This window comes from Salvia hispanica, chromosome 3 (genome assembly GCF_029641045.1).
Source record: "Salvia hispanica isolate PSC_SH4W2 chromosome 3, Shi_PSC_v1, whole genome shotgun sequence".
Taxonomy (NCBI): Eukaryota; Viridiplantae; Streptophyta; class Magnoliopsida; order Lamiales; family Lamiaceae; genus Salvia; species Salvia hispanica.
Genome location: NC_142694.1, coordinates 22,015,729 through 22,087,817, shown reverse-complemented (window position 1 = coordinate 22,087,817; position 72,089 = coordinate 22,015,729). Strand labels below are relative to the sequence as shown.

Below are 72,089 nucleotides of genomic sequence, written 5' to 3'. Positions count from 1 at the left end.
ATATGATTTTTTAAAATTTGTTATATTTATTTTACTTTTTATTTTGATTTAAAAAATATTATATACTCCCTCCGTCCAACAATAGGAGTCCCATTTCTTATCGGTGCGGGTTTTAAGAAATGTTAAGAAAAGTGAGTGGAAGAAAGTTAGTAAAATAGGGGTCCCACTTGTATATATTAGTTTTAAATGATATGTGAGTGGAATTGGTTGGTGGAATGTGGGACCTCTTTACCATTTATGGTAATTATGAACCGGGACTCCTATTCGTGGACGGACCAAAATGGAAAAACGAGACTCCTATTCGCGGACGGAGGGAGTATCTGTCTAAAAAGAAATAGACAAATTTTAAATGAAACTGATTTTGATACACAATTGGTAAAATTGAAAGGGGAAGGGGAAGGTGATAAAATCGGTTTCATTTAAATTTATTTAAAATTTTCCATATTTTGAATTTGTCTAGTTTTGATGGATTGTTTAAAATGGTAAGATTAGTCTATTTTTTTTTTTTACGGACGTAATATTAAATAAATTATGAAATGTTTTAATTAGTCCCTAACATAAAATGTCTAGTTGTAGCAGTACTCTAGGCATTATTTTGCAACCTCATATTTGATTGACAATTAATTTTCATAATAATATCAAATTAAATGTAATTATCACAGAATGAAATAGAATTATAAAAGTACCGAAAGAATAAGTTGATTTATTTAAATACGGTTATGTTGATCCAGGAACAAGAAATATATTGGGGATATGACTTTATTTTCGGTTTATTGGTAGGACCAATTGAGCATTACTACATTTGCTTTATAGAAAAGTACTCTCCACTATATCTATGGTGGCACATTTCTAACTCTAAATTAGGCTTTTTTCAAAAATATACTATATAATATGTGAAAGATAAAGATTAATTCTTAGACTAATTATATTTAGAGGCCCTCCACTAATCCATTTCACTGTGAATGGATAGCAATAAATATGTTTTTCTCAGTAAGGTGAACTGTTGATTGAAAATTATCACATACAATTGGTCTTCTTCATTAAAACGTGATGAATTGCAATGCCAGTAATTATGAGAAAGAGCATACTTTCGAGATGTCCAATCATAACTTAATACTACTTCCTTTTCCTTTATTAGAGAGAAATATAGATAATTAATATGACATGAGAATTAAAATAAAATTGATAAAATAAAAAGATAGAGATAATGGTAATTAAAATAGTGTTAGTAGACAGTGATGTCCGCATTATTAGTAGTGCTTAATACTGATATAGGTTGTAAATAAGTTGATGTATAGGCATAATAAATTGGAATCTTATTCCAAAAATGAAATGTACAAATTTTTATGGGACGGATGAAAATGAAAAATGCATATATTTTTATGGGACAACAGGAGTACTAGTATAAAGTATATGTTTATAAGGTGTGTTTTCTATTTCTGCATTTTTAAATCCTATATACCCCGTGTCCCATAATTGTAAGGGCACTTTTTTTTCGTTCGTCCCAAAAAATATCTTATTTTTATTTATGAAAAATTCTCTCAAATTCATTATTCATATATATATCAATTTATTTACAAATTACTATAATACTAGTGTCAATTATTGAACACTAATAATAATGTGAGTCCAATTATCCCTCTTAATTTATTTCCTTAGTTTATTTTAACACACTAAACATTTTTTAATCTTCATTCCAAAATAAGTGACTTAACTAACTAGCAACACGGGGAGAGAGTAAGGTTGTTGGTGGCAGGTTTTTTATTTAGATATTAAAATCTCCCAAAAATGTTACTACTTCATCCGTCCCATCAACATACCCAAATTCTAAGGTGGCACAAAATTTGAAGTTATTAAATGAAGTAAGTTGAGGGAAAAAAAGTACTCCCTCCGTCCCGGAGTATTAGACTCACTTCTTTTGGGCACATGATTTAAGGAATTGATATTTAAATAGTTAAAGTGGAGAGAGTAAAGTATGAGAGAGGGAAAAAGTAGGGGAGAGAAGAGAGAAAAAAGTAGGTGGGGAATAAAATAAGATAGATGCTTTTTGCTAAAAAAGGAAATGAGTCTAATATGTTGGGACATCCCAAAAAGGAAAGTTGGTCTAATACCTTGGGACGGAGGGAGTACTATTTGAATATTTTAATGAGAGAGGAGAGGAAGATTTATTTCCAAATATAGAAAGTGAACATCCTAATTATTAATATGACAACCTTCTTTATTGTAACACCATACTACAATTTTAGGCCGTTAGATTAGAAGATCCTGTGATTCTCATGCTGCCATGTGGCAGCCCATTTTAATTAAATTGGAACATAAAAAAATGCTGAAGGGAAAAATTGGTATTCTCTATTTTCAGTCAGTTACTAAATTGCAGTGTTACTCTATGAATATTGCAGTGTTACGCGCTTGCATCATTTATAATAGTTTTTTACCTTACCAAATTGCAGGTTTACTCTATGCATATTGCAGTGTTATTCCATGCATATTATAGTGTTACCAAGTAGTATTTGCAGTTTACATGTTACAAGCGTGGGAATTAACTAAAATACCCACGCATGCAATATACAACACATAAGACTGCAATCCAAACTCTATTTCATCAATTCAAATTTCAATCCTAGACGTCCAACTTATAAATCTAAGGGCTAGGATTAGTGATATGGTGTCACTCTAAGTACGGTAATATTCCCTTATATATATCTTCTCTATCTTTTCCTTCCATACTATTATTATTAATTATTATTAATATTTTTATTATGATGTTATAAAATATAAATAAATATTTCATTTTTTTTAATGAAATTCAAATTATGACTCATACTTAATATTATAGTTATAGTTTTAATTATATTTAATTATTATTATAGTATTTTAATACTAATACTCCCTCCGTCCCCGAAAAAGAGTTACTAATTTCCATTTTGATCCGTCCTCAATTAAGAGTAACACTTCATTTTTACCATAAATGACAAGTAGGTCTCACATTCCACTAACTCATTTCACTCACATTTTATTATAAAACCAATATAAAAAAGTGGGTCTCACATTCCACTAACTTTTTCAACCAACTTTTATTTACATTTCTTAAAACTCGTGTCCGGTCAAAGTGTTACTCCTAATGGGGGACAGAGGGAGTAATTCTTAATTAATAAATAATTATAATATGTTTATTTAAAATATTAATCATATAATATTAAATAATAAAATAATAATAATAATAATAATAACAATAATAATAATAATAATAATAATAATAATGGGGGACGAGCTGCTCCTGCTGCAATGGATCGGTGTAGGTCTGGTACGTCGGCTGCCTGTAGGGGTCAGTGTTGTGGAAGTAGGGTTGTTGCTGACTTCCAAGAGGCGACGGCTGAACAACCTACGACGGTAGGTTGAACCCCAACAACGGTCCTGAGGTGGGCTACTGCCAATCCGGGTGAGCATTCGGTGGTTTCTGCTCAGGTAAATCAAGCGAACGAAGGCTGTCCACGTGACGATCGGTGACAGAGAGATGAGACTCCATATCGGCAAACACCCCCATCCTTCAGTCAGGCTCTTGCAGCGGCGGCGCTGCTGCATCAAAGGTTATGTAGAACGGATTATCAACGGCGTGGTTGGCATATGCCGGAAGGGCATAAGGCGGGTCTTGATCCGGTGGAGGATGGTACCAGTCTGGCTAGTAAATGGAAACGCGGTCCTGCTGCCATGGGTGAGCCGCATCCAACCTCTTGTTTAATCTGATGCAGAAAGCCGTTATCCGGTCACATACGGAAATTATATCCTCGTTGTTGTAACGATCCATGAGTATAGACCTGCCCAAGGTTTACCGAACCGGCAGTTAAAACCGAAACTGTACCCAATGGTTACGGTTCCAAACCGAAATCGTGAGAATTTATTCGAACTGAAACCATCGATTTTTGAACTGTGGTTCGGTTCGGGTTCAAAAAATTTCGAACCAAAACCGTGTCGGAACCGCGATAAACCGCCAAAAAACCGTGAAATCAAGCCGGAACCATGAAAAAACCGCCGATTCGGAACCGAAACCGAAATCGACAATTTTGGAACCGAAACCGTAACCGCGAAGCACCCTCACGGTTCGGTTCCGGTTCAACAATTTCCAAAACCGGAACCGTCGGTTCCTGAACCGTGGGCACCTCTACATGAGTACGAAGATGAAAGCACCAATTGTTAAGGATGAAGTTCCGTTAACACGGTAAAAGAGAGTTGCCGGAGCTTTGCCGGTCGATCAAACCAAGATTTAGGATTGCAGAAGAAAGTAAAATACGATAAAAGAAGAAAAGATAATTTGATATTTATAATGCTAAATACCCTAACTTAAGGAACAAGAAAATAATCCTAATAAATATGAAAAGATATGAGAAATCAATAACTAACTAAATCGTAAAGATATGAGAATAATCTTAGGGAATATGCCGTATCAACGACCCTGTACAACTCCTACGTTTTCACATTTCAACCGGGACTCCTAAAGCGGGACGGACAGAAATGAATAACCGAGACTGCTAAAGGGACAGACTCATTCAATACAATTTCTTAATCTCGTGTCCAAAAGAAGTAACTCAACTTAATTGATAGATGGAGTACTAATTTTAGTCAATTGTTAATCTATAGTGTTTGAAAATAGAATATTAAGTTAATGAGTTATATTTTTTTTAGTCAATGGTTAATCTAGAATATTAAGTTACAGAGTTATATTTTTGCAATTCTTGGATGAAATCATAATTGGAAGTGAAATGACAAATTTTTAGAAACATAAAATGTAACACCCCAAAAATAGAGTGAAACAGAATTTACTATTCCGATAAAAGAAATTGCCGAAATAAGATTAATCAGTTAAAGTGACGAAATCGATAATAAACATAAATAATTAAGTATGAGCTACATACTTATGTATGGCATAACTTAATAGAGAATTTGATACAGTGGTAAGTAAATTAAGTTAGATTGAAAAGAAGATAAATAATTATATAAGAAGAGAATGGTTAGTCTTTATTAAGAATAAAGTGTCGTTTATTTTTGTACATTGGCAAAATAAAATATTCAAAAAAAAAAAAACAGGGATGGGGAGTTAATTTGAATTACCTAGAAACTGGTAGAGCAATCTAGAAAGGAATAAAATATTAGATATAAATTAAATAATGACATTTGTCAAGGGAGTAGTATATATAATAAAGAGGGAAAGGGGAATCGACAGCCACCCTCCCCCGACAAAACAAACAAAATCACCATAGCCATTATTCATGATCTTCAAGTTTTGTTCTTGGTTGAATTAATCAGGTAAGTTTTGTTTGTGGTTGAATTAATCAGGTAATCTAGTGCCAAGGACTAAATTAAGGTAATCCCGTTTGTCTTTTCCATTGTCTCGTCCTTCAATTAGATTTATAGTTTGGACAATGTATATCAGATTTTCTGTTAGAACATTTTAAGTATGGAAACGAATTAGTGAGGATGATTAAGGAGGTCAAATAATACAGGTATATGGGTGTGTTATATTGCTAACTATTTAAATTGCTAACTCTGCTAATTCATCAATACAGTGTATTAAAAATGTCAACACAGTGACATTAAAATGTCAACACATAATATCAACATATTAAATTGAAGTTCAACAAAATTATGTGTTGACATTTTTAATACACTGCGTTGATGAGTTAGCAAGTTAGCAACTTAAGAAAGTTAGCAATTGATCACTCCCCTATATATATATAGTTGTGATAAATGTCGAACCAATTTTAAAGACCGAACTAGAGACCAAATCTGGGCCATTAGATCTAGTTTTTTTGATGAGATGTGCTGCTGTGAAATTTTTTTCGACTTCATTACAAGCCTTCTGTACTTCAAATGCTTCTACACATCCTTCATTCCAATAATTTATTACATTATTCCATGTGTTTATTAAACCATATTAGCGCCATGATGTTGGTGATAGATATTGTAGAGAGAAAGAACGACACGCGACGGCGAAACCACATTTACGTACTGGAATGAAGTAAAAACCTACTAGAATGAAGTAATAACCTACTAGAATGAAGTAATATATTCTGGAACGAAGTTAAATCTTCGTAACATGTTAGTATGACTTATTTACCTTTAGATGAATTAAAATAGGCTCGTGATGAAGGCGAAAATAATTTATAAATTTCTGTATCTTATCCATAAAAAACTAGATCTAAAAGCCCTAATTTGGTAGGGTTCGGTGGTTCGGTCTTTAAGAGTGGATTTGTGGATAATGGGACTCTCTCTCTATATATATATATACAGGGGTGCGTTAAAATAACAACACTTTTAAAATGACACTGTGACACCACGCTAGACTGCAATATTATATATGCTAGAACGCAATAGTATAAACGCTAGACTGCAATCTATAGATTGCAGTCTCGCGTATTGGATATTGCAGTCGGAAAAAATTGCAGTCTAGTGTATTGGATATTGCAGTCCGTGAAAATTTACCCTTGAGCAATTTTTATGATTGCCACATGGCAGCTTATTATTCGTCCACATATACAAATGATTGGCTAGGAATGGTGGTATGGTGTTACTTTAAAAGGTGTTGTCATTTTAACACAATCCTATATATATATATATACACGCACTGTTGATAAGAGGTGAGTTCATAAGAATGTGGTCATCAAGTAGAATTATAAGAGCTATGTGTCTTGTTTCACCATCACAACTCACACACACGTTTTATACATATATGTATATAGCAAGATAATTTGTAAATTATGGTAAATTGGAATAGATATGTAGAAGACAACTAGCATAGTATATTTATCTACATACTCAGAGACACATCCATACACATATAAAATGATAAAATACATTTCATGGTGTAACTAGAATGCATATATGTGAATACTATATTTATCAAGATGCATGTGTAATGCACGCACATATACATATCCATCATATCTTTATTTTTAGCAAAAGAGTATTCAATTGGGATTCAGTTAGCTTACTTCTATAACATCCATACTCAAGATAACTACACATATATAATATACCCAGAATGGGTTCTCATAAAGTAAAACTAGAGAATTGGTATTTTGGATCTAGATAGAAGTTCAAGAAAAATTTAGTCTTCAATTTAAATTTTGAAAAAATAATTAATATATGTGTGGTTGGGATTGATTATTATAATATTTGTGATAAAAAGGTGAAGGAGCAGTCGGCCCAAGTAAGTTGGATAACAACAAAGAACGGAGCCGGTGATCATCGAGTTTCTTTTAAGCTCATTCGAGGTAACATGTTCAACATTAGGGGGGAAATAATCCTCTTAAGCTCTTTATTTGACTATGTGATTATGTGATTTGATATGTGGTAGAATTGTGATTTAATATGAGATATGAAATGTATATATTGAAATAAGGAAATTTAAGGAATTAGAGGTACTTGGTTATAAGTGTCTACGTCATACACTTGGTTATTGCTTCTGCCTATAATGATTTCGGTTTTGCAACGTTGCCTAGGTAGAGTTATCTACTCTATCAGGGCTATTGGCCATGATGCTTTGAATTTTGCCACGTTGCCTAGGTGGAGTATTATACTCCATCAGGGGCTATTGGCTGTTATGATATGTGGTGCGCCACATTGCCTAGGTAGAGTTAGATTCTATCAGGGGCTATTGGCTATGATAATATGTGTCACACCGCCTAGATACATCGATATGCTTTATCAGGGGCTACTGGCTTGAATGTTGGGATGTGCCACATTGCCTAGATAGACTGTTATACTCTATCAGGGGCTATTGGCCATGATACGATAGACGGAGGTTGGTGTATTGTGTATGTGCCCATGTAGCCATACTACACACATTAACTGAGCTATGATTGCAAAATCGTGATATTGTTGTTGTGATGCCTTAGAAATCAATATACTTTGTATAATAGATCTTTTGTGATCGAGTCGGTTTGATACGAGGGCATGGATAATATTAGTAAAAAGAATTCATTTGAGCTATTTATTTTATTTTATTGTGATAGAGTTTTGGCTAAAATATTAGATGTACTACCAGGTGAGATGATTGAAGATCGTTGTGGATATTTCTTTTGCTTCTTCGTCAGCTCCAAATTCTTATTTGGTCATCGATAACCACCTTTTGTTATGGATTATATCTTTTGTAGTTATGGCATGTTGGGAGTAAAACTTATGGAGTATAACTTTTGCTATGTTTGTAAAGAAAAAGTATGTGAATATGCTTTTATATTTTGGTGTGCAATGATATTATATTATGTTGACTATTAAATTTTTAATGACTGAATTAAGGCATAAAAACTATTATGTTATATAGTTTTTTTTTAATAGTGACATTTTCTATTCGGCCGGTCGCTGGTTGGGTATGGGGTATTACATAAAAATATAACTTTTGAGTTTTAATGTGTCATAATGTGAAAAAAAACACCGAGTAAAATAACTGAGTAAAATACATGTTGAGATACTAACATTAGATTCACCACAATCAATTCATTATAATTTAAAAAATTAGGGACTGATTAAATTAATTTAACAAATAGATATAAATTTAAATAACTCTCATTTTCTATATCCACTTATGGAAATATTTATTTTCTGTTTTATTTTACTACTATTTATGGGTTCACTATTTTTTAATTAATTTTTTTCTATCTTACTATATCAATTATGCACAGAAATTATTTTATATAGTTGATATGACCTAATTTTACTCTTCATGAAAATTATTTCATATTTCTGATATAACCTAATTTTATTGAGAGAGTTAAAAAACACTTATATCCACTTCATCTTGAAAATTACCAATTATGCATGAAAATTATTTCATATAACCTAATTCTATAGAAAGAGTAAAAAGTACTTCATATGTTTTTTTAATAGTGGAGTCACTTTGCCATTTTAATATATTCCATAGTAGTAGAATCATTTCATTTTTTTTTTAAAAAGTAGTAACACATTTCTTATCACTTATTTTACTATCTCTTACTCCCTCCGTCCCAAGGAAGATAACCCCTTTCTTGGGCGGCACGAGATTTTATGCAACTTTATTTTGTGTGTTAAATGGAGAGAGTAAAGTAAGAGAGAGAGATAAAGTAGAGATAAAAGGGTTTCCATTTTAAGTAATGTGTCATCTTGGTTGGGACAAACCAAAAAGGAAAGTGAGTCATATTTAATGGGACGGAGGGAGTACTTTATTTTCTCTCCGTCTCTTTAACCTTTTCATTTCCTAATATATTCTTCTTTTACTTAACACATTTAACACAATTTTTTTTAAATCACGTGTCCAAAAAAAATACCTTCATTATTATAGAACGGGGGAGTAGTACTCCCTCCGTCCGCCATTAGGAGTTCCGGTCACTTTTGCGCACTCGTTTTATAAAATTGATAATAAATAGTTAAAGAGGGGAAATGGTAAAGTAAGAGTGCAAATAATGTTGATAAGAGTCTCCTCAACATTATTCTCTCTCTTACTAGACCATTTTTCCACTTTAACTAATTATTATCATTTTTACAAAACGAGTGTGCAAAAGTGACCGAGACTCCTAATAGCGAACGGAGGAAGGAGTACTTATATCTATTTCACCTAGAAAATTAATTGACCTTCACAGCTGTATGTCAAGTAGCTTTATGAACATGTGCAGCATTCACTTCACCGTGAGCATTTATTTTGATGTAATACCCACTAATTAAACATAGTAATATTTAGAGGTCAATTACATATTTAGGTTCTATACTTATCACGACGCACGTTTACGGTCCTTATACTTGTAAAATATCATATGCGGTCCTTATACTTGTACTTATGCACGTTTTAAGGTTCTTTTCACTTTTTAGCAATTTTTTCGGACAAAAGCACCCCCAAAAGAATAGAGGGCAAATTTGTACACTATTTTATCTTCTTCACCCCCAAAAGGATAGAGAGCAACTTCTTCTTCTTCTTCTTCTTCTTCTTCTTCTTCTTCTTCTTCTTCTTCTTCTTCTTCTTCTTCTTCTTCTTCTTCTTCTTCTTCTTCTTCTTCTTAATTAAACATATTAATATTTAGAGTGAATTACATATTTAGGTTCTATACTTATCACGACGCACGTTTGTGGTCCCTTTACTTGTAAAATATCATATGCGGTCCTTATACTTGTACTTATGCACGTTTTAAGGTTCTTTTCACTTTTTAGCAATTTTTTCGGACAAAAGCACCCCCAAAAGGATAGAGGGCAAATTTGTACACTATTTTATCTTCTTCACCCCCGAAAGGATAGAGAGCAACTTCTTCTTCTTCTCCTCCTCCTCCTCTTTCTTCTTCTTCTTCTTCTTCTTCTTCTTCTTCTTCTTCTTCTTCTTCTTCTTCCTACCTCTTGAAGGGCGTTGAATAAGAATGGTATTTTTGTTGGGATGTGATATCTAATGCTGATTTGTAGTGGAGTATAGTTTTGCGACCACAAACTGCACAATGGCAACCAAATTTCTATGGATTATAGAACATGTCCACAACTTAAATGTTCTACAATGTTTTCCAGGAAGAGGAAAAAGGAAGAAGGGGGGAAGAGAAAAAACAGTGTACAAATTTGCCCTCTATCCTTTGGGGGTATTTTTATCCGAAAAAAATGCTGAAAAGTGAAAAGAACCTTAAAATGTGCATAAGTACAAATATAGGGACCGCGAATGATATTTTGCAAGTATATGGACCGCAAACGTGCATCGTGATAAGTATAAGGCCCAAATATGTAATTCACTCTAATATTTAACTTTTTTTTTTCTTTCCATTTAAAACTCACACCTATCTCGTCTCTCTATAATTAAACATATTACTAAAAAAAACTACTAAAATCTTGTACAGACTAAAAATATGTAATTTTAGACTCATGGAGTTTTATTAAATTAGCAAAAATTTGTAAATTTGTTCTCTACTCCCATCATTCCAAGAAAGATGACTCATTCCTTGGATGGTACAAAATTTTATGCAATTTTATTTTGTGTGTAGCTGGAGAGAATAATGTACTCCTTCCGTTTCATGTTAATTGAGTTATTTTACTAATAGTTTCTAGTTAATTGAGTCATTTCTATTTTTATGCAAAAAATAATCATCTCTCTTACTTTATTATCTTTTCATCTCTTTTACTTTATGCACCATTCAATTAACATACTATTTTTAAAATCAGTGTCGAAAAAAAACGTCTTAATTAACAAGGAATGAAGGAGAGTAAGAGAAATGCAATAAAATAAAGATGAACGAACTATAAAGAAAAATCAATCATTTTCAATATGAAAAAGGAAATACTATAGCTTCAAATTTCAATACCAGATCTAATAGCTTCCTCTTTTTTGGCATTATTTAAAAATTCCATTACAATCACAATCGGAATAAGAATCAATTTTACTCCATCAATTTTATTCCCTCCCTCACATAATAAGAATCACATTTGCCATTTCGATCTGTCCCACGATAAAAGTCACATTTCACTATTATTATAAATAGTAAATAGGTTCTCACATTTTATTATAAAATCAATATAAAAAAGTGAATTTCATATTCCATTAACTTTTTCAATAGAATATTTTTTACATTTTATAAAACATGTGCTGCTACAGAGATAATAATACTACTCCTACTTTGTTCTATGCTTTTAGTATTATGGGGTACTTTAAGTTGGAGTATGATAGGTTGGAAGATTCAAAGGGAAAGTGACCGAAATCCTCAATAGAGAGAGGGAGAGAAATTGAGTCTGAAAAAATGGCAGAAGCGGCAGTGGAATTCCTGCTGGAAAACCTGAAGCAGCTGCTGATCCACCACGCCGACCTAATAAAAAACGCGAGGAGCCAGGTGGAGAAGCTGGAGCAGGACGTCGGCTTCTTCAAATCCTTTTTGAAGAAGGTGTCGAGCAAGAAGCTGCGGCAGGACCACACGCTCAAGGCGCTGGTGCGTGAGATCCGCGGCGTCATCTACGACGCCGACGACGCAATCGACACTATGGTCACGCAGGCCGCCGAGAAAAAGACACGGAAATACATCCCCAAATTTGTAACCCTCCCCAGCAACCATGACATCAGCAACGCAGAGAGGATCAATGAGATCTGCAGCAGGATCACTCACATCCTCAACGGCAATGACAAGTTTAACCTCCTCAATTTCTCCACCGCCGATGATGGCCCTGATGAAGACGCTCTGCAGGTCCACTTTTATTACTTACTACTACTTATTATCTTGATAAAATATGGTAAAATAAAATACTTAAAAAAATATTTTAGTTCCTAAAATCATTAACTTTCGGTTATTTACAAGACATTTTTTAGAAATAAAATACTCAAATATGTAGTAGAACATTTTTCCAAATACGCACACCATTTCCATTTTCCCGATTCAAAATATTCCAATCTATGATTTGTCGAACAAATTCTTAGATTAATTGAAAAAGCTAGGAAAGGAAACAATATCAAAGGTTTTAAATTTCCGGTGTGCAAATGCGGACATAACAATTGTCCACCTAGATGGTATTTTGCCGGAAAAATTTTAAAAGCTGGAAAAACCACGCTCTGCTGAAGTTTGTGGTTTTCGTACCACTTTTATAGTTTATGGGAAATAGCATATTTTTGACAAAGTTAATAATTTTAGGGACCATGATCCCCCGTTAAAATAAACTGTATAAATTCAATCTCTCTTGATATATATGGATGTGTGTGTATACTATTTGTAAAATTAGTGTAATAATGATGATACTCATTTTAATACTACTACCAAAGTTTGTTCATTTATGCATATAATTAATTTGCTATCAGCAATAATAACTCATGTGGATAGTTTAGAAAATCATAAATATATTATTAATAAGAAAAACAAAAGATGAAGAAACTAGCAAGTCTTGTAAAAGTGCATGTATAGACGAAAAAAGCCTAGAATAAAACTGATTATGTGTTAATAAACATAGGATAATTAAGTGACAAATTTCAATGATGACGTAGAGTATAAAACTGAAAATATAGTAGTAGTTGCTAATTGACATGAATTGTGAATTTCATGACCTATGATTATATTGTCCTTGAAGCAGCCAACACCATCAAAAAAAGATAATGTGGTGGGTTTGGAAGATGAGGCTAACAAAATAGTTGGCTATCTCAAAGAAAACACTTCACATTTGGATGTGATCTCCATCATTGGCATGCCTGGCCTCGGCAAGACAACACTAGCCGGAAAGATATTTCACGATCCCGACATCAAGTATGAATTCACCACCCGTGTATGGGTTTATGTATCCCAAGAGTTCACAGAGAAGGAGGTGTTTCTTTCCATTTTGAGACAGATGAAGACTCAGTTCAACGAGGAAGAGTACACGAAAAAGAGATGCTCAGACCTCGCGAAAGAAACATCAGCTCTTTTGGGCGAGGTTGGAAAATTCTTGTTAGTCATGGATGATGTGTGGGAGACTAAAGACTGGGATAAGATCAAAGAATGTCTGCCTGAGGATAACACGAGAGGTAAAGTCATGATCACCAGTCGCCAGATGGATGTGGGGAAGCATGTCAACCGCTTCAGAGAGCCTCACCCTTTGCGTAAGTTGGATTTGGATGAGAGTTGCGAGCTACTCCAATGGGAGGTTTTCAAAAAGCCAGAGTTCCCGCGTGGTTTGAAACGTGTCGGGAGAGAGATTGCTGCAAAGTGCGACGGCCTGCCCCTGGCTATCGTGGTGTTAGGAGGCGTTCTTGCCACCAAGTTCTCAAAAACTGAGACTCAATGGGAGATAGTTTCTACAAGTGTGAGTACGTTCCTTGGTTATGATTCAGAGAAACGCATGGAGAAGATCATAGCATTGAGTTATGAGAGGTTGCCTTACCACTTGAAAGAATGTTTCCTATATATGGGTATGTTTCCGGAAGATTGTGAGATCCCCGCTTGGAAATTGATCCGAATGTGGATTGCAGAAGGACTAATACAGCCCAAGGACGGCATCACCATGGAGGAGGTTGCTGGCTACAATCTTGATGATTTGATCAATCGAAATCTGGTTATGGCTGCAAAATTGAAGGCTGATGGGAGAGTCAAGTCCTGCAGGATTCATGACATGTTACGTGACTTTTGCAAAGTTGAAGGCGGGAAAGACAGTGATAATTTCTACCAAGAAATTAAGTGGTCCAGTGATGAAGGGCTTCAGCCCTCCGTCACTGAAGCACAGAAGCATCGACGCCTCTGTATCCACTCGCATGTCATGGACTTCTTCGGTAAAGGTCCAGAAGGCCCTTACGTCCGCTCGTTCGTCACATTCTCCGAAGATATAGAGGTGCCTTTAGACAAAATCGCGGCCATTTGTTCGGCTTTCAAGCTGTTGAGGGTTTTAGAAGCAAAGCCCCTCAAATTCTCGCGATTACCCAAGGATTTCCACGAGCTGTTTCATCTGAGGTACCTCGCACTATCCATGAAGCCAGAGTCGAACTCAACGCCTTCCGTTCTCCCCTCCACCTTCAAAAAGCTTTGGAACATACAGACTCTTATAGTCGACACAACATCACGTTCCCTCGACATCAGAGCAGATGTCATGAGCATGACTCAGCTAAGACATCTGAAGACGAACGCGTGCACCACTATTGTAAAGCCAGGTAAAGAAAGCAAAGAAGGTGAGAAGCTTCAGAGCCTCAGCACAGTGTCACCAGAGAGCTGCACGGAGGCACTCTTTGACAGGGCACGCAATCTAAAAAAGCTCGGGATCCGTGGAAAACTATCCTCATTCCTCAATAGCAAGACCGGAACATTTGATTGTTTAACGAAACTGAGCTATCTCGAGAAGCTGAAGCTGCTCAACGATGTATATCCGAAGCCACCTTCGCTTGGGAAGCTCGACAGCCTCCCTCCGGCCTATAAATTCCCCGTAAATCTAAGAAGCCTGACTCTACAAAACACGTATCTGGAGTGGACACACATGTCTACTTTAGGGTCACTGCAGAAACTGAAGGTGCTGAAGCTCAAGGACAAGGCGTTTGTAGGGACGACATGGGAGGTGATGGAGAGAGGCTTCAACGCGCTTGAGGTTCTGCATATTAGGAGGACTGATCTGTTGACCTGGACTGCATCGGCGCAGCATTTCCCGAGCCTTAAACAGCTTCAACTGCACAACTGTGAGAAGCTTAAGGAAGTTCCCATAGGGCTGGCTGATAATCCGAATCTGGAGTGTTTGGATGTGCACTTCTGTGTGGAAGCAGCTGCCTCTGCCATGAAGCTTGCTGCCGCCAAGAAGGCCAAAACCACCACCTTCACGCTCTCCATTTTTCCACCATGTGCATGAATCTATTATGTATGTGGTAAGTAATAGTACTTCATCTGTCTGCTATTTATAATCTCAATTTGACTCGGCATGAGTTTTAAGAAATTGTTTGAATTTGTGAAAAAAAATGAGAAAATGGAGTATGGAGGCCACTTTATAGCACGTGAATTAATGCATAATTAGTAAAGTAATAAAGAAGAGGAGATGATTAATTAAATAGTGTTAATAGATATTGTGACTGACATTATTAATAGTGTTTAATGAGTTGTAATGGTGGACCATAGTGGCATAGGTTGTAAATAAATTGATATATTCATAAATGGAAATGTCATATTTTAATGGGACAGACGGAAAAAAGAAAGTGCACATATTTTTATGGGATGAGTATTGGTTTCATAAGAGCATCTCCAATGACGGCTAGCCAACCGGCTAGCCGATTCGCGTGGCTAGCCGGTCGGCTAGCCGAACCATTGGAGTAGGCCACGGCAAAATCGGCGAATAAAGTGGCCAGGGCTAGCCGATCGCGTGGCGCTGGCCGATGCGCTGGTCGCCATTGTGGCGTGCCGATCGGCCAGCGCCCAATTTCGATTTTTTTTAAAACCTATATAAACGCGATTTTAGTTTCATTTTCATTTGCACCACTTGTTTTAACGAGTTTTCTCTCTCTCTAACTTTCTGTACAAGAGCATCATCGAGCGATGAGTAAGGTGGGTGGTAGCAGTGGTGGTAGTGGTGGGGATGCTGAGGAGTACGAACGGAGGATGAACGAGGCTATGGAGGCCTACATGAACCGCGAGATGGAGCGGTACATGCTTAGGGTGGAACAGCAGGCGATACCTCGCCCTCCACGGGTTGTCCACCGCCGAGCAGTGATTGATCGGATCACGTAGCTGCACATCAACGGCTATATGACGACTACTTTTCAGAGAACCCGCGGTTTCCCGCAAACATGTTCAGACGGCGTATTAGAATGCGCAGGGAGTTGTTTATGCGTATCGTTGACGCTTTGGAGCGTCGATATCTGTGTTTCCGATTCAGGCACGATGCGGTTGGCAGACCCGGCCACACCCCTATTCAAAAGTGCACGGCGGCAATCAGGTAGTTGGCCTACGGAGGCGCGGCAGACATGTGGGATGAGTACCTCCACATCGGTGAGTCGACAGCCCTGCAATGTCTGAAGTATTTCTGTGAGGGCGTGATAAACATTTTCGGTGAGCAGTACCTTCGAAGCCCTACTCCCCCAGATTGGGTCAGCATTTGATGCAGATGCACGGGAAGCAGCATGGGTTCCCCGGGATGTTAGGCAGCATAGATTGTATGCATTAGGAGTGGAAGAACTGTTCGACTGCCTGGAAGGGGGCCTACACGACTGGCTACAAGTCAAAGAATCCCACGATGATCCTCGAGGCCGTAGCTGATTACCGGCTGTGGATCTGGCATGCATATTTTGGGGTAGTCGGGTTGAACAACGACCTCAACGTCCTCAACTCGTCGCCCCTATTCAATGAGAAGTGTCAGTGCATCGGTCCATCCGTCTCATTTATGGCCAACGGAAACCGGCATGATATGGGCTACTACTTGGCGGATGGGATATATGGAAAAATTCATTAATTGCATTAAAAAAAAAGGTACATAGATTAAAAAAAAAATTACATAATAAAGAAAAAAAAACTAACGGCGTGCAGTCCTCCGTGCCCACAACTCTTCAATTATATCCTTTTGGAGTTGAATATGAGCTTCCACTTGGCGCATGTCGGCATATTCCTTGAGGCGGCCGGCTTCATTGAGAGGTACCCCACGTCGTACGCTAGGGGTGGCCGTTCCGTGGCTTGGACCGGCTTCATCGTCGTTGGCCCAACTAGTCAGTTGTACGCCTTCGTCATCGACGATCATGTTGTGCAGGATAATGCCGGCGTACATTATTTGGAAAACGCATCTGACATCCCACAAACGCATTGGACCCTTAATTGCCGCCCATCGAGACTGGAGCACACCAAATGCGCGCTCCACGTCCTTGCACGCCGACTCCTGTCGTTCCACAAAGTAGGCCTTCCTTTCATCACTTGCGTGCCTGATCGTCTTCACAAAGACAGGCCACCTAGGGTATATCCCATCCGCCAAGTAGTAGCCCATATCATGCCGGTTGCCGTTGGCCACAAATGAGACGGCTGGACCGACGCCCTGGCACTTCTCGTTGAAGAGGGGAGACGAGTTCAGGACGTTGAGGTCGTTTTTTCGGCCCAACTACCCCAAAATACGCATGCCAGATCCACAGCCAGTAATCAGCTACGGCCTCGAGGATCATCGTGGGATTCTTTGACTTGTAGCCGGTCGTGTAGGCCCCCTTCCAGGCAGTCGGACAGTTCTTCCACTCCCAATGCATACAATCTATGCTGCCTAACATCCCGGGGAACCCATGCTTCTCCCCGTGCATCTGCATCAAATTCTGACAATCTTCGGGAGTAGGGCTTCGAAGGTACTGCTCACCGAAAATGTTCATCACGCCCTCACAGAAATACTTCAGACATTCCAGGGCTGTCGACTCACCGAAGTGGAGGTACTCATCCCACATGTCTACCGCGCCTCCGTAGGCCAACTACCTGATTGCCGCCGTGCACTTTTGAATAGGGGTGTGGCCGGGTCTGCCAACCGCATCGTGCCTGAAGCGGAAACACATATATCGACGCTCCAAAGCGTCAACGATACGCATAAACAACTCCCTGCGCATTCTAAAACGCCGCCGGAACATGTTTGCGGGAAACCGCGGGTTCCCTGAAAAGTAGTCGTCATACAGCCGCTGATGTGCAGCTACGTGATCCCGATCAATCACTGCTCGGCGGTGGACAACCCGTGGAGGGAGAGGTATGTCCTGCTGTTCCACCCTACGCATGTACCGCTCCATCTCGCGGTTCATGTAGGCCTCCATAGCCTCGTTCATCCTCTGTTCGTACTCCTCAGCATCCCCACCACTACCACCACTGCTACCACCCGCGTTACTCATCGCTCGATGATGCTCTTTTACAGAAAGTTAGAGAGAGAGAAAACTCGTTAAAACAATCGGTGCAAATGAAAATGAAACTAAAATCGCGTTTATATAGGTTTAAAAAAAAAAAAAATTTAAAAATCGTCGCTGGCCGATCGGGCCGCCACAATGGCGGCCAGCGCATCGGCCAGCCACACGCGATCGGCTAGCCCTGGCCGGTTTTTTCGCCGAAATGGCGCTAGCCTGCTCCAATGGTTCGGCTAGCCACGTGAATCGGCTAGCCGGTTGGCTAGCCGGCATTGGAGATGCTCTAGTAGAATGTGAGTTATACGTACTGATTTAATTGAATGGTGGGTCCACTCCATTTACCTAAAATGGAATAGAGAAAATGACTTTAAATTATGGGCAGCTAAAAATAGCAAAATGGGACTATAAGGCACGGACAGAGGGAGTACTATGCGGTTTCAACTCCAACAGAACAAGAAATGTAAGTATAATCTATAACACCAAGATAGAATAATTGTTGCTGCATTTAATTGCTAAAATGTTTAATTTTTGTTGCGGGGCTGATCACGACTATTCGCAGGTACTGCATGCAAAAAAGTGAATGGAGAGAAATTATGCCCAATGAATAAATGTGCATCGCATCGTTGATTCTTTGAGTGAACAATATTATGTTGTAATAGAACTATCATATAGTTTTGTTTCGATTATATCTTTGTAGTTGTGCAATCATGTCTCTGACTATTCAAAGAAACCAGATACCGCTTACCAGTCCAGGTATGGTATTGAGTGTGTAGTATTTCCCATTCAAAGAAGCCAGATTGCCCTTAATTAATTAAGCCTTAATAATTTCTTTTCCAGGAAGCCTATTGAGTGTGGGATTCATAATTTATATAATTATACTATAATTATTTATTAATTACTATCAGTTTTTAGTATAATAATAATAATAATAATAATCTATATTGATTAGTTACTAATTTAATGTAAAATAATATAATTATTACATAATATTATGTGATTCATAATTTATATAATTATACTATAATTATTTATTAATTACTATCAATTTTTAGTATTATAACAATAATAATCAAATATAATTATAACTATAATTATATTTAAGTATATTTGAATAATATTAAAAATGAATTAATTATTAATTAATAACATCAAAATAATAATATTAATATTGATTAATAATAATAGTATAAAGAATTAGGAGAATGAGAGAAGATATTATAATATCACTTTTGGTACAAATTTTATGTATGCCCAAAATACCCTTTATGATATAAATGGGAAAATATATTTGTTTAAAGGGCATTTTGGGAAGAAAATTGCATTAGGTACCAAAAATGTGATTTATAGGTACCAAAAACAATATAAAATAAAGATTAGGTACCATTTACGTGCGAAAGTGAAAGACCAGGTACCATTTATGTAGTTCACTCTAAATAAAAATACTTCAATTACTTTTTATTTCTATCTATTACTTTATCAATTATATTTAAAATTTGTGTTGTTCCAAAAAATCCATACTCCCTTCATTAGAGTCTAACTTGAATTCGTCACGAGTTTTAAGAAATGTACATAAAAGTGGATGAGAAAAGATAGTGGAATGTGGGACCATTTTTATATACTCCATCCGTCCCATAAAAATATTTGCACTTTCCTTTTTGTCCGTCTCACAAAAATATGTGCATTCCATTTTTGGAAAGTTATATCAATTTAATAATGTAGGTCTCACAATACACTAACACTACTTGAACTACCATTCCCCTCCTCTCTCTTACTTTACCATACCATTTTTTTTTTCTTTCTCTCTCTCTTACTTTACCAATTTTGTTTTAATTCCCGTGTCATACTTCTTGCCCATATTTTTATGGGAGGGAGGGTGTATTAGTTTTATAATAGAATATGGGTAAAATGAATTAGTGGAATATGTGATCTTACCTACCATTTAATATAAAAATGAACCTAGATTCCTAATGGCGGGCAGACTAAAATGGTAAATCGGAACTTCTAATGGTGAACGGAGGGAGTATTTTTTTAAAAACAGAGCGAGGGAGTTACATTTTCAAAAAAAAGTTGGTGTTTTTTAAATACATTAGATGAGAATTAAGTTTTATGAAAAAAATAAAATACACCTTTATTTTGCAATTTACTAAATCTCAAAATATTAGTCCATTTTATATTTATCAAGTATTGCTCTCTCATAGACGTCCCCACATCATAATTGACAATTGGTTGAAACCGTTGTTGCGAAATACTCCCTCCGTCACATAATTTGAGTCACTCCATTGTGGACACGGGTTTTAAGAAAGGTAAAGAACAGTGGATTGGAAAAGTTAGTAGAATATGAGACTCATTTTTTATATTGGTTTCATAATAAAATGTGATTGAAGTGAGTTAGTTTGGAATATGAGAATTACTTACCATTTATTGTAAAAATGAAGTGTGACTCTTATTGTGGGACGGACCAAAATGGAAGGACGGACCAAAATGGAAAAATATGACATTTATTGTGTGACGTCGGGAGTAGGTGGTATTTCAACATATAACTGAAACGAGAGGTGGAAACCCATCAAACAACTACATTACTGTCTGAAACCATATCCCAATTTCACACAGCGTTTCCATGTGATTGTTACATTGAGCACATCCTTATTTACCAACCGATCACAAACCAAATCTAGAAACTCTCCATAAGAAACATTATCACTTAAAATATTGGACTATTTTACAATACGATTGGATCATATGCAACGCTCAAGCCATAAGATTGGACTAGTTTACAGCCCCAATACACATTTACACACTAAGACAATTCATACAATAAATATATATCAAATTTTCAATATTAGAACAATTCTAATCTAAGTCCTAAATTTCACCAAAACCCCTAAATTTTTAAAGCAATGACTACTTGGGAAAACTATATGAAATACAATACTTATCAACGCTTATGGAAGAAGAAATTGATTTCAAAAGTGATAAAAACTTACAACAATTTGCAAAAATTCGCCCAAAGCTCGCGTAAATCGCCTCCATTTTTGCATTTGACTGAATGAGGAGAACAACCTCTACCATGTTTTCTATATTCAACGATAGCCGCGTTTTAGAAACTCAACTTAGCAGTCGAGTTTAGGTTGGGTTTTCTATATTGGCCTCTAATATCATAGAATTTTTAAAAAGTTGGGTTTTTCTAACAAACATAACTTGACAAATAATATTACGAACTTTACCCGAGTTTGTTATTTTCCAATGGCGTAAATATTCAGACAAATAATATCATGATACAGATTTTTTTTCATAATCTCTCGACAACAACTTCAAGAGCAAGTTCTTTAATCTTTGAGGTAGTTTTTCTTGAAGCACACCCTCCGAAATTGTTCTTCAATCCATTAATATGCTATAACTTTAATTTCACTAGAGGAAAATGAGAAATTCGGGTAAAGTTCGTAATATTATTTGTCAAACAACATTATTTGTGATTTTCTTTTTAAATTTCTATTATAAAACTACAATTTAACTCCTTTAAATTAAAAAAAAAAAGTGTACGTACTCTCCGTTGGTTCATTTCAAACTGAAATTAGTTCTACCAATGCATCTGCTTTCTCTCTTCCAAACTATTTTTTCTTAATGAATGATTTTATTTCAAATAAATAAAAACGTTCACATTGAGCCTTGAAGCCAACAGAAATTGCATGGTGGTTTTGGACTAAAACTACTCGTCTTACTAAAGTACCAGAATTCAATGAAGCTGGCTAATATCTCCCATTTAATTTCTTTTAGCTATTTGATTTTGTTATGTACACCTAATTTGAATTCAACCACATTTCATGATTCAACTTTTCTTTTCTCAATGTTATACCTTCATACTACAAAATTACAAAAAGATAAAATAAAATAAAACAACAAAATCTAGTACCCTGTGCTTCTCGAAGCTTTAAGTTTTTCAAAATGCGTAGGCCGCTTCCTGTACTAGTCAATAGTCATTATCACTCATTGGCTACATGAATTTCCACAGAATAGTTAATAAAGATGCACCACGTTTAACATTGACATAAAAAAAGTTTGATAGAAAATATTCGGCCTATTCTGATTTGGACCGTTTTCTTCTATAATTACTTCAATCACGCAAGCCTACATCTACATGTATTTTATGGTAATGTGCATAAAATAACTTTGTACATGTTTAATAATCTAAATTTTGTAGATTTTACAACAGTAAGTTAATATCTAAAGCACATAGAAGTAAAATGGTGTTGGTACAACAGGAACCCACCAAAGTACTACTATTATCTATAGGTCACCTAATTATAGTAGTAAATTAATTAGGAAAAATTGTTTAACTAAGTGTACAATGCAAAATAAAGTGAATATAGAATGGCGCTGCAAAAGTAGGAACATATACAACAATTATGTGTCCTTTGTTTCGGTGAATTAGGCCACCATAATTTGACATATTATCCGATCTCCCATGTCAAAAAACATATATTAAATATTATAGTACTACATTCTCCATCTTCCAATTAATATTTTAGACTAATGTCATCCGTTTTTTTTTATTAATTTATTTCATAAAAAAATCTAAATAAGTTTGGTCTCAGAATAAGAATATAAAATTGGCAAGTATAATGCAGTGTCATTCTTTTTTTTTTTATATAAATATATAGAATAAGACACTAAGGAACTAGTGTTTTTAATAAGATGATCACAATTCTCTGGACACATATTCAAAACTAAAAATTACTATTTCTCTACGGCACTGAGGGTATAGTTGGGAATTAAAAATCGTAATTAAGCCGCCGACATTAATGACACTAGTTTACACTATAAAAACCAGCATGCATAAGCAAATTCCATCAACAATTCAAAGAAATCACAACACAAAACTTGTCAAAAAAAAAAAAGAATGGGTAAGGATTCAGCTCCAGTAATCGACATGAAAGATTCGTCAAATCTAGCAGAGAAGATAGTGAAAGCATGCGAAGAGTGGGGTTGCTTCAGACTCGTTAACCATGGCGTGGACACGGAGCTGATGGCCGAGATGAAGGCCGTCACACGGTCGCTGATGGATCTTCCCATGGAGGTTAAACATAAAAACTCTCATCCTGAGCCTGGCAAAGGCTATACCCCACCAAACATGGCTAGCCCCTACTTTGAGGGCCTCAGTCTCTATGACATGGCTTCACCCGGTGCAATTGACCACTTCTGCTCTCAAATTCACGTTTCGCCACGTCAGAGGTCGACACAAATCCCTATCTAATATTCTCTTTTCCCATTATAATTCAGTCGTATTCTTTTTTTTTTTTTTGGGGACTGTCTCGGTTCTATTAATTTATTCTCTCTTAACTTTATTATGTTTCTTACATTATTTCCTTTCCACTTAATACAAATTCCTTAATCTAGTGTTTAAAAGAAATGTCTCTATATCTATAATAGAGACATTCCTTATAATAAGAACTATCATACTTATAATAATTCCAATCAAAATTCTAAATAACTTTGACATGATCTTATCAGGGAGGTGCTCAACAAATATGCGTTCGCACTGTACGATCTGGCACATTTTTTGGGGATGAAGGTGATGGAGGGGCTCGGGATGGACGGAGACCTCTTTAAGGACTGGCCATGTCAGTTGAAGATGAACAAATACAACTACGGCCCTCAAACGGTCGGATTAACTGGCGCCGTTTTGCATACAGACCCCGGATTTCTCACTATATTGCAAGATGATGAGGTTGTTAATGGCCTTGAGGCCGTGCACAAGATCACCGGTGAACTCGTGTCGCTCGATCCAATAGCAGGAACTCTAGTTGTGAATGTCGGAGATGTTGCTAAGGTATTGCTTTGGTTTATCACTATCAAATTTTTGCATGTTAGAACATCTCAAACGGAAAAGGTAAATGGAAGTTAAAGAAAAGAACTACCATCTTTACCTTTTATTTATATAATAATAACTTATTTTTCATTGGGAAGGGTAATTAGAATGAACCGATATTGTACCTTCTTCAGTTTTGAAAATGCACTTTGGATTCGATACGGATTTTAATATAAGATTGGTAAAGTAAGAGAAAGTTAGAGAGAAAAAATAATTAAAGTATTGTTAGTAGAGAATGAGTCCCACCTCATTAGAGAGAAAAGACTTTCTAAATTTAGAAAGTGCATATTTTTGTGGGACGGACTAAAATGGAAAGAGTACATATTTCTTGTGGGACGAAGGGAGTACTTCATTAGTTCCTTGTTAATAGAGACGCTTCTTTTTGGCACGGAAATTAAAAATAATGTGTCAAGTGAATAATGAATAAAGTAAGATAGACGAATAAAGACCGAAGTAAGAGAGATGATTACTTTTTGTCAAAAATAGAAATGTCTCAATTATCTTGGAACTTTTCAAAATTGAAAAATGACTCAGTTAACATAGAACAGAGGGAGCAGTTGATTTTTTTTTTTTTCATGAAACTCACTATTTTTAAGAATTTATATTTATGGCGTTTTACCTTTAGAGATGTTCTTAGCTGTGTTTTTGGTACTTGTATATGCTAATTAATTAGGCTTGGAGCAATGGGAGGTTTTGCAATGTGAAGCATAGAGTGCAATGCAATGAGGCGACTGTACGTACTTCAATTGCTCTATTCGTGTTGGGGCCGAGAAATGAGAAAGTAGAGGCGCCGCCGCAACTTCTGGATTCCGGCAACCCTCGCCGCTACGTGCCGTTCGACTTTGAAGAGTATAGAAAGCTCAGAGCATCAACCAAATCACCTACCGGTGAAGCTCTTGAGCTTTTTCTGACCAAAAGTTCCTGATATTTAAATGAAAATATTATTTGAAGAAAAATGAGAAGCATATATATTTATATTAAAACATAATCGTTCGACTGATTTTTTATTATACTAGTACTATTGTAATTATGCAGTTGAAGCACTGATGTTGGGCGCTTCATGCATTTGGCCAAGTTTGTGTAACTGTGTTATCAGTTTAAGTACTTCAGAATATACATTAATTTTTATGAGTTCAAATTAAATTCAATTTTCAAGAACTCGATTACCTTTCAGTTGACGAGGCTTGCAGCGGAAAAACAAATAAACTAGAGTTTATATATAGCCAGATTATTTAGATAAATTCTATTTGCACAATTATCACATGTATCATGCTTACAATTTGAATTAAAATATTCTTTAGATTAATTATAATTCAAAGTATGCTTTTACGGAGAGAATTAATTACCTTCTTGATTTTCCAAAGAATCGCAGATGGCTTGCGACTTCTCCAAGGGAGGATCTTCAATATTAGACCATAGATCTTTTGACTGGTTCCCGAACAATATTTCAATATAAGAATGGGCTGATCTTATCAAAATATACAGGACAAGAATAAAAAAGAGCCAAAAATCCCATACATAGTGGGGGAGGAAAAGCGACGACTTCTCAGAGAGAGAGGGGACGGAAATTTGCAGTGTATTCACATGGTCTCTCCTTTATCTCCTATTTATTAAGTTACATATTGAGCTCAGTCAGGGATCTATGGAGGTTCGGGTGCAGGCTACACCTATTTGGCTTTTAAAATAATACACCATAGATCTATGTCCCAAAACCGTTGGCTAATAAGAATAATGCATCTACTTCCTCTTATTTGACTGAGTGTTCAAATTTGTGGCATTGTAGATTGAGACATGTAAATCAAAACGTCATTAAAAGATTAGTAAATTTAGATCTACTAAAGGAAAATGAAGTGAATACCCAAGATAAATGTGAAATTTTTCTTGAAGCAAAAATGGCTAAGTTATCGTTTCACTCCGTTGAACGGAAAACAAAACCCCCTTGAATTAATTCACACGGATGTATGCGATTTAAAGTTTGTGCAAGCTAGAGGCGGTTAAAAGTATTTTATCACTTTTATAGATGATTGCACAAGATATTGTTATGTTTATCTTTAAAGAAGTAAAAATGAAGCAATTGAAGCGTTCAAAAATTATAAGACTGAAGTTGAGAATCAACTTGGTTGTAAAATCATAGTGATTCGAAGTGATAGAGAAGGAGAATGTGTAGCCCCGTTTGAGGAGTTATGCAACGCAAGTGGTATAATTCATCAAACAACCACTCCATATTCACCACAATCTAATGGTGTTGCAGAACGCAAGAATCGAACTCTAAAAGAGATGATAAATGCACTGCCACTGAGTTCAAGATTGCCCCATAACATGTAGGGAGAGACTATCTTGACAGCCAACTATATCCTAAACAAAATCTTACTCAAAGGAAAGGACATCACTCCTTATGAGTGATGGAAAGGAAGGAAACCATCCTACAAATACCTCAAAGTGTGGGGGAGTTTGGCGAAGGTAATGGTCTCCCATCCAAAGAAGTTACAATTGGCCCTAAAGCGGTTGATTGTATCTTCATTGGATATACACTTAATAGTAGTGCACATAGATTTGTTGTTCACAAGTCTGAAATATCGACTATAACAGTAGGAACAACAATCGAGTCAAGGAATGCCGTGTTTCTAGAAAAATACATTTCCTTGCAAAGACAAAGAAGAGGTCACAACCAATTATGAGACAATAATTGAAGATGAAGCCACTAGTTCTAAATCAGTGGATGAAGAACCTCAATCGCGAAAGCGAGCAAGGCCTAATCCAAGTGATGCAGTACTAAAACGTGGTAGTAGGGCCAGAACTCCAAAAACATTTAGGTGATTATGCATTCGATTCCAATTTCATGCAATAAACTAGATCTATAGATAAACACATCAAATAAACACATATACATGCTAACTTGATGTAGACTCGATTGTTACCTTTTGATCCATCAAAGGATCGACGTTGCTAGCTGCACCACCCGGAGATCCTTGGTTTATCGACCAAGAATCTTCCATTCTATTCCCTTGTCCTTGATAATTCATCCATGTGGGCGGCTCTTGAATGATCAACGATAGCATTGGTGAGATCTAGGAAGAACACCACACAAACACAAGATTGTCTTAATCTAATCCTATGAATTAGGATAGAAAAGGAACAAAACCAAGAACCTAGGAAAGAAGAGGGAGAGAGAACGCCTATAAAGGCGGCTAGGGTTTTGAGGAAGAGTTGTGAATTGTGCAATTGTGTGTTAGGGTTTCCCATCTCTTCACTATTTATAGACTTGGGACTTAATGGGCTAGAATGGGGATCCATGGAATGACTTAGATGTTGGGCTCACCCATTAGATAAATATCTAATTAAATCAAATGACCCATGATTTAATATATTATCAATGGAATATTATTTTGTTCCACTAAAGAATAATATTGCACTCACATCTAAATTACCAGATTACAAATAACTTGGGTCCATTTTATTTTACAATATTTTCCGCATTTAAGATTATCTTAATCCGTCAATTTAATTCTTTTGTCTGCTATGTGACTTGAATTAAATTAATTCTCCAAAGAGTTGTCTAGTTTGAAACTTTATTTATTATTCGTGGAATAAATTCCAACTGCGCAGATTTCTAAACAATAAATTTCCTTTTCAAACACCTCTTGGGGATCACCCGTTAGGAATTTAATCATACCACACTGGGCACGCGAATTCTATGAAATAATATTCCAATACCTTCATGTTATTCAACACTACCACCCAAGATACCATGTTTGAGTTACGTACAAACTCTCCCATATTGATAAGTCAAAGTGGCGTTTGATTAAATAAAAAATATTGATATTAATTTCATAGACTAGAAAATACTAAACTTTCTGAAATATATTCTTACAGTAGATATCAATAAAGAATACATTTCGTATTAGATCCTTTCAGTGCTTTACCACACCGGTGTTACTTATCTATTCTTAGGTAAGAGAGAATTATTACAAACACCGCAACCATACCAATAGGTAGCCAAAGCCTATCTAGGTTGTGAATACGTTTTTCTTCTTACTAGAGTAACTGGTCAAGTCCCCTACTGGTGAACACATGGAAGCTATCGTATTCCCCTACTTTAACCTTCTTAGTAAGAAGCCTTAGACTTGTTTATTATATTTCAATAATAAACCATTATATTATATTATTTATTCTTATAATTAGGTAAACAAGTGGAGGTGACGTTTCTTGTAAACGTGCATGAGCTGACTGTACAAAGGCATGTACGCTCGAAGCATCTTTTAGTATACAAACCCCAACACCAACATCAATAAAAGTAGCCTTTGCTGGCCCAGGCGGGTTACATTAGAGAGAAGTTGTTTAAAGCGAAATTGACTCAATTTTGCTAAACCACACTTGGGTGTTGGTTGATCTACCTGAAGGTGCTAAACCTTTAAGATGCAAATGGGTCTTTAAAAGAAAATTTAAGGCCGATGGAACAGTGGATAAATATAAAATCTGACTGGCGGTAAAGAGTTTTAAGCAAAAGGAAGGACATGACTTCTTTGATATCTATTCACCTGTAACGAGGATTACATCTATCAGAGTGTTTCTCATGATTGATGCACTGCACAATCTTGAGATTCATCAAATGGATGTAAAGACTGCGTTTCTAAATGGTGAATTAGAAGATGAAATCTATATGGAACAACCCGAAGGGTTTGTAGTACCTGGACAAGAGAAAAAGGTATGCAAACTAGTAAAGTCCCTATATGGATTGAAACAAGCGCCATTGGAATAACACTTGAAATTTGATAATGTGATGTTATCAAATTGGTTTAAGATTAACGAATGCGACAAATGCGTGTATATCAAGAACATATATGTTATAGTGTGTCTGTACGTTGATGACATGTTAATAATTGGTAGTAGCACTCAACTGATTAACGAGACAAAAGCCATGTTAAAAAGAAATTTTGACATGAAAGACATGGGTCTAGTCGATGTAATTCTTGGAATGAAAATTCTAAGAACATCTGATGGAATCATATTAACACAATCTCATTATGTTGAGAAAATATTGAAGAAATTCAATGCCTATGATGGCGTGCTGGTTAAGACTCCAATTGAACTCGACGTTCACTTGAGCAAAAACAAAGGCGAACCCGTTGCACAAGAAGAATATGCACGGGTTATTAGGTGCATTATGTACTTGACTAATTGCACTCGACCTGACATTGCTTGTGCCATGAACAAGCTGAGTCGTTACACGAGTTATCCAAGCAAAGAGCATTGGAGAGCTCTTGTAAGGGTTTTGAGATATCTAAAACATACTCAAAATCATGGGCTACACTTTTCGAGATATCCCCCAGTACTTGAAGGGTACTGTGATGCGAATTGGATATCCGACAATAAAGACTCACTTTCAATAAGTGGATACGTCTTTACTATTGGGGGTGGTGTTGTCTCGTGGAAATCCACGAAACTGACATGTATAGCCCGATCAACCATGGAATCAGAATTCATAGCTTTAGATAAAGGTGGGGAATAAGCCGAATGGCTTAAGAACTTCCTTGAAGATATTCCAGGTTGGTTTAAGCCAGTGCCAAGCCGCTATTGGAAGGGCAAATAATGGCTTCTATAACGGTAAGTTCGACATATTCGTCAACGACATAATACCGTGAGACATTTGATCCCAACATGGGTGATTACAATTGACTATGTGAAGTCAATAGATAATCTAGCGGATCCGCTAACCAAAGAGTTAAATCGTGATCAAATGAACAAGTTGCTAGAGAGAATTGGTTTGAAATCCACCAACTAAAGATTGTCGTAGTGGTAACCCAACCATGGTGACTGGAGATCCCAAGAGCTTGGTTCAATGAGAAAACTAAGCTATGAGAGTTCGGGTGAAACACTCATCTATATTTATTCCCTAGAGAGCAATAGAGTGTTGAAAAACTTGCCTAGTGGTGAGGATAAGTCTATGACTTTTAATGATTCCTAAGGATCTCTAAGAGATTGAGTTCTCAAGGAGACCGAGTACGGCAAGATAGTCGACTAGGAATCACCTATGTAAGTATGAAGTGTGGTCGCTTCAAATTACACACTTATGAATCTAAAGTGGTTTCCAAGGCCGAAAAGGACATAAAACGTGAGAACGGATGAGGTTGAGCTGTTTAAAAGTTAAAACCATTGTCTCGGTGCACGCCGTGGAGGGATAGTTAAAAGCATCACGCTACTAGGCCGCATGTGTATCTGATAATGTTGACTATGGATGGTTCAAAGCCAACAACAACCTATCTTTATGCTTATATACCTCAGAGGGTTGAGCTTGTGTCTGCATGCATATGCATTTGGCTATTTCCACTCATGTGGGAGATTGTTGGAATTGTATGCCCGGTCAAAGGACTTTGACCAATAATATTTCCAATGAGACATTTAATTTTGTGAAATTAAATGATATAGCGTCGATCTAAGTTTGCAGTAGATGACCTTGGTATATTCATTTTCTCAAATTCGATTCTCGGTGATTGAGAAATAATGGATTAAAGTTGTGCAAAATTGCAAACTATTTAAATGAGCTAAGAGAGAAGTCATGTGATTAATTAAGTGGGTTAATGAAGAGCTGTGAGTTTAATGGTCAGCGACATAGTGTTCAAAATTAAAAACCCTCGATCTAGAAGATCCTCTAGACACTGGGTCTAGAAACTCAAAGAATCTTGAGCTACCTGTCGTTGGGCACACAATCACTACCTTAATCCCCCTTCAAAACCCTCAACCCGCTATAGCTAAAAGATTAATACAGGGAAGCAGGGATCGAATCCACAGAGATGAATGTGTAAGTAAACATGTTCACAGACCTGGAAACTATTTTTGGCTGCTGCCACGCAATTTTTGGGGTTGAGGCTTACTTCCTAAACTTAGGAATTTAAAGAACTTATCCTAACAGCTAGATCTAGATGGGATCTTTAAAGCATGCATAAACCAGAATAAAGCAAGACAATTACTGGACCGAGTAAAAAGCTTTCTAAACTAACCCAAACTTGGGAAAAATTAGACGTGGGAACCTAAGGACTAACTAACAGCGACATCATCTTCTCCAACTTTTATCATGAAACTACCAGTGAAAAAATAGAGCAAAGCGAAGATCGAAACAAGGTGAACGAAATTAAACCGATAGAAATGAAGAACATGTAAAATTAATGCGGATCTATGACTACTAGACGAGGCAAACAAGAATGCAGAATTTAAACAACAAAATCAAGAGAAAATAAGCAGATCCATCCACGGGACGCTTAATCTACTCCGGATCCAAGCCATCCACAACAATCAAACATCATTTCCATCTCCGATCCTCACAAGTTTACGTAGATTCAACCGATCAACAACAAATTTCTCACAATCCAACTCCAAACTCAAATCAACCAACAATAATCAGCAAATCAAAACCACAACACAGCGATAAGGTAAACGAAACAAAAGTAGCGACATCCATTGCAAAATACGAAGTATTCAACGACAATAACGAAACAAGGACGAGCCTCGAACAACGAGGACTCGGAAAGTACGAAAAGTAAACATGAAAGCAAAAGATAATTGTTTCTTCGCCTCCATAGAGACGGTGTTGCTCCACAATCAAGCTAAAACGTGAACTCTCGTACCAATTCCCCGTGAAAGTGTGTGTAGAGAAGTGGAAAACTAAGCTAAAAGCCGAAAAGTGATGGAACGTCTTATTCATGTTGATCGCATGCTCTTATTTATAGTGGATAGAGCTTCTAGACTGTTCCTGTGTTCCCTATTTTGCCCTCCAATTTGATGCTCCTCAGTCTAGTAACTATTCCTTCTTCCGCTCATGTTCCCTGTCAGCTTCTCCATCCAGGCAATCTTCGTCTTCTTCCTGGGCGATTTCTTTACACACCTAGCTTATAAAACCTTGTTAGACCCATAAAATCATAGAATTTTACCCCATAACCAATGCATGAAATTAGCCTTATCAGTTAATTATCTCACATTGAAAGTAACAACCTTATTAAATAAGTATTTAATAAGAAGGAATTATAGTGGACTAAGATGGGCTATAGAACCCTCACGCGCGCATACGCGCGCGCCGCCACCGTCGCCCGCCGCACCGCGAGCACGATCTTGTGCCCGTGTCCGTGTCCTTGGACTTGGACTTGGGTGGTTGATAAGACTCGTTTTATACATGGTTTTATAGGTGTTTATACACTAATCGGGTTGATAATATGCAAAAAAGCGGTGAATTTAAGTGTGCAGGGGCTATAAAATGAAAAGGTGGCAAGTGCATGATTAACTTGATCAACTCGGAAAAGGAGCAAAAAATGGCCAAGTATGAGGACAAATTGATCAGTTGGAGACAAGCTGATCAAGAGAGCCTAGATGGGATTACAATGCCAGTCAGCCATGCTAAGTTGATCAAGCTGGATCAAGCAGATGGTGCAAGCTGATCAAGTGGACGAAGGTGAATTGACAATACCAGGCGGCCAACAAGTTGATCAAGTGAAGACACAAGCTAGTCAAGCCACCACATGAGGGCATGAGCTGAATCAAGCCAACACATGAAGACATGAGCTTATCAGGCCACCACATGAGGACACATCTACTGGGTCAGCCTGAATTACTGCAAAGATAAAATGCTCAAATTAAATGAGAAGTTACCTTAGGGTTGAAGATTGAAGCCGCTCTATAAATAGAAGTTTTCTACAATAAAGAAGAAGCGCTTAACGCTACAGTAGCTTAGATAAAAAGCTCTCTTAGATTAGTTTAGTTTACTTAGCTTTGTAGTCCCGACGGGGGAATTGACGACTCCGACGTCAGGATTACATTTCATTTCATGTTTTCAAGACTTCAGTGTAGATTTACATGGTGTTGGTCGTTTCGGCGGTGGAATCGACACCTTCATCTAAGAAGCTCCTTCACCACCTCGCTTTGTAGTTAGACTAAATGGGTTCGGCAAGGGAATTGACGACTCCGGCGCTAGATCTTACTTATTTCCAATTTTATGAAGCTTTTGTTTATTTTCATGTTGATGATGCTATTTACTTATAATTCTTGGATGCTTTTCGCAATTGGTAGTTTAGATGTTTAGATTCATGTTCGCTCTGTAGTTTCGATGGAGGAATTGACGACTATGACATCAGGATTACATTTAATTTCATGTTTTCCATACTTTAGTGCAGATTTACAGAGTGTTGGTTGATTCGACGGTGGAATTGATGCCTCCATTTTAGAAGCTCCTTCACCACCTTGCTTTAGTTAGATTTAATGGGTTCGGCAAAGGAATTGACGACTCCGATGTTGGATCCTTGCTATCTTTACCGCTTTGATTTACTTTCATGTTTCCATGTAGCTTAGATCTGTAGTCTCGGTGGAGGAATTGACAACTTCGACGCCTGAATTACACTTCATTCCATGCCCCCTTAGTTAGATTTAGTTTAAGCTCTCAACTCGGTTTCCATGTTTAAAGTTCAAGTTTCCCACACTAGTAATTAGGTCCATCTCCAATGCTCAAGGCGTGGTGTCTAACACCATCCCCATGTCGTAGAAACAATCTCGAGTACGTCCATGGTCTCTGTGGTTCGACCCCTCTCTTGCCACTTATATTTAGTAATATTTGTTACAAAAGTGGGAAACTATAAATCTTGTTGAAAGGAGGGACACGTGCACACGACACACGTGCAAAACCTCTGCCCTTCAGTGGTCTTTGAACTGTTCTTTGGGTCTGGTCGTGGGGCGCGGTGCTTGAGTTCGACCCGAGGCTGGCCTAGTTCTTTTTAGTTCACCACCGTTTCCACGTCAGCGAGCCAAGCGGGATGACACCTCGTAAGTATGACGCGATAAAGCCAAACTCTCCAGCTCCGTAACAGCTTGTAACGCCTTGTAACGCTCGGCGGTTACTGACTGACAATGATGACAGTCATCATGGTTGTTGACCCTAGTAGTGGACTTAGCCTATGAATAGGCTAGTCATCCCATGCATTTCATACACCAAACACTCAAGCATTCTGCATTCAAAAGCTCCCTCTCTTCTTTCTGTCGAAGCTCTGTCCCCTCCTCCATCCAGTTCGCCGGAGTTTTGCTGATAGCGGAGAGACGTAGCTGTTTTATCTTTGGGGACGAAACGCCAATCCGAGAGCACTACCGGGGTGTATCTCGTCTTGCAGAAAGAAGACTCCTCGACTCGGCTTGCTTCTGTTTACGGCTTATTTGTTTCGAATTTCAGTTGTAATTTAATTTCAATTTTCCATTTGTATTCCTTCTTTTGGGTTGTATTACGCCCGGTTCATCTCTTGTAATCCAGAAACTAATACTCCCAACAGTAAAAGTAAAGAAGTTCTAGAAAAGGAACAATTGTGTTACATAAAAATCATAATTGTTCATCAGTATCAAGTTTCAAGAAAGTTATATTGCAAAAAAATGCATAGCATTAAAATTGATTTAATCAAAATTCTCAACCATAGCAGATCACTTACTCCAACAATGATGCACCATTCCTACTCCACACTCACAACAAAATAAAATGGACCCACCATCACTTATTAAAATTGCTCATGTTTATAAGATTATTTTATTTTGTTGTGAGTGTGGAGTAGGAATGGTGCATCATTGTTGGACCTGAATCAAACATCAATAAAATCAAATCGTACATATATCAAGGGGTATGGGTGCAATCAACAATCACGAGATAAGAGAGGAAATAGGACAACTACAACCTGCTCAGATTTTTTTTATTTTTTTAAAAAAAGGATCAACAATGGTTTCCCATCTACTCCACGATGACTTGAACCTGCGACTTATTGGTTGGAGGGGAAGCATCTTACCAATTGGTTTGCGCTCAAAAAAGATGGGTAACCGAATGGCGTATTTAGGGAGAAGGGAGAGAGGTCTTGGCTTGTTAAGGTAAGTTTTTATATCTAACTAGTATTAACACTCGTGCTATGCATGAGACATATGATTTTCACTTAATGAAATACGAATTGTAAATAATTCAACCGAAATAAAAACTAATATCCTTATGCACACTTAAAAAAAATGTACATCTCTCATCTCACTCTAAGTGAATATTTTCTATTCGGTGCAGGATTTTTATACGTTTTTTGGCCGCCACAGTCTCTCTCTGGTGATTTTCCTGACTTCTTCCCTCTCTTCCTCCTCCGTGGACCTCTACCATTGCTCTTGGTGAGGCGCCACCTCCGTGCTTCCTCTCGTCATGTAGGGCTACCGGCAGCTCTCGGCACCATACGATCTAAATTAAATTGTGAGATTCAATCATATAAACTAAACATTATATATATTTAATCATTAGGTATAAATTTGCAAACCAAACTAACCCCATCGACCATAAGATATCAAATTACATAACCATTTACCTAATCAAAGATAGCATATTCTTTAAATTAAAATTCATCTTATTAAATTATATAACAATTTAATTCGTTAAAGATGACACTATGCATACAGATACCTATTCATACATATATTATAGAAATTTTAATAGGTATTCATATCCATGTAAATAAACAAACACGTACACAAATATTTTTAACAAAGAAAAAAATAAGAAAAATATTTCATTAAATTAGTAAAAGTGTACTCCCTCCGTCCCGGATAATTCGGGTCACTTTGACCGGGCACGGGTTTTAAGAATTGTAATGAAAAGTGGGTTGAAAAAGTTAGTAGAAAGTGGGTCCTACCTTTATATAATAGTTTTATAATAAAATGTGAGTAGAAATGAGTTAGTGGAATATGGGGTCCACTACCAAAAATGGTAAAAGTGAAATGGGACAAATTATGTGGGACGGACCGAAATGGAAAACTGGGACGAATTATCCGGGACGGAGGGAGTACAAGATATGAGAGACTCTATCTTTTCCAATTATTACTATTTTATTTTTAAATATAGTATGATTACTCAATTCATGAAAAAATGAATAATAAATGGATTAATTAGGGGAAAATATTCAATTGTACATCCGTCCACAAAAAATAGAGCACATTTGTCATTTTTGGTTGTCCATGAAAAATAAAGCACATTTAAAAAAGGGAAGTTTTCAATAACTTTTCTCTTACTTTTTCCTCTTCTCTCTTACTAATAATATAGACCCTACATTCCACTAACAATACTTCTCTCTTACATTTCCAATTCCACATTAAAAGTTGTGTCATTCATAATGTATCCTATTTTTCGTGGACAGAGGAAGTAACTATCTGTAATAATAGTGAAATGGGGAATTCTGAATTTGTAGAGATTTAATTTTTATTTGTTAGAATAACTTATACTCCAAATTTGATTATTTGTTAGAGAGATGGGAGTATTATATTCATGTTATTTAAAATTTCACTATCTTTTCCTTGATCTATTAATTTTTTTGTAGATTTAATTTCATGGTACCTACCTTCTTCTTTTCTCCTCTTTTGCCTATACTTTCTGCCTTGATAGTAAAGCTTCGGAAATGTTACAAAAGATTTTTCTCACACATTCAGGAATGAGTTCTTGATCAGCTTTCTCTTGCTTACATTATTTTTCTCATCACTGTTCGCATGTACTTCCAACTTGTACTGTAATTTTTCAAGCGGTTGAGCAACTGCTAAACCGAGCCATGCTTATCCTGCAAGCATTTCTTGGTCATAACTGGGCATCTTTGTTAATATATAGAAATCTCACTGCTTTCGCTTTATTTACCAATCATTAATCAAGTTCTGATCAGCTCCTGCATATTGCTTGACAATTCTGACTTCTTGATGTGTTATTTTTGTCTTATTGCATGCTGCCCACGAAGAATGACTCTATTGAGTGAAGAACGCATATACCTACATGTAGATACTAGATTGTATATTGGGGTGATAACTCATCTAGGGATGGAAATCCATGAACAAAATTAATGAGAGATGGAAAATGAGTAATGATAAAACACAAACTTGTCAAACAAATTAATGAGAGATGGAATATGAGTAATGATAAACAACCAAATTTTGTACAACAAAAAAAGTTTATACTATTAATAATTTGATGTATTAATCATATATTAAATTAATAAATATAGTTTGCATGTTTGGTAGGGGCGATAACTCATTTAGGTATATAATTTTATGAAAAAAATATTTTTGTTCATAAAATTATATCCCTAGATGAGTTATCACCCCTACCAAACATGGTGGACTAACTTAAAAAGACTTGATTAGTCTTTAGCCTCATTTTCAAAAAAAATTTATATATGAATTGCTTCTATATTAATTTTCAAATTTAAATTAAAGTATGCATTAGTTACTTTTATAGTTCTGAAAAAGTAAAAAATTATACACAAATCATAAATATATAATCACAATATTATGCACGTTTCATGTACGCCCATATATTTTAATTAAATGCATAAATAAATATATTTTTCTCATATAAATAAGTTTTTTATTGTACAAAATTTGATAAAATTGATTTATTGATGGAGAATATAGACGAACAGATAGAAACCCAAGAGTGAGGAATTGAAAGAACAAAGTGGGAAGAGCATTGATACAAACAAATTGTGGTCTGTATTCATAAGCAAACTGCTATTAATTTTGGCTCACTTTCAAATCTGAATTTTTTTTTGTCACGGTATTCTAAAATCAGAAGTTGTCAGGCACGCTGCAGTATTTACAATTCCCAATTTCTTGAATAAAAAGCTTTCACAGTTTTTTTTCCATTACAATTCCCAATTTCTTGAATAAAAAGTTTTCACAGTTTTTTTTCCAAGTTTTTGTTAGAGCACCTCCAATAGCGGCGAGCGGGCTGGCTAGCCGATTCTCGGCGATGGCCGGTCCGCTCGCTGAACCATTGTGGCCGGTTAGCGCCAATTCGGCGAGAAAATAGGTGAGCGCTGGCCGATGCGCTCGTCGATTGACTCGCCGTCATTGTAGGTTGGCGATCGACGAGCGATCGGCCAGCGGTGTTTTTTATTTATTTATTTTCGAAACACTAAATATACACGATTTGAACGTCATTTTCATTTGCATCGCTTGTTTTAACGAGTTTTTTTTCTCTCTGAATTTTTGTACAAGAGCAATAACGGGAAATGAGTAACGCGGGTGGTAGTGGTGGTAGTGGTGGGGATGCTGAAGAGGAGTTCGAATGGCAAGTGTTGGAAGAGTTAGAGGCCTATACGACCCGCGAGGCAGAGCGGCTGTTAGAAAGGGCCTTGCAGCCGTGGGTACCTCGACCTCGACCCGTTGTCCACCGTCGAGCAATGATTGATCGGGATCACGTAGCTGCACATCAGCGGCTATATGACGACTACTTCGTAGAGCAGCTGCGGTTTGGGGACAACCTGTTCAGGCGGCGTTTTAGGATGCGCAGGGAGCTGTTTATGCGTATTGTTGACGCTTTGGAGCGTCGATATCTGTGTTTCCGCTTCAGGCAGGATGCGGCTGGCAGACCCGGCCACTCAGCTATTCAAAAGTGCACTGCGGCAATCAGACAGTTGGCCTATGGAGGTGCGACAGATATGTGGGACGACTGTCGTGCCCTACCCCCGAAAGATTGTCAGGATCTAATGCAGTTGCACGGGGAGAAGCATGGGTTCACGGGGATGTTAGACAGCATAAATTGTATGCATTGGGAGTAGAAGAACTGTCCCGCTGCCTGGAAGGGGTTCTACACCACCGGCTACAAGGGAAAGAATCCCACGATGATCCTCGAGGCCGTAGCTAATTACCGGCTGTGGATTTGGCATGCGTATTTTGGGGTAGCCGGGTCGAACAACGACCTCAACGTCCTCAACTCGTCGCCCCTCTTCAACGAGCAGTGCCACGGCGTCGGTCCGGCCATCAGTTTTGTCGCCAATGGCAACCGGCATGATATGGGCTACTACTTGGCGGATGGGATATACCCTAGGTGGCTCGTCTTTGTGAAGACGATCAGATGCACAAATGATGACAGGAAGACCTACTTTGCGGAACGGCAGAAGTTGGCGCGCAAGGATGTGGAGCGCGCATTTGGTGTGGTCCAGGCTCGATTGGCCGCAACTAAGGGTCCAACGCGTTTGTGGCATGTCGACTGCATTGCTGATATAATGTATGCTTGTATTATCCTGCACAACATGATTGTCGAAGATGAAGGTGTACAACTGACTAGTTGGGCCAACGACGATAATGAAGCCGGTCCAAGCCACGACGTGGCCGCCGCCAACGTACGAAGGGGGGTACCTCACGATTAAACCGGCTGCCTCCAGGCACATGCCGACATGCGCCAAGTGGATGCTCATATTCAAATCCAAAAGGATTTAATTGAAGAGTTGTGGACATGGAGGACTGCACGGAGATAGTTTTTTTGTTTTATGTATTTTTTTTAATTATGTAATTTTTTTTTAGGACGCACTTTTTTAATTTAAATAAAATTATTGCATTTTACCGTATATTTGTCGTAAATTTAATTTTGTCGTAAATCTAATTCCGTATTTATTGATAATTTTGTTTATAGTGACTAGCCTATGATTGGCCTATTGCTTGTCCAGTTGCTTGTCCTGGTGATGTGGCAGGATGAATTTTAGTGCTGATGATGTGGCAGGAGGAGTTTGTGGCTAACCTATGACTGGCCTATGGCTAGCCTATTGCTATTGGAGATGCTCATAATACACTAATTAATAGACAAAGAAATAAAGATACCCAGTTTCTGCATTCTTCGCAAACACCAGACGTAATTTCCCAAAAGGGTAAAATTGTTTTTTCAAGCAACGGGCAAGTGTTCCAATTTTCACAAACAATACTTTAGCTCATTTTTCCCTAATTCTCTCTTAACAAAATTTTCATCAACAATCATGTCTTCCGAGAACAAATGTCCAAGACTATTTTTCATGGACTAAGGTACTCCCTCCGTCCCAAGAAAGACGATCCATTCTTTAGGCGTTGTGCGCAACAAGATTTTATAAAACTTTATTTTATTTGTTAAGTGGAAAGAGTAAGTAAAAGAGAGGGAATAAAATAAGGATAAATGTGTTTCCATTTTTAGTAATGGATCATTTTGGTTGGACAAATAAAAAAGGAAATCAATCATCTGGGACAGAAGGGAGTAATATTCTCTTTAAAATGTATTATTAAAATTTTTAATAAACAATAATTAATGCTTTTATTCTTTAAACAGGTCTATACAAGGAAAACGAGAGATGCACAATGGCATGTGTAAAAACCACATAACAAAGATGGTTGTATCTGCCACTAGCTTGAGGGCTTACACACCAGATCCGCCAGAGCTTCACCAGCACGCAGTCCGGTGGAGAGCCGGAGCTTCCTGTAATCTTCAAACGTGAATGGGACGAAGAGCCGCGGGTGCTCAGCGTCCACAAGCTCCGAAGGCGCTTCTATTGCTGCCTCCTTGGGCCCCAACACGAACAAAGCAATCGAAATCCTCACTGCTGCTTCTTTGCATTGCACACGATGCCTTACGTTGCAGAATCTCCCATTGCTCCACACCTGCATCAATCATTGAAACATCAACCTCGGTAACATCTCCTAAGGATTGAATTCATGCCTGACCTTGGCAACATCTCCGAAGTTGACAAGAAGAGAGTTTGGCAATGGATCAACAGAAACAAACTCTCCAGATCTCTCATCCAGCACCTCGAGACCACCAACGTTCTCATCGTCTTGTAGAATGGTTAAGAATCCGGAGTCCGTGTGAGTTTGAACCCCTGATGATCCTATGCTTTGAGGAGTGAAGCAATACTTGTTTATCCGGAACTGGAAAGGCCAGCCCCGAAACAAATCTCCGTCGAATCCCATGCTTCGGCATAGCATTCGACCCAACTCCATCGCCAGTTCATGGACAGCTACAGAATACTTAACAATGGTTTCCCTGCAACATAAAACCCATTTTTTTCATTACTGTAGGCTTAATTTGCATAAAAATAGATCTTCAATTCAGAAACAAATTCACCTAATCAAATCTAGTTTCAGATGCAAATTCACCTACTCAAATCCATCCTAGCAATCTTCAAGTCGAATTGGCGAAAATCAAATCAAAAATTGAAGAAAAAGCTTACACAAGTAAAACTTGACGAAACCCTAGAAATTGGTACTTTTTCTAAATCCCTAAATTAAAAATTGACACTCAAGAGCAATTACAAAAATGGAACCTCTGGGAAGAAGAAGCTTCGAGCTGAGAGCAGAAGTGATGGACGGATTCGAGCGAGGCGATATCGTAAAGACCTAATCCTTCGTAGAGAGGATTGTTTTTGGAGGGAGCGACGTATCCGCTGCCGGCGATGATGTCTTTGTTCCGTTGTTTGATATCGGCGGGGAGATCGAGGAGAGCTCTCACCGAAGCTTTCATCTCCGCCATTAAATTGGGGGAAATGGTGTGATTGATGAGCCTGAAGCATCCCCAATCTTGGGATGCTTGCAGCAGTTTGTGCGATTGCAATGGGAATTCCTTGAAATCAATCACTGGAATGCTAGAACTACTACTCATTTTGATTTATTAGTAATCACTCAAAGAAAATCCTTGCCATTCATTCAACTCTTGTGCTTAGATCTCGATTTTTAAAATACAAATGTGAACACCTCACACACCACCTGCCGGCGAGAGTACAACATGTGCAACAATTATTTTATTATTTCAACTGCAGTTCCAAAATACTGCTTGTATATTTTGTCATCTTTTGGCAGGTATATGCACTTTGCACTTTGCACTCTATATGTAACTATCACGGTCGTTATCATGATGTTGACTAATTAATTTATTATGGTTTTATTATGTTTGGTAGCTAAATAACGTTGTGAATTATCATGTCTGACATGTTTGCTTATGATTTTAAAATAATATCAAATAGATTATATTTTAAATTTAAAAAATTATTAAATAAATTTAAAGATATTAATGTTAATTTTGTGTACTCCCTTTGTCTAAAGTAGTTGAGAAATTTTTTTGGCACGAGATTTAAAATATTGATTTGTTAAAGATTAAAGTAGAGAAGAAAAGTAAGAGATGGAGTAGTAAAGTAACAGATGAAAGAAAGTTGTTATCAAAAAAGAAAATTGACTCAACTACCTTGGGACAAACAAAATTGAAATACGACTCAACTACCTTGAGACAAATGAATATATGGTAGTTAAAACAAATTTTTTTCTCTCTTTCAAATTCACCTTAAAACTTTAAATTTAGGCAAATCTTTACATTCAAATTATTTTTTTAAAAAAATATACTATGTCCGTCCCATAACAATATGGACATATAATATGGCAAGAGAATTAAGACAAAGTCAGTAAAGTTGGAGAAAGGAGGGGAATGTTAATTAATGTAGTGATAGTAGATAGTGAGACTTCATTAATTATTAGTGCTTTAATGGTGCTAAAGTTGTAAATAACATGATCTATGAGGGTAATAAATTGGGATAACTTTCAATAAATGAAATGCCCATATTTTCATGGGACGGACAAAAATGAAAAGTGCACATATTTTTATGGAGAGTATTAAATTAAAGGTAATTTTATAAGGATTCTAATGAAATCTCAATTGCATATGTTCTGATAATGATCGGATGATAAAATTTTATAATTTATATTTTAATTTTCATACATGTTGATAAGTAGATTTTTATATCCATAAATGCATACAAAAATTTCAATATGATTGCATGTGCAATATCAATAAAATTGTGTTGAAGTTTTGTTATGTTGAAATATTTATGTTATTGTGTTAATATTTTTAATACATTTTTTTATATTAGAAAAACCACAAATATTATCATTATTATGATTAATTGACGATTTTACTTTTTTATTCATATTTTTACTACTATTTATTGATACCGTGAGATTTAATCTCATCCACTCACTTTAACATCTAATTGTATAAGATGGTCATAGTTGTGTATTAGAGTAATATACTTTATAGGAATGCAATCAAATGTAAACTTTAAATATTTTAGAAACTTCAAACTATGATTCAGACAGTTAGAAAAGCATCAACTAAATGATAAAATAATAGCAACAAAAAATGTCAACACAATATCAACAGTTAACGTTGTGTTGGCAATGTATTGACGTTGTGTTAACATAAAAATCTTAAAATTTTACAATGTGTTGACATTATGTTAACACTATGTTGAGGAATTTGAAATTTATACAATATACAGAATTTGCATTTATCATTACCCATACTTTACAACTATACAACTATAATTATTAAAGTTTAGACTTCAAATATCTTGACCATACATACTCAAAATAATCAAAATATCTTAATAACTAATTAACTTATTTAATTATTTCTGCTATTATTTATCCTATCAATATACTCAAATATATTGAATAAATTTATCGAAATTGAAAAGTACTCGTATCAATAAATCTCTTTTAGTTAATTAATCTATTTTTTTAAATTATTGTAAATAAAATTGGTAGTTCCAATAAATTAATAATAATACAATATCATGTGTAATTTTGTTAACATAAAACAGAGAAAGACTCCATAAATTCAAATCAAATAAAATCAACCACATACTTAGCAGGTAACATCGACAAACAATACCAAAAGGGAAGGTTGAGCTATTTAGTGCAAAATTCGAATAAGTTTGAGAAAGATGTAAATATGGGCTACGTACGACCTTCTAAGGTGCAGTGGGTTGAGCTACCTTTCTTATCCATTGCTGCCGCAACCTTCAAAAACAAGAAGAAGCCATACCCAACTCAAAGCACCAATTGGGCATTTAACACAAAAAGAACTATGATATGAAAGACATCATTAGTATGACGTTTTTTGCTCCATGTCAACTTCGCCTTACTCGGATAATGGATTCGACACCTCTCTTCTTTATCTCGACCAAGTATAACTTGGCCAATCTTCTTTTCCACCAACTCGTTTATGCATTCACCTTGCGCGAACCGTCCTTAAGCTTCTCATCCATTTCATATTCTAGCTTAATTTCCTCTTCATCATTCGGGGCTTCTCATCTTCGTTTTAGTTGTAAAGCTCCAATCGAATCTTTGATTCTCTTTTTCCTAAACCATGGCCAAAAAACATGCATCACTTTGCATTTCTTTTCTATCTTCCAATAATCATATGCGGGACTCCTCATGGCATTGTAAATCTATTGATTGGCCTTTTTAGTGCCCATTTGAAGTGTAAGCTCCCTTTTGACACATTAATTAATGCATTGCTCGTGGGCCGTGGCTAGGAATGGTCGGCAAGTACGTTTTTTGGTGTTATGGTGAACTATGCACAACATAAGGCTTGTGTAAACAAATAAATCAGACGAACATATCTATTTGAATGATTATGAGATTAACTGATTCAGACCCTGTACAATTGATTGCATACTAAAATGCACATTATTCACAAACAATGAATTAAACCTTAATTAATGAATTCCTACAGTTTAGAATTACAAAATAGATTCTCTAAAAAATTGGTGATTGCTTGTTACTCTCCGCGTGTAGTTCTTAGTACTTAGCCACAAATCTTCTAATCTATTTTCCATGTGTAGTTTTCTCTATATTACTCTCTCTCTTACTTTAATCTTTATCCACTTTAACTACTTATTACTCCATCTGTCCCACAATAAGAGTCATATTTTGTCATTTTTGTTCGTCCCACAATAAAAGTCTTATTTCACTTTTATCATAAATGGTAAATAGGCCTCACATTCCATCAGCTTATTCCACTATCCTTTATTATAAAACTAATACTCCATTTGAAATGTTAAGAATAGAAAAGTAGGTGGAAAAAAAGTTAGTGGAATATGAGTCTTGCTTGTATATATTAGTTTTAAATGAAATGTGAGTGGAATGAGTTAGTGGAATGTGGGACTCTATTACCAATAAGTTAGTGAAATGTGAGACTCCTATTCGCGGACGGACTAAAACGGAAAAACGGTACTCCTATTTGCAGACGGAAGGAGTATATATAAGTGAAACTCACATTCCACTAATTTATTTAACCCATTCTTTTTCTTTATATTTCTTAAAACTCGTACACAAACCAAATAAGACTCATATTATCAGACGAAAGGATTATTATTTTTCCAAAATGAGTGCAGAAAACATATCTATTAATGTGAAACAGACAGTAATATTCACTGCATCAATGACATTCACTGCATGACACGTATTATTACACCAAATGATACAAAAAGCAAATATAAAATGTCTCCTACACTAAGTAATAAGTTTACTACTGTAATTATGCATGGACTATTAATTTATAGAGTGAACTACCTCATTAATCCCTAACATTTTGGGTTGTGACACCATAAACACTAAAAAAAAATAGCACCAGTATCCAAACATTTAATATAATCACAAATGATGTTTTTCGGACTAAAACACCCTCAGGCCTATAAGGACATTTTTGTCACTTCATTCATGATTTCTGTCACATTTCTATCAGCAACTTCTCATGTAATTTCCTAATAAATTCTGGTTTTTCATATGTAATTAAAAAAATTTCATTATTTACACTTTCTATGTTTTTATAATATACAAATTTATCATTATCTGCATTAATTAATATGAAAATAATAAAATGAGACCCTTTCTTCATTATAAAACTCATTTTTCTATTCGTGTTACTATTTCTCCTAATTTTTCTTAGTTTTTCACTTGATTTACGGATCAATTTTATTTATTATGAAAATATCCTAATTTTGCAGTATTAATTTATAAATTTACATTCTCTTTATTTCAAATACTATTATTAATAACAAAAAATCTCCAAGGACTAAATAGCCTAATATCACATACTTGAATATTTTCAAATGATGTTTATTTTTTTTATCATGAATGGCAAGATTCTATACAAATTTATATGTAAAGATTGAATGTTCATATGATGTTGAAAAATTCAGTTTGAGCTAAATTAAAATTCTGAAAAAAATATCAATCATAAAAATCGTTATAAAGTTAAGCTTTGAGTAACAAATTAGTTCGATGATATATAATGAAATAATATTTTAAATCTCAGTGTTGTCAAGAAAATAATTACTGTTTCACATTTAATTAAATGTGAAATACTTTTTATCATGTGTATTATTGGTTCAGAATTTTATTGCATAAATAACTTCACTTTTTCCATATTTTTTGTTGTTTTTTAATGAATTTTCTACGTGATATAACTAGTGTATGTTGTTACCATTAACTAGAAATAGAGGGATATGCGAAGTTTTTTCTGTGCAAATAATGACAAAACTTTAATCACGTTTGAAGTACTATAGAACTTATTAAGAAATCACACCAGAAGTTGCTGAGAAATGTGACATAATTCATTTGTTAGCAGATTTAGGGATTGCTAAAATTGCCCTCAAACTATTTGGGCATTTTCGTACAAAAAGTGGTTAAAAACACTGCATTCGTGATTATATTAAACGTTAGGCTCATCTAACGCTATTTTCTTTATGTTAGGATGCGTGGTATCATAATCCAAAATATTAGGGACTAAAGATGCAGCCTGTTCACTCTATTTTATATGTATATTTTCCCAAGTTTTAAAAAGTTAAAAATATCTAGATGACAAAGAAAATAATATAACCTTACAAAATAATATCAGATTTAGTAAATTCATTAGTTTATGTTAATAACCCAAATTAAATTAAATTATGTATATCAATCTTAAAAAATTTAGAATTTTAATTTTATAAATTCACATATACATAAAAAGTCAGTTTATCAATATAATTATTACATTGAAAATATAAAATATAGTTTAATTCATATATTCACGGTCATAATGTATACGACTATTCTAATTTACTAGTTTGACAATGTTCTAATCCATTCTACCATATTAAAAATTTTGAGATTTTGTTTTCTTTCTTATTTAGCATATTTATGATTCCATTTTACAAAATTCACATTTATTATATATTGGTTTCTCATTAGTTACATTTCACCTGTGTAAATAGTCCTTTATTTATTTTGCATAACTTATTTTCTTAATTTTTCCTTATTACTCCAACATTACTTGTATTTTATATATTTCTTAAGTTTAAATAAGATATAATAACACAAACTAATTTATTACAAATGGAAACTCAAAAATCCCTATGCGTCTAAAACTCAAAACGTAAATCAGTATAAAAAATTATGGAAATACAAAGCCCTATAAAACCCTCCAAACAATTGAGAAAAATAATTTACACAAATATAAATTGAAATAAATAAATGTATTGGACTAATTTTTTTATATTAAAGAGCACTAATTAAATTAAGTTAACTATCGACTTGACTTACCTGAATCAATATAAAAAATTATGGAAACCAAAAAACCGTATGACGACGAAAACCGTCCACAATAATTTCTCCGCATTATGAGCCAAATAAAATTATATAAATATAAATTGGATTAAATAAATTGGGCTAATTTATACTAAAGCCCAATAATTAAATTAAGTTAACTACTGGCTAGCTTCTTTCTTCCAACGCCAAAAGAAGACACAACAATACCCATAAACTTAATAAGAAAGCACAAACATAAAAAAAAAAAAAGAAAAAAGAAAAAACATAGATAATTTATCTTCTTTTTTTCTCCCTTTATTTTTGCTTGATATTTTAATTGCTGATTCATTAACAATTAAAATATCAAGCAAACAAATAAACATGCCTTTCATGGGGAAATTAATATGTATCGCATCCTCCTCCAGCTAACAAAAAAAAAGCATAATCTAAATTAATAAGAAACGGAATCAAAAGCAAAATCAAAAAGAGACCAAATAAATTAAAACGAAGGAAGATATAGACAGGCTTTTCAATTTTAAATTCCAAACCAATTTGAATTACACTTGATTGTAAAGTTAAGCTATGACCCTTCAACCTAATAAAAAGACCCCAAACAATTCACCTTAATCACATAGACAGTTATGGTTGACATTAATTAATAGAATCCCCATTTGACTTTGAAAAGTCTACTCATTTTCAATTAAAATACTTTGCCAAATTGCATCAATGGTGATGAATTCCTATGTATAATGTGGATAAGGATTGATGATGCAATGAATTATATTAGTACTAAAATCTAACATGAATTTCATCTATATTTCCGAATTCAAATTCTCACAATAAGTCTACTTAACCATTTCCTAACTTCCATATTTGACCGATTCAACGCCTCCACGTGTATAAAAGAGATTAATTTTGAGTTCAAATAATCACTTAACAATCAAATCCAAAAAAAATCATCAATTAACAATGTTTTGCTGCTTACGGACAAGAGGCCGCAAAGAAGGGAATCGGGAGCAAAAGCCGGAGGCGGCGAACGGCAAAAATCAGCCGCCACCGCCACCAAATGTGGAGAAATCGAAAGGTGGCGGGAAAGATGGAAACATAGTGGTTTTGGCGGGAGCAGGCGCCGCAGTTGCTGCCACTGCCGCTACGGCTGTGGTGGTGGCTGGCGACGCGGATTCCGATGATGGTACTCCACAGGGGTGCTGCTGCGGCGGTGGTGCAGGGTGCGGCGGCGACGGTTGCGGTGGCTGTGGTGGTTGTTGAGGTTAACTTTCTTTGCTTATTCTTTGTAATTATTTATTTTTGGTAAATTATCAAAGATATTCACCGGCAAATCCAGTTACTATTTTCCGTATTGATTTGTAAGCACTTTAGCCCAATGATTTAAAGTTGCTTCATATCGAAAGACAAGAATTGATTTCTTGACTATTCGGTTAAAAATGGACGAGTCTCATGATACTCGACCACACGTATTGGATTAATTTTTTTAATTATTGTTGCACGTGAATTACTGTATTCAATTCGTTAGTGTTGTGAATTGTGATTGGTTAGACTTTAGTACATTTTTAGCTTTAATATCTTACACTTGTGGAAATCATAATTACATAGGCTTGTCTGTTTGGTTTTGAACTGAGGCAAATGAAAAGGATTACTGCTATGTTTGGTTAAAAAATGATCCGTGATAATATTGGTGATGTAGAAAACGTCTTTACTCCCAGCAAGAACTTTGATACCGGTTGTGCTCGCTATAACGGTTGTCACAACTTTGCGAGTAGAAGTTATTCTTTAATCCGCTCGGGTTCGGGCCAATCCATTCGGGTTGTTGGACTATTTGGGTGTGGGTTATTCGGGTTGTGAATTTTCGGGTTATAAATTTTCGGTCCTAACACTAAATCTTTGGATTTCGAGCTAACACACGGACTATTCGGGTTAAAAGTTATCTTATGTGTTACTTTCTATCCAATTCAATATTCTAACTCATCAGAAACAAGTTGTCGCAAATAGTAAAGTATTATCAAACTGATCGAGAAAAAAAAAATAATACCAATTGAAAACTGAAACAAATTAAATAAACATATCACTTAATTAATAGTACACATGAATCTGTCTACAATTAAATGAAAACCTTGCATTTCAAAGGAGTTGAAATTGTATAACCAAAAAAAAATTCTAAGCAGATAAAAAAGATACTCCATTTGTTTCACAGTAGTAGAGTCATTTTATTTTCTGAACTCGTTTTGGATAAATGATAATAAATAGTTAAAGTGAAGAAAAAGTAATGTAATAAAAAGAATGATGTAGATAAGAGTCTTCTCTAAATTATTCTCTCTCTTAGTTTACTCTTTATTCACTTTAACTATTTATTGTCATTTTCAAAAAACGAGTGCAGAAAATTAAAATGACTCTACTATTGTGGAACGGATGGATAAATATATATAGTTTTATGTCAAAAAATAAACTCTATTGAGTTGAGTGACATTCTTCTACATCTATAGCTTTTGAAGCTTCAACCGGATCATTGTCTTCGAGCGGAAAGACGTAATGCGGTGTTTAATATGAGTACATATTAATAGCATCTACCATATATGCTTCATATCAATGCTACGTTTCATATTAATATTACCATATATACTTCATATAAGTATACGTCCAAAATTTTAATTATGTTTTCATTTTAAATGCTCAACCTATGGGCTCGCAACCCTCCCAGGCCAGCCCGCATAACCCTATAATTTTACCAGATTAGTTCGGGCTAGATTGACATCCATCGTCGATGATAATTTGAATTCTTGATGAAAAATCCGAAATGAGGTGTAAATACATGAATGTTTTCTCGGCCCTTTTTCTGTCTTACATGAAATTTAAAGTAAATATGCAACTGATCAGATATATAATGACATAATAATAGTACTAATTAGGTTTGTAATTTAAATTTTAAGAGTTCTATAATTTTTATTTTAGTTATTTACTTCATAGAATTTAATTTCTTTTAATATCTACAAGAAAAAGAATGGCTAGGGACGCATTTTTAATCAATTAGAGACGCCTTTTTATGTTGCTAAATATATCACCGACGCTTCAAAAAGCGTCCTTACTGGTGGCGTGCCAAATAAAAATAAGGACGCAAATAGTGAGCGTCAGGTGAATTATTTTGAGACGCTTTTAAAGCGTCCCTAAAAACACAAATTAGGGACACTATTAAAAAGCGTCCCTAAATGCAAAATTGGGGACAATATTAAAAAGCGTCCCTAAACGTTTATAAACACATTGGGACTATTACCAAACCGTTTAAATCAAGAACACAACACAATTTCACTAGCTATGTAACTTGTACACATGATCAGTAGCTAAATTTCAGATCATAGCAACCATACACATTTCAAATACAAATAAAACTTCATATCCCAAATCTATCATTAATTCTGCAAGATTTCACCTTTACCAACCAACCAAATATCTTCATACATCGAAAACGTAGAGCCTTATAACCAAGACTCGACCTTTACCTTATACAGAACACAAACTAACACTAACTTAACTAATATTAGTGTTAAAAATGGCTACATAGACCCCAAGGAGCAGACCTGGTTCAGCTTCTCTGTTTTCATACAAAATGATATGTTCGTGAGTGAAGTTGCACCTTGCTAGGCCGCAATCCACACGCTGTTAACATTCCTCAAGAGTTTTCTGTAGCACACAAGAGATAAAAAAGAAAGATTTTCTTTTTATTAATCAAGTCATGAAATATAAAGAGAATAAAGTCTTCTAACTTCAGAAACTCAATTAGAAGATGAAAATTAAATAGCTACAATAAATAAAAACATTAGATATCCAAGGATCAGTAGCTGACCGAATGAACTTCACAAAACAGATAAGGCCAAATTGGATGATTGTCATTCAATCAGATCATTAGGGTTTAGCAGCTAGCAAATATAACCATCCGGGCAGCCCCTTTTGCTATTCACTCTACATCCTTGACTATTTCACTTTATGTATTTCTACAAAATGGATAGCCCTTTTGCCATAGATTCAATCACATTTATCCAGAAAATATAAAATGCAAAATTGGTGAATACAACTTACCTCTTGAATTCTCTTTCCAGTAACAGGGCATTTGGGAGCAATAACACAGTTCTCCCTACTCTGATGCTAACGCGCTAGATTCCCTCCTATTCTTTCATAAACACAACACAACACAACACCCAATTTAGTCATACTCTAAAGGCTTCATCCATCACAAAATCAAAATCTCATTACCAATGATTTTACTTTTAAAATTGCAGAAAATCAAGCTCTAATATAGTCCGTTGCATCTATACAAACTAGGAAACCTAAAACATTTTGTGGCCTACGATAAAGAAAAATCTCGCTATAGATTTCAGAAAGTGTTGCAACCTTCAAATGTCATACAAACGCTAAAAATTGAAATCTAGTCAAAGCGCCTTACCCTTTCTATAGCTTCACGTTCCTCGGGAATAACTGTTATATCATGTGGCATTGATCTTGTTAGCTAGCCTAGTATGTTGTCAACACTGCATCAGGGAAAAGAACCACAAATTTTGGACCCAATCATATAAACTCACAACTGCAACTATGTTATCCGCATAAATAGAAATCTTATTGTACTCTTCTTTTGATAAGGCGAAGAAAATCAACTTTGTGTTCTTGAATCAATCTAATAATCATAATCATAAATCAACAATCACAATCAATATCATGTAATCAGAGGAATTAAAGTTACCTATTGTTCTTCTACAATGAAAGACCAGCGCGTAGTACATATCTTCCTCATTTAATCGTCTGAAAAGAACAAAACAAGACAAGATGGTAGCTGAGACTAATCACAATACTCGAGACTAATCACAATGCACAGAAAAAGGAAACACATTTAATATTTATACTCATATAAAAAATGGCAAATATATGTTCAAAGGGATACTATCAAAGACTATAGGAAAAATACCTCTTCATTTCAAACAAGTCTGATTTCCAATGTAGTAAGTAATTGCCTCTCCAGTTTTGCACTTAAGAGACTGGCTGAAAATATCACAAGTAGAAGATGATATAATCAGAGTTGATTCATACAATATGTTCCCAAAATATTTCAAATTGACATAAATATCGAAAGAAGAAACTGGAAAGTGATAGAGAATTGAACCTGATTTATTGAATTGAACCTTATAAATCGAATGAAATCAATTATAAGCACAGGAAATAGGAGATTATCATCAAACGAAATCAATCACAAGCACAAAACATCAGAATAAGCTGACGATTTGCCGATTTGAACCTGATTCATCTCAATACAGCTACAATAACGAAGCACGAAGCACCGAATCAATCATAACATTTATACTGACAACACAACCAAAAACGACCTCAACATACCAATCCAATCACGAATCAGAGAGAAATTTCACCTCTTTCTCCCTGAGCTTAGCGAAGAAGCAATCAATGAGCCTTGGAGACGTCACCACGGTAGTGTGCGTACACATCGTGAGTGGAGGGTTTCGATAATGAAGGGGGAACGATGACCTTTACCGGTGGCGGCGGAATGACGGAGGCGCGCCGGCTGAGAGTTACAGAGCTAGGGATTGGAAGATGGGAGAGAGGGAGAACGATGGATCTGTTTCTATGAGTTTTGTTCCATTGGTAATTGTTTTAATCAACTTATTTTTCATTAATTTGTAATTGGCAATTATAATTTGGGGCGCAACTATACATGTGTCTAATTGGACTAAATTTGGGGACGCTATTGTTTTGCGTCGTGTATTTTGATGATTTTTCAAAATTTAGTAACGCAATCATTTGCGTCTCTAATCTTGTGTCGTTATTGTAAAGATTTGTTGTAGTGTTAATTTTTAAAATTTTGAAATTTGGGGTGACAGCACACGCAAAAGAAAAAATCTTTTAAGACAAACAAACAAAATAATACAGAAACATGAAATAGAAAAAAAAAATTGGAAATTAAAACAATCATTATAATACGGAATAACAAGACTTATCGAATTTAATTATACAAAGATTAAATTTACAACAAAACAATGTGTATGATGATATGGAAAAATCTAATGCGTATTCATGCAAATCATTATGAAATCGTGATCAATTTGTTTTTTAGTTTGATATAAATCTGTTTAAAATAATACTTCAATATAGTGTTAGTTAAAATATTTACTCTCTATCCCACTAAGATGACATATTTGCTGAAGAGGATTCTTATGAATGAATCCTCCATGATTTCAAGATATAAGTATTTGACCCTCAATTTTAATACAAATGTCAAGAATAGGTGAACATAACCTAAAAAACTAGACTCAAAAGATATTTGGGTGGCACAAAAATAAGGGGAAAGAAGTGTATAGAGAGATGAACCCTCCTTGGGACCTAAGATGTCACGCCCCAACTTTCTAAGAATAGAAGGCTCGGTTTATCGTCAGTAATGCGGATTAAAGAAGTGGGGAAGAAGGGGGGAAACAATTTTGTAAATGGAGAATTACATGAACTCGAAAGAAAGTAATATTTTACCGGAAGCATTCAAGAACAAGTGGCATCATGTATAGAGACATGATGCATCCAATCACTATTCTATCAAAGAACATACGACTGCTCAACACCGTCCATCGTCATCGTCGCTCAACCGACACATTTTTAAAACATAGGGCTGAGTACTTGATATACTCAGTGAACACAAGCCAAATACATTTTCATAAAACTGTCATGTCAAGCCATCACTGAGTGAGTGATGCACTTTTTATTAGTACGAACTAAACCTGCAAGTGTACAGAGTATATATAGTATAGCTAAAGGTTAGTAACGGATATCGAACACAGTAAAAACGATCACAGATTGTCTATCTTCTACTAATTGGAGAAATAAAGGTTTTTGGGTTTTTTGAAAATAAATTTGTAAAAATAAAGAAAACAAGTAAATAGATGCAGATAAAGTCACAGAATAAAAATATATGAGATAAGAGAAATCCAGGGATGTGCTTTCACAGTTATGCTTTATACATGTTCCAACTACAACACCCTAGCACAGTTCATACTTTACTAGAACAAGTCACACAATTATTGTCCATGCGACACAAAGTGGATTACAGACATTAGGGGCGTCAATCGTAGATTTGTAACTCCTAAAAGCTCCTTAGACTCTTAATGTTTTCGCTCTCAATTAACAGTGTCGTTTCAAGGGAAGCTAATTGTAACGTTACCTAAGCTCTTTTGACTCGCAAACCTCCTCTGACTATGTTGCAAGTCAATAGATCATCATAGAATGTGTCACTCAAATATGAAGAAATTATCAAACACTTAAAAAAGAAGCAAAGTAATGAACAAAACAGATATTAAATAAATAGGAACTGTATAACCAAGGTCGTTACTAACACATCCCTAGAATTCTATGAGTTTAGTTACATATGATGAAATAAGCTAAACACAGAGTTTTTAGGAAAAACATAGAAAACATTAAAACTAAAGCAAATTAAATCTTGTAGTCTTGATCTTCTCTTGAATCAACACTTTAAACGCCTTTGATCTTAATGAACAGTGTAAGATCTCTCAACTATTATGCTCTGGAAATTATTCAGCAAAAATGTCCCTTTGATGAAGTTTGAGGGGTTTATAGCCTCCAAGTCATGTGCCTTGATATGATAAATCCTTATAGAGTATGGTAAGTCTTTGAGAGAAAATAGGGCAATTTCTGTGCACCGCGTTTTTCCAGCTGGCCGTTGCACAATGTTCAGTAGTCGCTGCAAATCATCCGTAGCTTTTTTATCTCTAACAGCGGTCGCAGCACACAACCCAGTTGTCGTTGGACGTGTTCTTCTTTTCAGCTCTAATTTTCCGAAGCGGACCGCTTCAGGGGTAGTTCGCTAGCTGTCTCGAAGACTCCAAATTTCCATCTTCGACTTTTTGCTATCTTTTTAGGCTCTATTTTTCACATTTATCACAAAACGGACCAAATATGCAAGTAAAGGACATGTAATGCAACTTTGACACTCAAAACGGAACAAATAATGGCCTTAAAACAGTACAAAATCCGATCATATTAACTCCCCAAAAATTAACTCTTTATTTGTCCTCAAAGAAAACATAAAAAACATAAATAGACGCACGGATTGCATAAGGACTAGACGTCGTAATTGCCTTAAATATGGAAGAAATAGATGAATTAACGCAATCAGTTCAAGCTAGAGTTATTAATGCATTTTCATTACTAACTCGTAGATCACCTTGGATTTATGAACTCACAAGGGAAAACTTCCAAAGATGGGAAGTGTATTTATCTCTCACCCTCAATAGTATATATGACAATGTGTATAAGCACTCAAATCGTGCATCAAACAAAGTTTACCATAGGCTTGCTCAAAGTCTAATCCCTCATCTACTGGATGTGATTAAGCATCCAAAGTCTGAAAGGTCTCTATTTTTTGTCGTAATGTAGGCTCTTTGGTAGGTGAGGAATACTTTGTTAAAAAGTGACTAAAAATAAATATTACCAAGTAGAGTAAAATTGATTCCACTTTTCTTTCAAACTCAATACACTTTTGACGATTATTCTAACTTCAACTCACTTTTGCATTCCTTTTATTTTCTTTATTTTTCTACACAAACTTTCTTTCTTTTCTCTTTCTTTTTCTTTTTATACTATAGGCATCTTTTCTAGAACATGCACCCTTTAAATTTTTCTATTTCACAACGTGCACTTTCTTCAACTAAGCATACTACTTTTTCTTTCACCATTTCCCCCTTATCTCCCAAATTCCTCCATAATGGAGAATAAAAAAAACTATACATCCGGGTTTTTTGGGCGGCTATCTAGTTAGTTCAGCTATCACTGATGGAAGCCCATGCAGTTGTTCGGCCGGTTGGGTACTCAGGATTCAATTCCCTAGTGGTCTAGGGTGAACTGTCTCTCTTCTAATGAATAAGATAGTGGATCGAGAAAACATGGGCCTAGTGCAACACTATGAAACTAAATGGTTCCAATGAATAAAGAGAAAAAAAAATGAAGAATGTTTAGGCTGTACACCTAATTTTCCTGGCCTGGGATAGTAGTTCAATCGGTCAGAGCACCGCCCTGTCAAGGCGGAAGCTAAGGGTTCGAGCCCCGCCAGTCTCGGCGGAGGAATTGTTCTCATTAATTTGCCTTTCAAAGAATAGGCTTAAAGGCTCAAGGAATCGTCCATTAATTAATTTATGTTATCATTTGACTTTAATAAATTAATACACTCTTTATCCCAAAATAGATATCACACTTGAATAATGGCACTAGATTTTAGATGATGTTGTTTTGTGTATTAAGCGGAGAGAGAAAATTTGTATTTATATTAATGTCTGATAGTACTTTTTTTAAAAATTAAATGTGACATCTTTTATGAAACAAACTAATTAGAAAAGTGTGATATCTACTATCGGACGAATGGAATATCGTTTTCTAACTGTTGTCTAGTTTTGAATAATAAAAGTTTTATTGAAAACCTCTTGATGATATTATCAAACTTTGAGGTGTGATCCGTTGCTAACTCTGCTAACTCATCTTTGTAGTGTATTGAAAAAATGTCAACACGATGACATTAAAATGTCATCATAAACTTAGTTGATATTTTAATACATTGTGCTAACATTGATATTTAACATGTCAACTCATTATATTAAAATGTCTACACAACTTTGTGTTGACATTTTAATGTGATCGTGTTGACATTTTTAATACACCGCGTTGATGAGTTAGTATGTTAGCAATTTAAGAAAAGTTAACATTCCAACGCACCCCATCAAACTGGACTCTCTCATCACATGATTCATTCCAATAACATTACTAGCACCTCTAGACATTTATCATCACTACCCAAGTTATCAGGATTTTTGGATTACGAAAAACTTGCACCATTTGATAAATCGAAGTAATGCATACAAAATATTGTATTAATAAGTGTTATGTGAACAATGATTAAAAAATAACAATCACTGAGACCTCGTCTTTCAATATATAGGCAAGGAAGACTTATATGATATTAGATCCATTCGGTGTTATATACCACACTAGCGCCGTTCATTTCCTTAGGTAAGGGAATTTTAGGACTGACGTCGTAACCTTTCGCAATAGGTAGTCAAAGTCAATCTAGATTGTGAAATCGAATTTCTTCTGCAATGAACCAACTACCTTACCTACTGTAAGATGTTCAACCAATCTACTAAGAAGAAGATTTAGACTTGTTTGTTTGTTATTCATTTAAATGTTTGTGAAACATCTTATAAATGCATAAACAAATACTAATGCAATAAAATTACTTCTTCTAGCATTGGGTTAAAAGTGGATTGTAGAGTTTGTTGTATGCAAAAAATTCTAATAGTGCATCATGCTTGAAACATATTTTGCAGTAAACCAAACCCAACAGTGTTCTCATCTTCCTCCATATCAAGTAAAACAAATTCCACATGAAGAAGTCATTTACCTTCACAAACACATTTTCTTAATTCCTTTGGGTGTTTTACGGACCTGTTCGCTATTTGCAACGGGATTGTTATCAGTATTAGCGTGTCGAACTTAAATTTTCGAAAGAACGAGAGTGGCATAAGATTTATGCTCGTCCCCAAATCACACAAGGCATTTGTTTGCCAATCATCTCCAATGACACATGAGATGTTGAAGCCTCCCCGGACCTTGAGCTTTTCTATAAGTTTCTTTTGAATTATTGCACTACAACTATTGACACGTTGACTTTCTCGTCCTTAGTCAACTTTTCTTCTCAATGACCACGTATCTCAAGAATTTAGAATACTTAGGCATCTATCAAAAAGCCCCTACTAATAGGATGTTCAAGTGGTCTTTCCAAACAATATCTAGAAACTTTGAGAATTGATCATCAATCTTCGTGTTTTTTGGATGGTTAGGGAAAATCTTGGGCACATACAGATTTATAGTAGGATCTTCGACATATTCATTTAAGCTTGTTTAGACTTAAGGATGAGGACTTGGTTCTAGGGCTCATCTTTCTTTCACACTGGTCTTGAGAAAAGAATGATTGTCGTAAACGATGCCACTTCTTACGTTGATGGCATTGTTGACCTTCGGGTTTTTAACGGTGTTCCCCGGAAATTATCATGACTGATGTTGTCTTCCCAAGACTTACGTAGTCTGACTCATTTGATACTCAAGGGATTCATGCAAAAGCTCATCTCTGTGACATCCATCTCCATCTTATCGGTTCTTTGATTCGAACCAGCCACAACAAAAAACTCGCCAACTAGTGACGGATATTTCCGTCACTAATCAGTGAAATTTATTCACTTAACATATTAGTGACAGATCAAGTTTTGGCAGATCCGTCATTAATAAACTTGTGGGTAAAAAGTTTTAGTGGCGGATTTTCCGTCACTAAAGTTATTATTACGAAAAACATAGGCGATTGCTTCGCATTAGTGACGGGTAATCTATCACTAATTAGTGACTGGCACTTTTCAGTCATTAATTCTGTCACTAGTTGTTGAGCTATTAAATGTTGTCACTAATTCCGTCATTATTTTGCACTTTTTTTTGTAGTGTGCCATGTATTGTCTGTTATCACCATGAGGGTTCTTATTAGGTTGTCGGTGGTGTTATTATTGGGCTCATCGACCGTACTATTTGACACAAAGGCTCTTGTTGGTGGTTACAAACATTGTTCGGATTCCTGTAAGATAGATTGGGATGTGAATTGTTCCTTGCTTGTTAATTACCACCCCCCAATAGGGGTGATAGTTGTTGAAGTTCCGTGGGTTGTCATTTGGGTGGAAGTAACTCTCATCCTCAACAATCCCTTGCGGCTTCTTGACATTTGACCCCTTCATATCATCCATATTTTGGTTCATCGTGATCAGCTATTGGGACGATGTTGATGTAGTCAAAATCACTAGCAGCGGTTATTACTCTGTGAGCTCTCTCTCTCCTAAGCTCTAACCTTTGTTGTTGCGCGAAAGCTTCTCCAATATCTTGGTGCAACTTTCATCTCCCAAATCCAGGAAAGAACCATCAGACACTTTATCGACTCGCTACACCCATTGTAGAAAATATTGATTCGATGCCTGGTGGAGAGCTAATGATTAGGAATTTTCTCAGCAAAGTCTTAAATCTCTCCCATGCTTCCTCCATAGATTCTTGATCTCTCTTTCTAAACTGGGTTATCTCGGCTTGTAGGCAGGGGCGGACCTACATGGTTGGGTGGGGGGCCATTGGAACCCCACCAATTTTAAGTGTATCTATATATATTACACATAAAATTATGTGATATAGTAATAGTTCAAGTGGCTTTGTTGTTGGGCATAGAAACCTTTAACTCTTTAATGTATGAGTTCAAATTCTACTCTCCAGTGTAAAAATTCCTGTGTCCGCCACTATTGTAGCTTGAGAGTGGTTCTAAAAGGGAAGAACTATTCTCAAATTTTTCTTATCGTATCGTGCCAACTTATAATCGAACTTGGCTCGAGACTGTCATACCAATCCCTTTGCTTCATCATCAGTGAGAACAAGAAAAGTCTTATCTTCATACATCATACGGTACTGGTACCCCATGTACTTGATGGTGTTACTAATTTTCAAATATAAATTGAATTAAATAAATTAGACTAATTTATACTAAATCCCGCTAGATAACATAAGTTAAATATAAGATTGACCTATTTCGAGGAATACGAAGACTACATGCGTTCAAAGCTTTCTTCTTCTGCTTTTTTGTTCCCATATCATATTAATTGTACTGAAAGCAAAATTCTTGAAAAAAGATAACAAAAATACCCACAAAACCTAATTAGAAAGCACAAACATATAAAATAAGAAGAAAAGATAAAACTCAGAGAAAATGATCAAATAAAAACTATAAGAATAGCATGAAAATTTTCACTTTAAAAACATTTTTTCTTCTTTATCTCATTCAATTTATTATCAAAAACCTTTTTACTACCACTTCTCCTAATTATTATTAAAAAAAAAACAAAACCTTTTTATTTTTCCAATTATCACATAAATAAACTAAACTTTTTTATTTCCCTAATTTTATTATAAAATTCATGATATTAATCTTGTTATTTTTCCCCCTAACATCCCTTTTATACATGTATAGTATATATTTTGATTCGTTCAGATTGGTTAAGTTTTAGAGTTAATGTATATGTGAAAGAAGACTTATAAACAGGGGCGGAGCTAGGGTGGGGCCAGGGGGGGCCCTGGGCCCCTCACCCTTTCCAACTTTACCTATATATTATATATGTACAAAACCATTAACAAAGTTTATAGTGGTGCAATTGGTAAGGATGATGCACATGTAGCTGATTAATCTTAGGTTCAACTCCTGATCTTGCAGAATTTGTCATTTTTTTTTTCACTGTCTATAAATATGATGTTAATATTTCTATGTGAATCCTTAGATTTTCTCTTGAGACTTGAATATGTTTATGTTCTATTAGATATTCTAATGCTAATAGTTTTGTTTATTTTCTCTAGTAATTTATAATCTTATAGCTAGTAATCTTGTATAAATAATTTTATTTTGTAACTATTAAGAATAATTTTCATAATTTTAGAACATATGTAAATACTATGTCATAGCATAATAATATTATTTAAAATCAATTTTAATGATATGCTATTTATTTTTAATTATATCGATGTTGACGTTGTCAATGTATCTCTATTTTTATTACCATCCTTTAGTTATCGATCTCATTATCCGTCTCTCGCGTACATCTCTCTATTACTTATGTTCGAGTTAATTTCATATTGTAGATACTGAAACAACTTGACACCGAAACAAATTAATAAAATTTAACAGTAATTTGGGCCCCCATGATTAAAATCCTGGCTCCGCCACTGCTTATAAACATTCACTAATCTATGTATCATTTTCGAGAGGACAATAATTTATTATTCTATCTCTCACATAACATTCACTAATCTATGTATCATTTTCGAGAGGACAATAATTTATTATTCTATCTCTCGATGTGTGCTTCTGTCAGTTGTGTGTTATTTTGTTTCGTTCAAGAAACTCGAACTTAGATGCTCCGTCATTAGTGATTAAAATACCAAGCAAACAAATAAACATGCCTTTCAGGGGGAAATTAATATATATCGCATCCTCCTCCAGCTAACCAAAAAAAAGCATAATCTAAATTAAGTAGAAAAAGAATCAAAAGCAAAAGCAAAAAGAGACCAATGAAATTAAAACGAGGGAAGATATAGACAGGCTTTTCAATTTTAAATTCCAAAGCAATTTGGATAAAACAATATTACACTTAATTGTATTAAATGATTCTAATAAATGTGAATAACCCTTCAACCTAATAAAGAGACCCATAACAATTCACATTAATCACATAGACTGTTATGGTTGACATTAATTAATAGAATCCCCATTTGACTTTGAAAAGTCTACTCATTTTCAATTAAAATACTTTGCCAAATTGCATCAATGGTGATGAATTCCCGGATAAGGATTGATGATGTAATGAATGATATTAATACTAAATATAACATGAATTTCCTCTATATTTCCGATCAAATTCATACAAAAAAGTCTACTTAGCCATTTCCTAACTTCCATCTTTGACCATTCAACGCCTCCACGTGTATAAAAGAGATTGATTTTGAGTTCAAAACATCAGCTAACAATCAAATTCAAAGAAATTCATCAATTAACAATGTTTTGCTGCTTACGAACAAGAGGCCGGAAAGAGGGGAATCAGGATCAAAAGCCGGTGGCGGCAGGCGGCAAAAATCAGCCGCCACCGGGGAGCTATGGATACGGTGAGAATGAGGGGAAATTGAAAGGCGGCGGGAAGGATGGAAACATGGTGGTTTTGGCGGGAGCAGGCGCCGCAGTTGCTGCCACCGCCGCTACGGCTGTGGTGGTGGCTGGCGTCGCGGATTCCGGTGATGGTACGTCGCAGGGCTGCTGCTGCGGCGGTGGAGACGGTGGAGCGGGGTGCGCCGGCGGCGGTTGCGGCGGCTGTGGTGGTTGTGGAGGTTGATCAAGTGCAGTGGAGATTGTTAATTACTAAATTGTTTTGTTTGTGTAATTAGCAAATTGGAGTAATTATTTTTTTCCTTCTTCTTTGTGAATATTTATATTTGGTAATTATCAAGTATTCATCGGCGGATTTAGTGACTATTCTCCGTGCTGATTTGTAAGCACTTTAATGGGTGGAGCAATTAGCTCAAGGATTTAAAGTTGCTCCATTCTCAAAGACATGGTTTGATATCATGACCGTTTGATTAAGAATGGACGAGCCTCGTGCTACTCGACCACGCTCCTTGGATTAATTTTTGTAAATATTGTTGCATGTGAATACCGTATTTAATTCGTCAGTGTTGTTGAATTGTGATTTGTCAGAATTTAGTACATTGCTAGCTTTAATATTTTACACTTGTGGAAACCATAATTAAATATGCTTGGCTGTTTGGTTTTGAACTGAGGCAAATGAAAAGGATTGCTGCTATGTTTGGTTAAAACCTGAAAGCGATACGTGATACTAAGAAGACGTGTTTACCCCAGCAACAACTTTATATATTATCAATATTAATATGAGCTTTTTATGAAAAATCAGAAATGAGGTGTAAAATACATGAATGCTTTTCTCGGCTCTTTTTTTGTCTTACATGAAGTTTAAAGTAAATATGCAGATGATCAGATATATGATGACATAATACTACTAATTGGGTTTATAATTTAAAGTTTAAGAGTTCTATCATTTTGATTTTATTTATTTACTTCATAGAATTTAATTTCTTTTAATCTTTAAAATTTTGAAATTTGGGGTGACAGCAAAAAAAAAAAAAAACTCTTAAGAAATACAAACAAAATAATACAGAAGAAAGGAAAGAGAAAAATGGAAATTAAAACAATGATTATAAAACGGAATAACAAGACTTATCGAATTTAATTATTTGAAGATTAAATTTACTATAAAACAATATGTAACAGGGACGGAACTAGACTTTCAAATAAGCCGGTGCTGAAATCCTTAAAAATAATAATAACAATAATAATATAATAATAATAACAATAATACCAAAAATTTCAATTCAAATATAACGTCTTTACAATTTTTACGAGGCTCTAGATGATAATTGTTTCCGACGTGTCGCCATTTCTTGAAATCGTCGAAGAATGGCCTCATTTTCAATTTTGTTAAAAATATCCTTCTCAATGTATACAACTAAGATATCATTCATCCAACCGTCTCCCATTCTGTTTCGCAAATCAGTCTTGATAAATTTCATCGAAGAAAATACTCTCTCAACAGAGGCGGTCGCAACAGGAAGGATCAGAGTCAATTCAATCAAACGGTATACCAAGGGAAAAGCCTTATCTCTTGTGGTAGCGACCAAAATCTTTGCAAGATTTCCCAAATCTTCAATATTGGAGAACTCGACTTTATCAACTATATCACTGATATAAGTTTTAAGTTGATATTGGAGAGCCATACATTCAGTGCACGAGAAGTCATCCGGATAAAGTTCTGCGAGACGGACCAACTTGTCGATATTGAAGCTAGCAAAGGAGTTTCTTGGACTAAGGCAATTCATGCAAATAAGCAATTCCGTATTTGTTTCTGGAAAACGATTTTCCATCTCTTGAATAACTAAATCAAGAACCTAATAATTATAAGTAGTATGAAATTAGAATACAAAGAAATATTTAATAATAATCATAACTAAGAAATAAAATAGAAATCGTACCTGACAGTAAACCTCCACCTTGTAATGATGATAATTTGTAACGCGTTCCCCTCGTTTCATTCGCACACCAAACTTGACGGCATCATCCATATTGATGACATCAATGGAATTAGTCACACAAAACTCTTCAACCTGTCTCACGAATTGGTTCCATCCATTCTCCCGAAAGTCTTGCAAAGTCCTTTTAGTTGTATCAATCAAAGATATAGCTTGAACTATATTTTGATCCCGAAGTTGCAAAACTTTTGACAAATCATTTGTTGACCCAAGCAACTCAATCATCAAGTGTAAAATAAAAATAAAGTCATAGCTTCCAAGTCTCATACTCAATGTTTTTGATATACCTTTATTATCTGGATTAGTACCATCTTCATACACATTTTCAAGTACTTCAATTACCGATGACCACATACCTTTTAGACGAAGCAAAGTAGTGAAGTGTGATCCCCATCGAGTGTCACCCGGCCGCCTTAAACTCATCTCTTGATTTAAACCTCTTCCACTTTTAATCTCTTCCCTTTCTAGAGATTTGACAATTTTCTCATGCTCAGCTTGTCGTAGTTTGTCTCTCCTTTTACAAGATGTTCCACATGTATTTACAATCATAGTGACAATGGTGAAAAAATCACTTATAGCACCATGTTGTTTTGTAACATTTACCACGACTAGTTGGAGCTGATGAGCAAAACAATGGATGTACTTCGCAGATCTATTTTCATTCAGTATAAGGGTTTTTAGACCATTGTACTCACCCCGCATATTTGATGCACCATCATAGCCTTGACCTCTTAACCGTGATAAAGATAAAGCATGCTTAGCAAACACTGAGTCAATCCCTTCCTTCAATGACTTTGCTGTAGTATCAGTGACATGTACCAAGGCTAAGAATCTTTCTATAATCTCTCCATTATTGTTCACGTATCTAATAACCAAAGCCATTTGCTCTTTTATCGATGAATCTCGCGCTTCATCAACCAATAGAGAGAATTTGCGATTTTCAATATCTTCCAAAATAACTTTCGTAGTCTCAACAGCACAACAATTTGATAATTCCTTTTGAATCAAAGGACTAGTCATCTGATTATTACGTGGAGCGTTCTCCAATGTAACTGCAGCTACCTCTTCTTTATGCTCACAATACCATTTAAGTATCTCTAGAAAGTTTCCCTTGTTTGTAGACGCAAATGATTCATCATTCCCACGAAATGGCAATCCCTGTCTTAACAATAATCGAATCACATCTAAAGAAGCAGTCAAGCGAATGCGGTAGTTGACTTCGTCTTCCTTATCATATTTCCTCAAATTGTAATCAACACTTTGTCTTTGATTTTTAAACCCTTCAAAAAGTATTCTGGCCTGATCATGTGTGCTATTTGCTGAACCTTCATGTTCTCTAAAAATAGCAAGCGCCTTTTTCCAATTTTTAAAGCCCGTACTCACGAATACATCATCTCCAAAACGATTGGCATTAATAGGCTTGAAAAGATAACACCAAAAACAAAATGCCGCTTCTTTTTCAACACTATATTCCAACCATATATGTTTTTCAAACCATTTAGCTTGGAAGCTCCTTTTCTCTTTACCATACGAAGTTTTCCTAAAGACATGACCTTTCGGTTGACAAGGCCCCTTAGAGACATATTCTCTTCGAATGCGATCCCTTATTTGAACATCATAACTAGCAATAGGACTCCGTAGCCCCGGGTCACTAACTATGTTTTCCGGATTAACTTCAATATTGATTCTTTCTTGATTCAAAATCGCATTCGGGTCACTAACTATGTTTTCAGAATTAGCTTCAAAACTTGCAACATTGATTCCATCCTGGTTCACAGTCGAATTCGGGGTTGCAATACTCGAACTAGAAGTTGAATCATTCCTTGATTTTTTAAAATATCGATGCATAACTGTAGCCAAGAATAAACAAGATTAATTAGATAATTTGCATTCGTACATTTTAAATTATTGCAACGTGTAATCTACTAATAAGAAAGTAAGATAATGCATTAGAAAAACATTTATGTTAAATTCATGCCACAACTGCATATTTTTATATATCAAATTGTAATGATTCAAAAACTTGTATTATCACAATTCTCAAAGGTTAATTATGTTTTTCCTATTCAAGCAACAGAATTAAAATCATAATAAATAATTTTAGGTTTCATGCCATTAAATCAAAGTAAAAAGTTAAAATCACAATTAGAATCAAACCTTTTAATTTTTCTACAAGTATAGGAGACCCTTGACCTCTGATTTCTGATATGATTTTGCGGCTGCTGTAATTTGCGTGCGCCTCCGATATGATTTTAATTGGAGAAGAAGAAACGTTACTTGTAGTATAAATTTGGGCTTCTATATTCAATAAAGGCTATTTTAGTTTATCTATTATTATTATTATTATCATTATATATTAAAGGCCCAAGTCTAATACTCCAATCCAATATAATTAATGACCCAATTTAGAAGCCCAATTTCACCATGTGTCGTCTTCTTCAAATTGGGGGTCTCTCAACCTCTTCGCCTCTTCCAGAAACTCACAGACGCAGTATACATAAAAATTCAGGCTATCCGAAGCCGGGGCGGAAATCCGACGGGGCGCGGCTGCATAGGGGGGGGTAGGGGTCCGGTTCCGGCCAAGCCCCCGCTGGAGCGGTGGCTTGGCCGCCGGTATCTCCGTCCCTGATATGTAAGATATGGAAAAATCCAATGTGTGTTGTAGGAATCAGACCACCATGATTCACTAATTACTGGGACATCTTTTTGTTATTACACCGCTTATTAAGATGGCTACTCTCAGAGAAACAAGCCAAATACAAAAGATAGAAACAAGATTACAAGTCTACTTAGTACAAGATAAACTAAATCGGAACCCTAGCTATTCTCAAGTCTTCTACCGGACTTGAGACTCCAACTCCTCCGATTACCTGCACACTAAGTAAATGAATCAGTACAACAAAACAAGACTTCGTAGAGTCTAACGTCTTAAACATAAAACACACAGAAATAAGAGATTTGAAGGATATGGCTCAAGTCACAATAGTGATTGCACTAGGCCTTGGACCTCCCCAAATCTCAACTGAAAGTAACAAAGGAGAATTGGATAAAATCTTACAAAGGAGATGTTCCATAGGAGTCTTTTAAAATTCAACATCCATCAATAAACTAGAGTTTAAAGTCTCACAAATGAGTATATATATAGGTGGGGTTGAAAACCTAAGAGAAAAAGCTTTAAAATGGATAAAATCAGCCAAAAAGTGCCTGCGGCCGACCCGGACATTCAGAAAGTGCCAATTACCCGACCCGGGCAAACTTTCTGCCCAACTTGTCAAAACCATGCAAGATACTCATGCGAACCTCTTTCGAAGATGAAAACATTGATAATCTTTGAAGAGCGTTTGAACATCATTTTGATAAGCTGATTACTCTTGGAATCCAACTGCGTTTGAAACCTTTGACGCCCGGTCCCATGATCGTATCATCCTCTCATTCTTGAAAAGAATTTGTCCTCAAATCCGAGCCTTCTCTTTTCCTCTCATCCTCAGGAGGCCATCGAACTTTATTGGCTCTTCGGAGTGTCTTCTCTCTCATCCTTAGACTATAATCAATCCATGGCTCCCGTCGAAGGAGAGACAGTTGATGTCTAGCACCATGGTCATATCACATTCCTCTTTAATTTTTCACAACAAGATAATACACATCTATTTTTTTTGGTAGCTTTCTCTTTCTGGTTCATACATTTAACCACTCTTATCTCTCTTTAATTAAATCTCTCATCATTTAATACTTAATCCACTTTTCTCTCTCTCCAATTAACCACATTAACTAACAATTCCTAAAATCTCGTGCCGATAAAAAATATATGTTATTAGCCGGGATGGAGGGTGAAGTAAAATATAATTATGGAAAAAAAATATAATTATATAAGGGCACTAAATTCTCACATGAATTTCTCCGAAGTTTCCATGATCTATTCAACTTCCATATTTGTTATCTGAACAATTCGACTTCCATATTTGTAATTCGACCAATATGGCGCCTCTGTGCTCTGTGTATAAAAAGAGCTAGATATGTGAGTGCAAATCATCACTTAACAATGTTTTGCTGCGTACGAAAAAGAGGCCGCAAAGAGGGCAATCAGCAGAAAAAGGCAGTGCCGGCAAACGGGAAAAATCAGCCGCCACCGCCACCGAATGTGGGGAAATCGAAAGGCGGCGGGAATGATGGAAACATGGTGGTTCTGGCGGGCGCAGCTAGCGTGGGGAAATCCGCTGATGGTACTTCACAGGGATGCTGCTGCGGCGGTGGAGATGGCGGAGGAGGGGGTTGCGGCGGCGGCTGTTGCGGTGGCGGTGGTTGCGGCGGCGGCGGTGGTTGTGGAGGTTGATCAATTGCGGTGGAGATTTCCATGGCAATTTCTTCCTCTCTTCCCATAGATTTTCTAAAATGTAGCAGTCATTATATGAAATCCTTCATTTCTTCTCTCTTCCCTTTTATCGACGGCTGCTCTCTTCTTTGTCGACGGTTTCCATGGCAATTTCTTCCTCTCTTCCCATAGATTTTCTTTGTATTTTGATTCTCCATTTTTAACGGGGTAATGATAAATGTATATAATTGTACATACATAATCAAACTTTTTTACGTTTTACGTTAAAAATCGATTTATAAATATTAATTGAATTAAAATAACTTACATACTAATAATTCTGTAACAACTTTTTTAAAAATTGAAATTTTATATGGGGGTGGAACCAGTGTTCTCAACAATTTATTATTTCTCTTATTACTATAAACAAAGTAGAAGTGATTAATTTTTAATCCAAAGAGTATTAATACTCGCACTTTAAACTGAAAATCATATACACATGGAGTAGTACTTTATACAAACGCTATCTTTCCACATTACCACAATCCATAAAAAAAATCATGAATAGTACATAAATATTCAACATAAACATTATTCATGTTTTGACCACATATTTCTTGGCTAACAAAAACAGACGAAAACCTTAACCATGCCACAGCAAAGTTTCTAAATCCATCACATCATTTGCAGCTCAGGAATGGAACAACGATAACGACCGAGCTCAGAAACCGAAGCCAGAGGTTCTCTACTTCTCCAATATCGGCCTCATCTGCACCACTCGATTTTACAGAGGAAAATATCGAACAGAGGTAAGTTCATCCCATCAACTCGAGTAAAATTTTCATCAACAGTTTAACACTATGACTGCATTTACCGTACATTATGACACTTGTGCTAAATTTCACCTTCGTTTGGAGATAGCGTTGAGCTCGTTTCCAGACTTCCCTGCCTCGGGAAATCTTGGAGGTGGACATGGAATACAAGAAACAGCTTGATGATAGCCCTGAACGTTGAGAAAATATCAAGATTATCATTGCACAACACGAGTAACTGGCAATATACAAGAGAAACGAAAGATTTATTAGAACAAGGATATATAAATGCTGGTTGAGGCTTCTCTCACATCATTCACGAACAAGAACCAGATTGTGATCAAACCCTGCGACAGCTTGCAAAACATCAGAGCCCTCCAAATATTCGACCAACATAGGTTCGGGTTCATCAGCAGAGCTACCCAATCCGAGCCTGCCATTTCTACCACAGCCCCAAGACCAAACCTCCCTCTTCTCTGTTACTGCAATAGAATGCACCCGGCCTCCGGAAACAGAAACTGGCATTTCACCAACCAAACTATCAACAACGAAGGGCATATTCTCTGGGCCGTCTCTCCCAAGTTGAGAACACTGGTTCCACCCCCATGTAAAAATAGTTGGCCCTTCTTCTGCACTGCAGATAGCTAAAGAATGCCCGAGCCCTGATGCTATACAGATTGGCCGGAGGCCAAGGTCGACAGAATGCAATCCTAAATATCCCGTCACTTGACCAAGTTGGCCATACACGTTGCTCCCCCCACTCAGAAGCGTACCATCCCCTGAAAATCGAATCCAAACCACCTTAAAAAACTCCCCATCACATGATTTGCCAGTCTATCAATCGATAACAAAGACTTACCGCATAGTATTAAGGAATGATCAAGCCCACAAGCCATATCCACAACTTCAGCATCACTGACTTCTTCTATCAAAGTAGGCTCCCAGATTATAGGCATATCTGTTTCCTTCTCCATTGCTTCTGAAACCAGCTTCTCAGCTGCCTCAATCATCATACTCTTATTCTCACTCAGCGATATTACTTTTTCAGAAATGGAATCCAATGGTGAGGCCTCCAAAGATCTACCAATCCTCCCTAATCTACAATCTGCATAATAACCCCATCCGAACAATTTCCCACCCTTAGTCAGTGCAAGAACATGTCCCCAGCCAAGTGAAACCTGCAAAATCATATAACCGAAATGCAATTAACATATTCAATCAGCAAAACAACTTCACACCGATCATGTTAACTGAGCTCTATAAATCAATTCTACCTTAAACTAGTAAGAAGACTACCTTAACTATCTCATGTCCGAGAAGTGATTCAACCCTGGCCGGTGAGACAGCCTCGGTGACATGTTTCCCAAGACCTAGCTGTCCACGCTTCGACATCCCCCACACCCACAATGCACCATCATCTCCAATAGCAGCAGATACAACACCAGATGCAAACGCAGCTCGAACCATCACCTTATCCAACCCTTCCACCTTTTGTGGTTTACTCCACGTCTCTCTATATTAAATATGAACAAATTGTTTATTGAAAACAATCATAAGAAGCATCTTGGATTCATTTATCATGCAAAAGAACAATCTTGAATTCAAAAATCAAGTTTTCTCTAGAGGACTAAGAGAAGCACAAATTTGGCATAAAATAGAAACATTAGCTTTTGCCTGTGAAATCAGGCAGTGCCACAAAAATCTCGAATTATCTATATAAATCATTAAAAATCTGAACTTCAATTAAGTAAGATTTCATTATTTTCAGACATATGAGATCTCATCCACCCCAATCTTGAGTTCTTTATATTGACTGTAGCAAAAGTCCATGAGGCTCTGTTCGCTACCATGATATTCAGCTTGCGAAATTGGAATTGGAATTGAATTGGAATTGGAATTGAATTACAATTCCAATTCCTTCCAATTTCACAATTTGAATTCTACACAAACATACTTCACACACACTGTACACACATACACACACACTTCAAATCAATTCCTTCAAATTAAATTCCGTATATCATTTTTACTGAACAAAGGATTTGAAATTGAATTCAATTCATTCAAATTCAATTCCGTTGAATTACAATTCCATTCCAATTCCAATTCCAATTCCGTATATCGAACGAATTGGAGGTAAAAATTTGAAATTTCACAATTTGGGGGGAGCAAAACCTAGGAGAGAGCGGGCCGCGGCCGAGCTGAGACTCGTTATTCCGGCCCCAAGCCCAAACGTGGCCCTCAGAAGTAACGGCGAGAGAATGGTAGTGACCGGCGGCGACGCTGCAAACATCAGGCGGAAGGCCCGGTATAGGAGTGGGCTCGTAGGCGTCGGAGCTAAGCCCGAAAGGGGAGTTTTGGAGACCAAGTGCACCCTGGGAATCGTCGCCGAAGCTCAAGACGGTGGTTTTGACGGACAACCATCGGCAGCTCAGCCCGATTAGAGGGCCCGGTCGGGTTATGAAATTTTTGTTGAGGAATCGAAGCATTGCGCGAGTTATGTTTTCAAGTGACTGAAAATGTTGTAAACAAAATTATTAGAATAATTTTTTTTTCATTTATATTAAGTTTGTTTAATAAAAAATACTCTCTCCGTCCCTAAAATATTTTCCGCACTTTGACTTGGAACAAATTTTAAGAAATGTAATAAAAAATTAGTTGAAAAAGTTAGTGGAATGTTATATATTAGTTTTATAATAAAATGTGAATACGAATTAACTAGTGGAATATGAGGTCCACTATAAAAAAATGTTAAAAAGTTAAATGGGGCAAATTTTTTGGGGTGGAAAGAAATAGGAAAATGAAACAAACTTTCAGGGACGGAGAGAGTATTAATTTTAGATTGAGACATTATTTGGGACCAAAAGTAACAAACTTAACGTAAAGGTCATTTATAAAAAGTAACAA

General features: G+C 35.8%; 6 protein-coding genes and 1 long non-coding RNA gene across 19 annotated transcripts; 2 read left to right on the top strand and 5 right to left on the bottom strand.

Moving 5' to 3' along the window:
• Positions 1 to 11,614: 11,614 nt before the first annotated feature.
• Positions 11,615 to 19,060, top strand: LOC125210911 (putative late blight resistance protein homolog R1B-16). 6 transcript variants are annotated; one of them, XR_016137248.1, is made up of 5 exons: positions 11,615 to 12,164; positions 13,039 to 15,280; positions 15,928 to 18,546; positions 18,636 to 18,713; positions 18,813 to 19,060. XR_016137248.1 is itself a non-coding variant. In XM_048110545.2 (3 exons), exons 1-2 carry the CDS (start codon positions 11,727 to 11,729, stop codon positions 15,262 to 15,264), a joined length of 2,664 nt encoding a protein of 887 aa, XP_047966502.1. In that variant the 5' UTR covers positions 11,616 to 11,726; the 3' UTR covers positions 15,265 to 15,280; positions 18,813 to 19,060. The 6 variants fall into 6 exon arrangements, 2 of the variants coding, with proteins under 2 accessions (XP_047966502.1, XP_088925046.1); XR_016137247.1 differs by having other exon boundaries at positions 15,928 to 18,713; XR_007174426.2 differs by lacking the exon at positions 15,928 to 18,546 and having other exon boundaries at positions 11,616 to 12,164; positions 13,039 to 15,273.
• Positions 19,061 to 23,119: 4,059 nt separating this feature from the next.
• On the top strand, positions 23,120 to 25,223 carry LOC125217101 (2-oxoglutarate-dependent dioxygenase DAO-like). Its single transcript, XM_048118927.2, has 3 exons — positions 23,120 to 23,482; positions 23,762 to 24,080; positions 24,793 to 25,223. The coding sequence occupies exons 1-3, from the start codon at positions 23,151 to 23,153 to the stop codon at positions 25,042 to 25,044; spliced, it is 903 nt and encodes a 300-aa protein (XP_047974884.1). The 5' UTR covers positions 23,120 to 23,150; the 3' UTR covers positions 25,045 to 25,223.
• A 14,918-nt stretch (positions 25,224 to 40,141) lies between these two features.
• Positions 40,142 to 41,673, bottom strand: LOC125212649 (2-oxoglutarate-dependent dioxygenase DAO-like). The gene is made up of 3 exons (XM_048112872.2): positions 41,204 to 41,673; positions 40,605 to 40,923; positions 40,142 to 40,541 (listed from the first exon to the last, which is right to left on the bottom strand). Exons 1-3 carry the CDS (start codon positions 41,536 to 41,538, stop codon positions 40,287 to 40,289), a joined length of 909 nt encoding a protein of 302 aa, XP_047968829.1. The 5' UTR covers positions 41,539 to 41,673; the 3' UTR covers positions 40,142 to 40,286.
• Positions 41,674 to 50,685: 9,012 nt separating this feature from the next.
• LOC125209650 (uncharacterized) lies at positions 50,686 to 52,351 on the bottom strand. 3 transcript variants are annotated; one of them, XR_007174336.2, is made up of 5 exons: positions 52,249 to 52,351; positions 52,027 to 52,085; positions 51,733 to 51,817; positions 51,369 to 51,459; positions 50,686 to 50,972 (listed from the first exon to the last, which is right to left on the bottom strand). It is a non-coding gene; the product is annotated as an uncharacterized LOC125209650 (long non-coding RNA). The 3 variants fall into 3 exon arrangements; XR_016136382.1 differs by lacking the exon at positions 50,686 to 50,972 and adding an exon at positions 50,989 to 51,283; XR_007174335.2 differs by lacking the exon at positions 50,686 to 50,972 and adding an exon at positions 50,989 to 51,283 and having other exon boundaries at positions 51,369 to 51,454.
• Positions 52,352 to 63,371: 11,020 nt separating this feature from the next.
• LOC125195128 (uncharacterized) lies at positions 63,372 to 64,052 on the bottom strand. The gene has a single exon (XM_089067000.1). It carries the CDS (start codon positions 63,894 to 63,896, stop codon positions 63,372 to 63,374), a length of 525 nt encoding a protein of 174 aa, XP_088923126.1. The 5' UTR covers positions 63,897 to 64,052.
• On the bottom strand, positions 63,913 to 65,909 carry LOC148930374 (uncharacterized). The gene is made up of 2 exons (XM_089066448.1): positions 64,010 to 65,909; positions 63,913 to 63,920 (listed from the first exon to the last, which is right to left on the bottom strand). Exons 1-2 carry the CDS (start codon positions 65,907 to 65,909, stop codon positions 63,913 to 63,915), a joined length of 1,908 nt encoding a protein of 635 aa, XP_088922574.1.
• A 2,966-nt stretch (positions 65,910 to 68,875) lies between these two features.
• On the bottom strand, positions 68,876 to 71,700 carry RUG2 (Regulator of chromosome condensation (RCC1) family protein). Of its 6 annotated transcripts, none has more exons than XR_007175575.2 (6): positions 71,358 to 71,700; positions 70,479 to 70,695; positions 70,042 to 70,360; positions 69,494 to 69,961; positions 69,245 to 69,373; positions 68,876 to 69,139 (listed from the first exon to the last, which is right to left on the bottom strand). XR_007175575.2 is itself a non-coding variant. In XM_048118982.2 (5 exons), exons 1-4 carry the CDS (start codon positions 71,669 to 71,671, stop codon positions 69,495 to 69,497), a joined length of 1,317 nt encoding a protein of 438 aa, XP_047974939.1. In that variant the 5' UTR covers positions 71,672 to 71,700; the 3' UTR covers positions 68,876 to 69,373; position 69,494. The 6 variants fall into 6 exon arrangements, 1 of the variants encoding a protein (XP_047974939.1); XR_007175574.2 differs by having other exon boundaries at positions 68,876 to 69,147; positions 69,250 to 69,373; XR_007175573.2 differs by having other exon boundaries at positions 69,250 to 69,373.
• Between the last annotated feature and the right edge of the window lie 389 nt (positions 71,701 to 72,089).

Coding starts and splice junctions, on each gene's coding strand:
- LOC125210911 (XM_048110545.2), top strand. CDS start 11,727: ATGGCAGAAGCGGCAGTGGAATTCCTGCTGGAAAACCTGAAGCAGCTG. Junction 12,165..13,038: donor CTGATGAAGACGCTCTGCAG/GTCCACTTTTAT, acceptor TCCTTGAAGCAG/CCAACACCATCAAAAAAAGA.
- LOC125217101 (XM_048118927.2), top strand. CDS start 23,151: ATGGGTAAGGATTCAGCTCCAGTAATCGACATGAAAGATTCGTCAAAT. Junction 23,483..23,761: donor CACGTTTCGCCACGTCAGAG/GTCGACACAAAT, acceptor TGATCTTATCAG/GGAGGTGCTCAACAAATATG. Junction 24,081..24,792: donor ATGTCGGAGATGTTGCTAAG/GTATTGCTTTGG, acceptor CTAATTAATTAG/GCTTGGAGCAATGGGAGGTT.
- LOC125212649 (XM_048112872.2), bottom strand. CDS start 41,538: ATGAGTAGTAGTTCTAGCATTCCAGTGATTGATTTCAAGGAATTCCCA. Junction 40,924..41,203: donor GAAGCTTCTTCTTCCCAGAG/GTTCCATTTTTG, acceptor TTTATGTTGCAG/GGAAACCATTGTTAAGTATT. Junction 40,542..40,604: donor ACTTCGGAGATGTTGCCAAG/GTCAGGCATGAA, acceptor TGATTGATGCAG/GTGTGGAGCAATGGGAGATT.
- LOC125195128 (XM_089067000.1), bottom strand. CDS start 63,896: ATGGAAAATCGTTTTCCAGAAACAAATACGGAATTGCTTATTTGCATG.
- LOC148930374 (XM_089066448.1), bottom strand. CDS start 65,909: ATGCATCGATATTTTAAAAAATCAAGGAATGATTCAACTTCTAGTTCG.
- RUG2 (XM_048118982.2), bottom strand. CDS start 71,671: ATGCTTCGATTCCTCAACAAAAATTTCATAACCCGACCGGGCCCTCTA. Junction 70,696..71,357: donor CGCGGCCCGCTCTCTCCTAG/GTTTTGCTCCCC, acceptor TATTTAATATAG/AGAGACGTGGAGTAAACCAC. Junction 69,962..70,041: donor TCATTCCTTAATACTATGCG/GTAAGTCTTTGT, acceptor TTCGATTTTCAG/GGGATGGTACGCTTCTGAGT.